This window comes from Hordeum vulgare, chromosome 6H (assembly GCF_904849725.1).
Source record: "Hordeum vulgare subsp. vulgare chromosome 6H, MorexV3_pseudomolecules_assembly, whole genome shotgun sequence".
NCBI lineage: Eukaryota > Viridiplantae > Streptophyta > Magnoliopsida > Poales > Poaceae > Hordeum > Hordeum vulgare.
Genome location: NC_058523.1, coordinates 31,217,406 through 31,289,494, shown reverse-complemented (window position 1 = coordinate 31,289,494; position 72,089 = coordinate 31,217,406). Strand labels below are relative to the sequence as shown.

The 72,089-nt window shown below is 45.2% G+C and overlaps 2 protein-coding genes across 2 annotated transcripts; both read left to right on the top strand.

Annotated features, from left to right (window-relative positions):
- Positions 1 to 37,350: 37,350 nt before the first annotated feature.
- On the top strand, positions 37,351 to 40,644 carry LOC123401545. Its single transcript, XM_045095372.1, has 4 exons — positions 37,351 to 37,657; positions 39,500 to 39,595; positions 39,779 to 39,936; positions 40,031 to 40,644. The coding sequence occupies exons 2-4, from the start codon at positions 39,521 to 39,523 to the stop codon at positions 40,125 to 40,127; spliced, it is 330 nt and encodes a 109-aa protein (XP_044951307.1). The 5' UTR covers positions 37,351 to 37,657; positions 39,500 to 39,520; the 3' UTR covers positions 40,128 to 40,644.
- A 9,431-nt stretch (positions 40,645 to 50,075) lies between these two features.
- Positions 50,076 to 52,785, top strand: LOC123404112. Its single transcript, XM_045098036.1, has 5 exons — positions 50,076 to 50,353; positions 51,334 to 51,398; positions 51,700 to 51,744; positions 52,280 to 52,377; positions 52,477 to 52,785. Exons 2-5 carry the CDS (start codon positions 51,345 to 51,347, stop codon positions 52,547 to 52,549), a joined length of 270 nt encoding a protein of 89 aa, XP_044953971.1. The 5' UTR covers positions 50,076 to 50,353; positions 51,334 to 51,344; the 3' UTR covers positions 52,550 to 52,785.
- Positions 52,786 to 72,089: the final 19,304 nt, after the last annotated feature.

The window sequence follows — 72,089 nt, the reverse complement described above, 5'->3', positions numbered from 1 at the left end:
GATTACCCAAAGCATCACCGGAATCCCGATGCACAAGATATTTCGTCAAAGGTAAAACTAATCCAGCAAGGCCGCCCGACCTGTCGACGATCCCGATAGGAGTCGCGTACCTCATTCTCAGGACACGACGGATGAGCTAGACGTCGGGATCGCTAAACCTCTGGGTCACCACAGGGGCGCCAGACATCGCGCAGGTGGGACCAACACTCATGAGGAGCACTGGCCCGGGGGTTGATTAAATTTCCTCGGGTTAATTACTCCCTATGCAGTTCATTAGTTATTAGGCAAATGAAGTACCAAAGTTGGGCCTTGCCAGACCAGCTTTAATCTAAAATGAATTATCAAGGGGGTCCCCATAACAACCCCGATCGTGTTAGGAGCGCTCATTTATGGAACATAACACCGGTAGCCGAAAACTAAGCGGGCAAAGGTGGAACAAAACACCAGGATAGAAAGGCTGAGCCTTCCACCTTTTACCAAGTATATAGGTGCATTAAATTAAATAGCATTAAAACATGGTGATATAACAAGGAACCCATGTTATCACATGGAAGCAACTACACCTGCAACTAGCAACGCTAACAACAGGGTTAAGCAAGCAGTAACATAGCCAAACAGTGGTTTGCTAGGTTGAACAGTTGAAGGTTATCATGGCATTGTTGAGAGGCTCATATATAACAAGTGGTAGGCAACGAGACGTAAATGGTAGAAACGGTAAAACTAGCATGGCAATGATAGTAATGGTATCTGGGGAAATGGTCATCTTTCCTGAGATCCCGCTTGGAAGAAGAATGACTCCGTGAAGTCGGGGAACCAACGTAGTCGAACGGGTCCTCACATTCCGACACGCTTGCGGAACTCTATCGAGACGGAGCAAACCGGAAACAAACATCAACACAGATATTCACCACAGGACGCACACATGATGCACAACCTACTATGATGCATGATCAGTTCAATGATGCAGGCATGGCATGGCAAATCACCTCACACAAACACTACACATTAAGTGAAGCTCGATATGCAACGAGTTGCATATCGATGAAACTCCACGTTTAATTATTTAATTCACTCCCGTTTATTTACACGCAATATTAAGTGTGGTTAACATGGCAAGGGGTGAAGCGGTGATCCTACAAGTCATCCTAGTCGGTTAACACGCGGAGCATAGATCGGAGCTACGTCACAAGAAACATGCAACTAAATATTATATGCCATGAATGCGTCATGCATGCAAGTTCAAAACATCACGACAAGAAGAGGAAAGAAGCATGTGTCACCACGGCGAGCGAAAGGGGAACTATGGCGGCAAGACGGAAACAATGCCACGGCAACGTTCCTATCCCGATAACTCGTCGAGATATCGTGCCAACATATAGGGAGTGTGTGCGGGAACGTTAGATAAAGATGGGGTGGTCACGCTACCAGGTTCCCATGTGTCGGGGCACAACATAAGAGGGACAACATGCAACGGGCAACATATGGAGCAAAGATACAATACACCTCATACAACATATGTATACGGTTCCCGGCCACATCTCATCGGTATACCTTCGAAGCGTGCATATCGGAGGGGTTCGGTTCATAGCGGACGTTGTGGAAGTCGTGGTCGTCGAGGAACTCGGGTCTCGTCGACGGTAGTCGTACACTGTTCTTCTCGTCGGTAGTCGAACACGTTTCGGGGGTTGTCGAGGACGTCGTAGACTCGGCGAGCTTGTCGATTCCACGGCGTCGGGGATGGTGCACGCGGCGACGGCAAGCGACAACACGAGCAAAGGCGAGCAGAGGCCACAGCTACTAGCGGCAGGAACTACCATCTAGCCACTAGCAACTAACGACAAGCTACGGCACAAGCTAGCAACATCTTCTAGCATGCAAGCAACCTACATCTACTAGCAACTAGCACTAGCAGCAAGCAACCTACAGCAACTAGCAACAACAAACGCAAGCAAGCAAGCAGTCTATAGCATCTACAACAACAGCAAACAGCAAGGCAACTAACCTAGCAGCGGCAAACACTAGGTGGCAGAGCAACTAGCAACCGCAGCTACAGCTAGCTATCGCAGCCAACAACAGCAACTACCACTAGCACGAGCAACAGCAAATGCAAGCAAGCAACAGCGTCAGCAGCAAGCGCGACAGCAAGCAGCTAGCACGCAACACTACAGCAGCAGGCAAACAGGCAGCGGCAGAAGCATGGGAGAGGCCAAGGCGGTAGCAGCAGCATGCGGCTACAGCACCAGCAGGCACACAACAACAGCAGCAGCACACGGCAAGCTAGCAGCAGCACAGTGCGGGGCGAGCAGCAACTACAGTCGGCGGCGGCGCCAGCACAGCCCAGCAACTCGGCAACGGAGGACCCCACGCGCGGCATGGCGGCGCGGCGACTCCGGCAGGGTCTAGGGCGGCACGGCCGACGGGAGGCCAAGGCGACGGCGAGCACGGCATGGGCGGAGTGGGGGGAACGGCGGCCGGCTCTACGCAGCAGGTGAATGGGGCGAGCACGGGGGCCAGGGGATCCGGCTGGCGGCGCTGGCGAGGGGCGAGGCGAGCACGGCGGGCGGCGCTGCGCGGACGGGAGGCGAGCACGCGGGGCGTCGTGAGCACGGCTCCGGCAGGGCGGCGCGAGCACGAGACGAGGGAGGCCGTGGCATGGCCTGACATGGGGAGGGCGAACGAGGGCGGTGGCGGTGTGGACGGGAGGCCGGCGAGGCCATGGCTACCGGCGGCGGGGCCAAGGACGGGCAGGGAGGTGGATGGGATCGGCTGGAGGGGAAGAGGGGCTCGGGGGGATGACGAGGACGAGGGGGCTGTAGGCTCCTGGCGCTAGGGCAGGGGGAAACTTGGGCCTGGGCCTGGCTGGGCCTCCTTCCTTCTCTCTGTTTTATTTTTAAAAAAACTTGGTTTTTCCTTTTTTAAAGAAAAACGGAAACTCACAAAGAAAAGGTTTTAACTGAAAAATTAAAATAATGAAAATACCTTTTAACTACTTTAAAACATACCCCAATCTATAAAATATATTGGGCAATTTTAAACGAATAAAACTAAAACCTTTTGAAGAAATAAATAAACCCTTTCCTTACAGAAGCATAAAGTCAAACCCCTTTTAAAATAAAATACTACTCTAGTTTTGAAATAAAACAAAATAAGAAATAAAAGAAAAACCCAAGGGTTGCCCCCACATTTTAACAAAAGGATTTTTAAAAGAAGACAATTTTTAAAACAGGTTAAAACGGAAACTTTTACGCAACCCCAAAACAAATAAAAGAGAAGAGAGGAGGGGAGTTACTATCGCACTAAGACTCGGAGAGCACTCTAAGCACACACACTCAAAACACCACACGTGACAGACGATGCAAGACGCCATGCATGATGCGACGATGCAAACTAAATGAAAATGCAACAAATAAAACTAATCACCTGACGGAAACGGAAATAAAGGGGAATCTTCTGGAACGTCGGCATCGGGCTGTCACAATACTGATGGACAAAGGGAACAACATACGGGATTAACTGAATCCTTGACATAGAGGTTCAACCGATAGAGATCTTCGTAAAATATGTAGGAGCCAATATGGGCATTGTAATGCCCCAAGTGTGGAACCTTCCCTATTTGGAACCTGTTGCATGTGGGCCCACCTTGTCAGAGATTGTGATGATATCATTTTGAGCCATGATTTCATGTGTGTCCCTTAGTACTTACTTCCCTTGCATGCATGCATAACATATCATTCCTTGCCATACCTTATGATTGCATGTCATGATCATGTTTGCATATGTTCTTACTAGGAGTTAGTATTGTGGTGATATGTATGCATGTGATCTTGTTGGGGTGATGTTGAGGTTTGTTTTTATCTTGTGCTGATGCTCATGTGATAATGTTATGTGGGTAGGAGTGAGTGCTAAGTATGTTTAAAGCCTTGCTATTTAAAATCCTTTTCCCTCCTATTGTCTCATGTAAAACAAAATCCTTCTTCCCAAAAGCTTTTATAAAATGTCTGATGGTTAGAGTAAATTGTGATTATGAGGAGGTGCAATTTTGCTGACTTGTTCTTTGAATTTTAGAGGTGCAAATAAACTCAAAACAGTAAATTAATTACTGTTTTGCATTTATTTCAAATAGCTCCAGATTTTGCTTCCCTATTCTTTCCTTATGGGCCATAATTCCTTATGACCAGGGGATTTTTCCCTTTTAAATTTATCCCCACCAGTTTATTTGTTTCATTACTTTTCTCTTGGTATTTCTTTTATTTTGGGGGGAAAAAGGCCACTGGGGCCTTATTGCTCGCCGTGGGCTTCCTTCCCTTCGGAGGCCCATGCTCTCCCCCCCAGCGAGAGCCCAGGCGAGACCTCCCCTCCCTCCTTTCTTTTCCCTGACGCCGTCTCCTCCTCATGCGTTCTCCTTTTCGTCAGACGAGAGAGAGAGAGGGGTGTTGACGCCGTGAGCAGCAACGTCGAGGCCCCTTATAAGTGCGTTGGTGTCCGTGCCTCTCCCCCTCATCTAGGGTTCCTCCTCCCCTCCCATCTCGCGCCGCCACCATCTCGTTCCCCATCTCTCTTCCTCTCTTCTCTGTCAGGTAAGGTAGTGGTAGGAGTAGACAGAAGTGCAGTAGGCCATCGCCGGCGACCGTCGCGCCCCGCCTCCGTTCGCCGCCGTCGCCATGTCCAGGCGCACGGGGTGGTTCCCCGCGACCCATTCCCGGCGCTAGGAGCCCCGGGGAACGACCCTCCCGACGAGACCGTCCTTGTCTTCGGCGAGCACCGGGCGAACTCCTTCCCCTGCTTCGGTCTACGGCAGGACGACTTCATCAGCTCGTCTTCTTCCCCTCCGGCACTCCTCCTCCCCGTTCGGCGCCCCTCTTCTCCCCAAGGTGAGGTTCATCGCCCCTTGCCTCCTCCTCCTCAGTTCGGTCATGATCCGAAGTAGAATCTACGTCCTTCTCTGCTGTTGTTCGTCACGTAGTTAGCGCGCGGCGTGGTGCGTGGTGTTGTGGTGGTGCCTTGCCGCTGTGTGGTAGAGGTAGCTACAGGAGCCCGCCTCCACCCAGCGCGAGGAGCCGCTGCGTCGGTAGGGCGAGCGCCTTCCTCGCTGGCGGGAGGCTACTGCCCAACGAAACCCCAGGCCAGCAGGTGTTCGTGCGTCAATTAGGTTCAGAGCGTCGGTAGGCTCGTAGCAGTAGGAGGAGGGCTTCCTCCCCCCTCTCGACAGCAGCGTCGTGGCCAGAGAAACCCCCTCATCGCCGGTAGCGCAGCGCGGCAACACCGGCAAGGGTAGCCGTCAGTTTCTCTGTCGCTGGCGTTCTCAGTAGACAGAGGGCGATTTCAGATAGCATATCTGTTCGAGTTTCCCCCTCTGTCAGTAATCACATCGTGTCCCAGTGGTTGTTCCATGTGTGCGCCTGATGAGAGGTTGTGGGTTCGATTCCCCCCCTCGGCGCTGTGTATTTTTTGTCAGATTTTCCTGTTATTTCTGTGCAAGAGCAGCAGGGACATGTTTCCCTGTTCTCTTCCCCCATTCTGTCGACATAGTGGTGCTGGTGGAGTGGCTAGGTGGTGCCTTGTGTACCAGGGGGTACTGGGTTCGATTCCTTTTCCCTGCTAGTATAGTCAGGTTAGAGTAATTGTGTGTGTGTTTTGCACACTAAGTGGTGATGGATGTTATTGCTACCCTTGTGATGCTAATTGTGGTGGTTGCACCTTAGTGAAGTGGAGTTACCCTTGATAGGGGTTGATGCTAGAGGTCTTGCCATTTGTGTATGTTGTGCTTTGAGGTGGAAAGTTGCACTAGCTAATCATGTATAGCCCCATCTTTTGAACTATGGTGTGGGCTAAGTTGATCTTGTAGTTTTAATTGTTTGCATAGATTTAGTGGGATGTGGGTGCCTCCCCCTCACCACATGTTTTGATGTGATGTGATGTTCTAGGTGGCTATCTATGTTAGCATGTGTAGGTGTGGTTCCTAGTTAAGCTTGGGTAGATTGTTGTGGGGGTTGCACTTTGAGGATGACATGATTCCTAGGAAGATCCTAGTAATGCATGTGAGAGTGTGTACCATCACATGCCCATATGTGGGGGGTGCATACTCTCTTGTTAGCATAAAGTCCCATTGTGATGTGCTTGACACTAGTAATATTGTGATTTGGGTGTGGGTGTTGTTGATGTGCATGACACAAACATGGGGTTCAAACCCCCATGTCACTTTTTCATTGTGCACATAAGATTCGCCTATGTAATTTTCATCTTTGAGGCATACCTTATGGAGTTGCATTTACATTTTGTTGAAAGTTTGGGCTTTGTTTCCATGGAATAGATGGAGCCCAAGGGCATGGATTTTTGTGTGTTAGTAGTAGGGGTTTGTGCTCAACACCATAGTGGTGTCAATCACCTCTTGGTGACATGTGAGTGCAAACTATGCCTAGACAAAGTGGGCATGTGGCTGGAAAATTCCAGATTTTTGAACTCTGAAAATTTCACTAAGTCTGGGATACTGGAAACATTTTCTTCCCCTGTAGATGAGGATGTGCTGGTCATTCTGTTGAGAACTGGACATAGTTCACTGCTAGTGTTTTGAACCTGATATGTTTGTGAAGCTTCATGTCAATTTGCAATTCATTTGGAGTCCAGTAGCTTGTGTTTTGATTGCTGTCAAAAAGCTTCAGAACAGAAACAGAAAACTCAGGTGCAGGAATTTTCACTAAGTCCCTGAGAACTGATGGTTTTGGGAAAGTTTGTGGCCTTGTAACTTTTAGAGTTTAATTCCTTTTTCTGTGATTCTTGTTGGTGCTTGTAGTGTTCTTGGTTGGCAACATCCACATATATTATTTGTCATATTTGAAGACCTGTAGCTATGTTGCATGTTGCTCACAAACAGCTAAGATGCAGAAACTGGCAGATTATGTAGTCTTGCCATTTTGGTCAAAGATTGTGCTTAATTGTTGTTGTGGTGTTCTACCTTGTTCTCTTTCATTCATGTTGGGTTAATATATGTATTGGCAACCTGGGAACACCAGATTTGTGCCAATTGTGTGTGTGGTGTTGAATCTTTCACGTAGAGCTTCATAACTTGTATCGTTGATTCCCGTTGGTCCGTAGCTCCGTTTGCAATGTACTTTATATGGTTTTGCACCGTTTTTACGAGCTGCATCTGTTCATACCATTCCCATGCATGTCCAAATAGTTAGTGCAAAGTTCTGTCCAGAAACTTGTTGTAGTTTATTTTGCTTGTGCTAGTGATAGAAATAGTGGTGCATGCTCAACTTTCATCTCATGCATCATGTGATTGTTGCATTTTGTGGTGTTGCTGTTCATTGGCTGTTATTCTTATGTTGGGTAGCACCGGGAGCGGAGAACGAATACGTGGAGTCAGGAGAGTACGTGCAGGACGATCCAGAACCATTCCAAGCTGAGGATATCACAGGCAAGATGATATGACCTTGATTCCATCTCTAGACTTGTTATGTTAGTTTCGATTCCATGTCATATTGCTCGCTGCCTACCACTGAAATTATATCGCCTCTTCACATGCCAATAGTCTAACCACCGTACCCTTTCCTAGCAAACTTGTATGGCTAGGTAGGCTTTCTCAGCTACTAATGTTAGCATTGTTAGTTGCAGGTGATTTAAACTCATGTGATGACATGAGCCTGATATCATTCTATTAAATTCTGTTATTTAATTAATGCACCTATATACTTGGTGAATGACGGGAGGCCTAGCCTTTTGCCGGGTGACTTGTTCCGTTATTGCCGCCTTAGTTACCGGTTACCGGTGTTTGATTCCATAATGATCGCTCCTAACACGTTCGGGGTTGTTATGGGGACCCCCTTGATAAATCGCGTAGTGTTAAGGCTTGTCCGGCAGGACCCAACTTTGGTGTTAATTTGCTAATCACTTATAATAATCTGCATAGGGAGTAGCTACCCCGAGGTTTCTTAATCAACAACCCGGGCCAGTGCTCCTCATGAGTGTTGGTCCAAATTGGTCTGCCTGCGGGGCCACCACAAGGAAACTTGAGGTTTGGTACCTGTACCTAGTTCCATCCGGCGTGTCCTGAGACTGAGATACGCGGCTCTTATCAGGGTCGTCGACACGTCGGGAGGTCCTGCTAGCCTTGTCTTACCTTAGCGGTATATCTTGCGTATAGGAATCCTGGTGAAGCTTTGGTTTTCCCCAGAGTTGAGGTTTTCCACTAAGGAATCCGACGTGATCATGAGATTCGTGATAGAGGATGCCTTGCGGCCTGTGTTCGTTTGTGATGGACTAGTTGGAGCACCCCTGCAGGGTTTAATCTTTCGGAAAGCCGTGCCCGCGGTTATGTGGCAACTTGGAATATTTTGTTAACACCCGGTATTAGAGAACTTAAACATAAACTAATAAAATATGCCAACTTTGTGCGTAACCATGACTGTCCCTTCGAAGATCTCTCTTCGATCGGGAACACGGTGGGGTTATGAATGCCGTAGGTAGGTGTTCAGGGTCACTTTCTGATCAAGTATTCCCGACCGTTAGCGTAGACCACTTTCACTTCCCTTTTGCGTAAGTTAGCCACTTATTCTATCATAGGATGCAGCGGCCTCATACACTTCCTCCCTTCCTTACCCAATAACATGACTAGTTCTGGCACCAAGGTCTTAGATTGCTGAGTCCCCGTGGCTCACGGATTCCTCCGAAACTCCCAGCAGGTATAGGTACCCCAGAGACAGAGGATCCCGACGGCACCCAGCTGGCGTGGCAGTACGACGAGGAGACAGACCGGCTTTACGTGAACTATCCCGAGGACTGAGGCGTGGTCGTGATCGTGGGCCTGCAGCGGGTAGCATAGCATATTCCTTGTTTTGTAGTCCGTGCCGGAACTACCTTGTTTGTATCTGCGTTGTACTCTGTATTATTAATAAGAATACAGTTGAATCCCAGATTGTCTACTCTAATTATTATTTTGTGCTATGTTTACTTGCTTGCGAAACGCTTAGATGCGCTTCTTTCCTATTCGGGGCCTCGACCCCCAGATCGGAAAGGACCGCATCTTGGTCGTTACAAGTTGGTAATAAGAGCCTTACGACCATAGGAGCCTTTGTGTGATCGTATTTGGCCGAGTCAAGTCTAGTTAATGTTTTGAGTCTTAGTTATTTCGGAGAGTAGGTTTCTTTTTTCTCCTCTTCTTTGCTCTTGTGAGGCTTCCGTCTTAGGAAATCTTTAACTCTACTCCTTTTCTCGCTCAAAAAAATTTTAGGATCACGCGGGTATTTGTGAAATCTATATGATTTCGATGTGAAGGAATCATGTCCTGGTGCCTCCTATCTGCTCTAAGTATCAGGGGAGTTGAGCTCCAGGGATTGTCGCGCACATCGCCATCATTCAGATTTCTGAGTATCTAAGAACGGAGGGTGTTCGTTATTGCTTCAATACGGGTAGTGGTGAGATAACCCCGACGTCCCCAGTACTGGTGTAGATTGTTCGGGGATACTACCACACTTTGTATCGTTGTGATCACGAGGATCTGTTGTAGATGAAGGTCCGAGATGCTGGTCGTGTGTTGAAGGATGTGATACAGGTGACGGGTTAGTGTAGGAGTTGTGTGAAATACTCCTTGTATCCGTGTACCTGATTGCATGACCAGTTATTTCGGGAATTCATAGGTGGGATATCTGGTAGTATCTTATAGGACTATCTTCCTACAGACGCTTGATTGAGGTTTGGGAAATCTCGATCATATGTTTGTTCCGAGCAGTTCTAGCTCACTCTTGTTTGTTGTGGCCTTATCGGAATTTTGTCATCTGTTACTTTGAGAATGCACTCTTGCTATGGTGTTCGAGTGCAATGCTAAGTTCTATTCAGATATTCTGTCTTTTGATTCAGCTTATCTTCAATTATTCTGTGGACTGATATGCTGTCCGTCTTCAGGATGGCTCCACCAACTCGTCAGACCCCAGCGCGTGAGGATATGCCGCCTCCACCTCCTCCTCCACCACCGCCGTCGCCTCCTCCTGCAGAGGCCTGGCAGGCGTTGATGGTAGCTACCAATGCAAATACTCAGATGCTGTTGCAGTTGATCCAGGAGAGAGCCAATCATCAGCAGGGCAATTTTCAGCAGGGTGGCAATCACTTCGCCAGTCTGAGTCAGTTCCTGTCAAACCAGCCTAAGACGTTCACTTCTTGCGACCAGTCGTTTGATGCGGAAGATTGGATCCGTGATATGAACAAGCATTTCGAGTGTAGCAATGTGCGTCCAGAGGATTATGTCAAGTTTGCAACATTCCAGTTGAAGAGGCAGGCTTCTCTTTGGTGGCAGCAGCTTAAGGACTCCAGAGGTGGCAGGGTGATGTCTTGGGATGAGTTTTGTCGTGACTTCAGGTCCCACTACATTCCTTCCAGTTTTGTTCAGGAGATGCGTGAGAAGTTCAGGCGCTTGAAGCAGGGCAGCAATTCTGTGTACAAGTACAATGTTGAGTTCCACGAGCTGGCCCGTTACGCGTTGCAGGATGTTCCAGATCAGAAGAGCAAGATATACCAGCTCAGGGGTGGCTTGAAGGAGGATTTGCAGTTAGCACTCGCTTTGCACGATCCTGAGGAGTTTGACAAATTCTATAACTTAGCTCTTAGGGCAGAGGCAGCCTTGCTCAGGGTGGAGAACTCCAAGAAACGTTTTAGAGATTCCAGCTCTTCCTCGACTCAGGTGGTTCAGAAGCAACAGAGGTTTTGGGTTTCTCCTCCTCCTCCTCGGCACTCTCAGCAGCCGAAGCACTCAGGTGGACGTGGTTCTTCCCGCCCACCCAACCCTGGCTTCCAGCAGACATATCAGCATCAGAAGCAAGGGCCTCCTCAGATTCAGTTCCGGCAGCCAGCAGAGGTCACTTGTCACAAATGTGGGCAGAAGGGTCACTATGCCAACAAATGCACTTCTCAGCTCCGTCTGCCGCCTCCTCCTCCAGGCAAACCTCCTAGCAACGCTCTTGTGAAGTTCAACCCCAGATCAGCTCGAGTCAACATGGTGAATGCAGCTGAGGCAGAAAATTCATCGGATGTGATCATGGGTAATCTCTTAGTCAACGATTTTCCTGCTAAAGTCTTGTTTGATTCTGGTGCTTCGCATTCCTTCATGTCTTACCCCTTTGCATTTGATAATAATTTTGCGACCGAGTTCCTTCCCAAGCCATTGCAAGTTGTGTCTCCCGGTATGCGGATGAGCTCTCAGTTGTTCGTCCCACACGTTTCTGTCAAGATGGACAATTATGCTTTTCTGGCGTCTCCTATTGTCTTGGGCAAGTCCGACATTGATTTGATCCTTGGTATGGACTGGTTGGCCATGAACAAAGCATCAATTGATTGTGCAGCTAAAGAAGTGAAGCTGACCCACTCTTCGGAGGATGTGATTATATTCGCGGCGCGCGATGACACAGTCCGCTTATTCTCCTTGAATGAAAAGGGTGAGATCAATCCCATTGAGCAAGTTCCAGTAGTCTGCGAATATCAGGACGTGTTTCCTGAAGAGCTGCCAGGGATGCCTCCGCACCATGAAGTGGAGTTCGTCATTGATCTTGAGCCAGGCACAGAGCCAGTGTGCAAACGGCCGTACAAGCTGGGTCCAGAGGAGTTGAAGGAACTCAAGAGGCAACTCAATGAGCAGGAGCATTTGGGTTTGATCAGACCAAGCTCGTCTCCGTGGGGATGTGGTGTTCTGTTTGTCAAGAAGAAGGATGGTACGGAACGGTTGTGTGTCGATTACCGCCCATTGAACAAGAAGACAATCAAGAACAAATATCCACTGCCGAACATAAACGAGTTCTTTGAGCAGCTGAAAGGTGCTAAAGTATTCTCCAAGCTTGATCTCAGAATGGGCTATCATCAGATTCGCATTCGCGAGGAAGACATTCCGAAGATGGCATTCAGGACCAGTTTTGGCTCATATGAGTATACGGTCATGTCTTTCGGTCTGGCTAATGCTCCTCCGACTTTTTGCCGATTGATGAACTATATTTTCTCGCCATTCAAGAATGAGTTTGTCTTGCTTTATCTCGATGACATTCTGGTCTTTTCTGAGGATGAGGAAGAACATGAGAAACATCTCAGGTTGGTGCTTGATAAACTGAGAGAATACAAGTTGTATGCCAAGTTTTCCAAGTGCGAGTTCTGGCTGAAAGAAGTGGTGTATCTTGGGCATATTATCTCTGCCGAGGGCATTAAGGTTGACCCGTCCAAGGTTCAAGCCATTGTTGAATGGGAACCTCCGCAGAATGTGAAGCAGCTTCGAAGCTTTCTCGGTCTTGCCGGATATTGCAGAAGATTCATTGAGAACTTCTCCAAAATCGCCAAGCTGCTCTCTAGTCATCTTCAGAAGGGTGTCAAGTATGTGTGGTCTCCAGAGTGTCAACTGGCTTTCGATACACTCAAAGAGAAGCTTACCTCCACTCCGGTATTGGCTCCTCCGGATGATTCCAAGCCGTACCAGGTCTTTTGCGATGCTTCTCTCCAGGGTTTTGGTGCAGTCTTGATGCAAGATAGGAAGGTGGTTGCTTATACCTCCACGCAGCTGAAGCCTGCGGAGAAGAACTATCCTGTGCACGATCTCGAGCTAGCAGCTGTTGTGCACGCCTTGATGACTTGGAGACATCTCTTGTTGGAACGTAAGGTTGAAGTTTTCACCGATCACAAGAGCCTCAAGTATATCTTCACTCAGCCTAACTTGAATCTTCGGCAAACACGTTGGGTGGAAATGCTCCAGGATTTTAATCCGAGTGTTGAGTACACGCCAGGCAAGGCAAATGTTGTGGCAGATGCATTGAGCGGGAAGGCATATTGCAACAGTCTGATTCTGCAACCTCTTCAGCCGGGTCTTTCTGAGTCTTTCAGGAAGCTCAATCTTCAGCTGGTTCCTCAGGGTTTTCTTGCGAACCTTCAGATCTCTCCTACCTTGGAAGATCAGGTCAGAGCAGCTCAGCTACTTGATTCTATGGTGAAGAAGGTCAAGATTGGTGTGGGAAAGAGCCTTCCCAAGTATAAGTGTTTCACTGTTGATGCCAGGGACACTTTGTTTTTCGAGGACCGTCTTGTCGTCCCGAAAGGTGATCTCAGGAAGGTGATCATGGAAGAGGCTCATAATTCTCTGCTTTCTATTCATCCGGGAAGTTCCAAGATGTACCATGACTTGAAGCAGTCGTTCTGGTGGACCCGTATGAAGCGTGAAATTGCTCAATTCGTTAATGAGTGTGATGTATGTCGTAGGGTGAAAGCAGAACATCAAAGACCAGCGGGCCTCTTGCAGCCTTTGCCGATTCCCGAGTGGAAGTTCGATCACATTGAGATGGACTTCGTCACAGGGTTTCCGAAGTCCAAGAAGGGTAATGACGCTATCTTCGTCGTCGTCGACAAATTGAGTAAAGTGGCGCATTTCCTTCCAGTCAAGGAGTCCATTTCAGCAGCTCAGCTGGCAGAGTTGTACACCTCGAGGATTGTCTCGTTGCACGGTGTACCTATGATGATCTCATCAGATCACGGGAGTATCTTCACTTCCAAGTTCTGGGACTCTTTTCAGTCTGCTATGGGCACGAAGATCCGCTTCAGCACAGCGTTCCATCCTCAGACTAGTGGTCAAGTGGACAGAGTGAATCAAGTTCTTGAGGACATGTTGAGAGCCTGTGTTATCTCGTTTGGCATGAAGTGGGAGGATTGTCTGCCTTTCGCAGAGTTCTCGTATAACAACAGTTATCAAGCTAGCTCTGGCAAGGCTCCATTTGAAATTCTCTATGGCAGGAAGTGCCGTACTCCGCTCAACTGGTCCCAGACAGGCGAGCGTCAGATCCTTGGCAATGATATGATAGAAGAAGCTGAGGAGATGTGTCGGATCATTCGCGACAACCTCAGAGCAGCTCAGTCCCGTCAGAAGAGCTATTACGATAGCAAGCACCGTGACATGTCGTAGGAGCTTGATGATTTTGTCTATCTCAAGGTGTCGCCTATGAAGGGTATGCAGCGTTTTGGCATCAAAGGCAAGCTTGCGCCTCGTTTTGTTGGTCCATTCAGAGTGGTTGGCAAGAGGGGCGACCTCGCGTACCAGCTCGAGCTTCCGTCAACCTTCGCAAATGTCCATGATGTGTTCCATGTTTCTCAGCTTCGGAGGTGTTTCAAGAACCCCGAGCGCACTGTGCATCTTCAAGATATCGATCTCCAGCCTGACCTCTCTTATCGCGAGCATCCAGTTGCGGTTCTCGAGGCGACTGAGCGCAAGACCCATAACAAGTCTGTCAAGTTTCTCAAAGTGCAGTGGTCATACCATTCCGATAAAGAGGCTACGTGGGAATGCGAGGATCACCTCCGTTCCGAATTTCCCGATTTCTTTCAGTCTTAGATCTCGAGGTCGAGATCTTCTTTGTAGTGTGGGAGAGTTTGTAATGCCCCAAGTGTGGAACCTTCCCTATTTGGAACTTGTTGCATGTGGGCCCACCTTGTCAGAGATTGTGATGATATCATTTTGTGCCATGATTTCATGTGTGTCCCTTAGTACTTACTTCCCTTGCATGCATGCATAACATATCATTCCTTGCCATACCTTATGATTGCATGTCATGATCATGTTTGCATATGTTCTTACTAGGAGTTAGTATTGTGGTGATATGTATGCATGTGATCTTGTTGGGGTGATGTTGAGGTTTGTTTTTATCTTGTGCTGATGCTCATGTGATAATGGTATGTGGGTAGGAGTGAGTGCTAAGTATGTTTAAATCCCTTGTTATTTAAAATCCTTTTCCCTCCTATTGTCTCATGTAAAAAAAATTCCTTCTTCCCACAAGCTTTTATAAAATGTCCGATGGTTAGAATAAATTGTGATTATGAGGAGGAGCAATTTTGCTGACTTGTTCTTTGAATTTTAGAGGTGCAAATAAACTCAAAACAGTAAATTAATTACTGTTTTGCATTTATTTCAAATAGCTCCAGATTTTGCTTCCCTATTTTTTCCTTATGGGCCATAATTCCTTATGACCAGGGGATTTTTCCCTTTTAAATTTATCCCCACCAGTTTATTTGTTTCATTACTTTTCTCTTGGTATTTCTTTTATTTTGGGGGAAAAAAGGCCACTGGGGCCTTAGTGCTCGCCGTGGGCTTCCTTCCCTTCGGAGGCCCATGCTCTCCCCCCCCCCCTAGCGAGAGCCCAGGCGAGACCTCCCCTCCCTCCTTTCTTTTCCCTGACGCCGTCTCCTCCTGGTGCGTTCTCCTTTCCGTCAGACGAGAGAGAGAGAGGGGTGTTGACGCCGTGAGCAGCAACGTCGAGGCCCCTTATAAGTGCGTTGGTGTCCGTGCCTCTCCCCCTCATCTAGGGTTCCTCCTCCCCTCCCATCTCGCGCCGCCACCATCTCGTTCCCCATCTCTCTTCCTCTCTTCTCTGTCAGGTAAGGTAGTGGTAGGAGTAGACAGAAGTGCAGTAGGCCATCGCCGGCGACCGTCGCGCCCCGCCTCCGTTCGCCGCCGTCGCCATGTCCAGGCGCACGGGGTGGTTCCCTGCGACCCATTCCCGGCGCTAGGAGCCCCGGGGAACGACCCTCCCGACGAGACCGTCCTTGTCTTCGGCGAGCACCGGGCGAACTCCTTCCCCTGCTTCGGTCTACGGCAGGACGACTTCATCAGCTCGTCTTCTTCCCCTCCGGCACTCCTCCTCCCCGTTCGGCGCCCCTCTTCTCCCCAAGGTGAGGTTCATCGCCCCTTGCCTCCTCCTCCTCAGTTCGGTCATGATCCGAAGTAGAATCTACGTCCTTCTCTGCTGTTGTTCGTCACGTAGTTAGCGCGCGGCGTGGTGCGTGGTGTTGTGGTGGTGCCTTGCCGCTGTGTGGTAGAGGTAGCTACAGGAGCCCGCCTCCACCCAGCGCGAGGAGCCGCTGCGTCGGTAGGGCGAGCGCCTTCCTCGCTGGCGGGAGGCTACTGCCCAACGAAACCCCAGGCCAGCAGGTGTTCGTGCGTCAATTAGGTTCAGAGCGTCGGTAGGCTCGTAGCAGTAGGAGGAGGGCTTCCTCCCCCCTCTCGACAGCAGCGTCGTGGCCAGAGAAACCCCCTCATCGCCGGTAGCGCAGCGCGGCAACACCGGCAAGGGTAGCCGTCAGTTTCTCTGTCGCTGGCGTTCTCAGTAGACAGAGGGCGATTTCAGATAGCATATCTGTTCGAGTTTCCCCCTCTGTCAGTAATCACATCGTGTCCCAGTGGTTGTTCCATGTGTGCGCCTGATGAGAGGTTGTGGGTTCGATTCCCCCCCTCGGTGCTGTGTATTTTTTGTCAGATTTTCCTGTTATTTCTGTGCAAGAGCAGCAGGGACATGTTTCCCTGTTCTCTTCCCCCATTCTGTCGACATAGTGGTGCTGGTGGAGTGGCTAGGTGGTGCCTTGTGTACCAGGGGGTACTGGGTTCGATTCCTTTTCCCTGCTAGTATAGTCAGGTTAGAGTAATTGTGTGTGTGTTTTGCACACTAAGTGGTGATGGATGTTATTGCTACCCTTGTGATGCTAATTGTGGTGGTTGCACCTTAGTGAAGTGGAGTTACCCTTGATAGGGGTTGATGCTAGAGGTCTTGCCATTTGTGTATGTTGTGCTTTGAGGTGGAAAGTTGCACTAGCTAATCATGTATAGCCCCATCTTTTGAACTATGGTGTGGGCTAAGTTGATCTTGTAGTTTTAATTGTTTGCATAGATTTAGTGGGATGTGGGTGCCTCCCCCTCACCACATGTTTTGATGTGATGTGATGTTCTAGGTGGCTATCTATGTTAGCATGTGTAGGTGTGGTTCCTAGTTAAGCTTGGGTAGATTGTTGTGGGGGTTGCACTTTGAGGATGACATGATTCCTAGGAAGATCCTAGTAATGCATGTGAGAGTGTGTACCATCACATGCCCATATGTGGGGGGTGCATACTCTCTTGTTAGCATAAAGTCCCATTGTGATGTGCTTGACACTAGTAATATTGTGATTTGGGTGTGGGTGTTGTTGATGTGCATGACACAAACATGGGGTTCAAACCCCCATGTCACTTTTTCATTGTGCACATAAGATTCGCCTATGTAATTTTCATCTTTGAGGCATACCTTATGGAGTTGCATTTACATTTTGTTGAAAGTTTGGGCTTTGTTTCCATGGAATAGATGGAGCCCAAGGGCATGGATTTTTGTGTGTTAGTAGTAGGGGTTTGTGCTCAACACCATAGTGGTGTCAATCACCTCTTGGTGACATGTGAGTGCAAACTATGCCTAGACAAAGTGGGCATGTGGCTGGAAAATTCCAGATTTTTGAACTCTGAAAATTTCACTAAGTCTGGGATACTGGAAACATTTTCTTCCCCTGTAGATGAGGATGTGCTGGTCATTCTGTTGAGAACTGGACATAGTTCACTGCTAGTGTTTTGAACCTGATATGTTTGTGAAGCTTCATGTCAATTTGCAATTCATTTGGAGTCCAGTAGCTTGTGTTTTGATTGCTGTCAAAAAGCTTCAGAACAGAAACAGAAAACTCAGGTGCAGGAATTTTCACTAAGTCCCTGAGAACTGATGGTTTTGGGAAAGTTTGTGGCCTTGTAACTTTTAGAGTTTAATTCCTTTTTCTGTGATTCTTGTTGGTGCTTGTAGTGTTCTTGGTTGGCAACATCCACATATATTATTTGTCATATTTGAAGACCTGTAGCTATGTTGCATGTTGCTCACAAACAGCTAAGATGCAGAAACTGGCAGATTATGTAGTCTTGCCATTTTGGTCAAAGATTGTGCTTAATTGTTGTTGTGGTGTTCTACCTTGTTCTCTTTCATTCATGTTGGGTTAATATATGTATTGGCAACCTGGGAACACCAGATTTGTGCCAATTGTGTGTGTGGTGTTGAATCTTTCACGTAGAGCTTCATAACTTGTATCGTTGATTCCCGTTGGTCCGTAGCTCCGTTTGCAATGTACTTTATATGGTTTTGCACCGTTTTTACGAGCTGCATCTGTTCATACCATTCCCATGCATGTCCAAATAGTTAGTGCAAAGTTCTGTCCAGAAACTTGTTGTAGTTTATTTTGCTTGTGCTAGTGATAGAAATAGTGGTGCATGCTCAACTTTCATCTCATGCATCATGTGATTGTTGCATTTTGTGGTGTTGCTGTTCATTGGCTGTTATTCTTATGTTGGGTAGCACCGGGAGCGGAGAACGAATACGTGGAGTCAGGAGAGTACGTGCAGGACGATCCAGAACCATTCCAAGCTGAGGATATCACAGGCAAGATGATATGACCTTGATTCCATCTCTAGACTTGTTATGTTAGTTTCGATTCCATGTCATATTGCTCGCTGCCTACCACTGAAATTATATCGCCTCTTCACATGCCAATAGTCTAACCACCGTACCCTTTCCTAGCAAACTTGTATGGCTAGGTAGGCTTTCTCAGCTACTAATGTTAGCATTGTTAGTTGCAGGTGATTTAAACTCATGTGATGACATGAGCCTGATATCATTCTATTAAATTCTGTTATTTAATTAATGCACCTATATACTTGGTGAATGACGGGAGGCCTAGCCTTTTGCCGGGTGACTTGTTCCGTTATTGCCGCCTTAGTTACCGGTTACCGGTGTTTGATTCCATAATGATCGCTCCTAACACGTTCGGGGTTGTTATGGGGACCCCCTTGATAAATCGCGTAGTGTTAAGGCTTGTCCGGCAGGACCCAACTTTGGTGTTAATTTGCTAATCACTTATAATAATCTGCATAGGGAGTAGCTACCCCGAGGTTTCTTAATCAACAACCCGGGCCAGTGCTCCTCATGAGTGTTGGTCCAAATTGGTCTGCCTGCGGGGCCACCACAAGGAAACTTGAGGTTTGGTACCTGTACCTAGTTCCATCCGGCGTGTCCTGAGACTGAGATACGCGGCTCTTATCAGGGTCGTCGACACGTCGGGAGGTCCTGCTAGCCTTGTCTTACCTTAGCGGTATATCTTGCGTATAGGAATCCCGGTGAAGCTTTGGTTTTCCCCAGAGTTGAGGTTTTCCACTAAGGAATCCGACGTGATCATGAGATTCGTGATAGAGGATGCCTTGCGGCCTGTGTTCGTTTGTGATGGACTAGTTGGAGCACCCCTGCAGGGTTTAATCTTTCGGAAAGCCGTGCCCGCGGTTATGTGGCAACTTGGAATATTTTGTTAACACCCGGTATTAGAGAACTTAAACATAAACTAATAAAATATGCCAACTTTGTGCGTAACCATGACTGTCCCTTCGAAGATCTCTCTTCGATCGGGAACACGGTGGGGTTATGAATGCCGTAGGTAGGTGTTCAGGGTCACTTTCTGATCAAGTATTCCCGACCGTTAGCGTAGACCACTTTCACTTCCCTTTTGCGTAAGTTAGCCACTTATTCTATCATAGGATGCAGCGGCCTCATACACTTCCTCCCTTCCTTACCCAATAACATGACTAGTTCTGGCACCAAGGTCTTAGATTGCTGAGTCCCCGTGGCTCACGGATTCCTCCGAAACTCCCAGCAGGTATAGGTACCCCAGAGACAGAGGATCCCGACGGCACCCAGCTGGCGTGGCAGTACGACGAGGAGACAGACCGGCTTTACGTGAACTATCCCGAGGACTGAGGCGTGGTCGTGATCGTGGGCCTGCAGCGGGTAGCATAGCATATTCCTTGTTTTGTAGTCCGTACCGGAACTACCTTGTTTGTATCTGCGTTGTACTCTGTATTATTAATAAGAATACAGTTGAATCCCAGATTGTCTGCTGTAATTATTATTTTGTGCTATGTTTACTTGCTTGCGAAACGCTTAGATGCGCTTCTTTCCTATTCGGGGCCTCGACCCCCAGATCGGAAAGGACCGCATCTTGGTCGTTACAAGTTGGTAATAAGAGCCTTACGACCATAGGAGCCTTTGTGTGATCGTATTTGGCCGAGTCAAGTCTAGTTAATGTTTTGAGTCTTAGTTATTTCGGAGAGTAGGTTTCTTTTTTCTCCTCTTCTTTGCTCTGGTGAGGCTTCCGTCTTAGGAAATCTTTAACTCTACTCCTTTTCTCGCTCAAAAAATTTTTAGGATCACGCGGGTATTTGTGAAATCTATATGATTTCGATGTGAAGGAATCATGTCCTGGTGCCTCCTATCTGCTCTAAGTATCAGGGGAGTTGAGCTCCAGGGATTGTCGCGCACATCGCCATCATTCAGATTTCTGAGTATCTAAGAACGGAGGGTGTTCGTTATTGCTTCAATACGGGTAGTGGTGAGATAACCCCGACATCCCCAGTACTGGTGTAGATTGTTCGGGGGTACTACCACACTTTGTATCGTTGTGATCACGAGGATCTGTTGTAGATGAAGGTCCGAGATGCTGGTCGTGTGTTGAAGGATGTGATACACGTGACGGGTTAGTGTAGGAGTTGTGTGAAATACTCCTTGTATCCGTGTACCTGATTGCATGACCAGTTATTTCGGGAATTCATAGGTGGGATATCTGGTAGTATCTTATAGGACTATCTTCCTACAGACGCTTGATTGAGGTTTGGGAAATCTCGATCATATGTTTGTTCCGAGCAGTTCTAGCTCACTCTTGTTTGTTGTGGCCTTATCGGAATTTTGTCATCTGTTACTTTGAGAATGCACTCTTGCTATGGTGTTCGAGTGCAATGCTAAGTTCTATTCAGATATTCTGTCTTTTGATTCAGCTTATCTTCAATTATTCTGTGGACTGATATGCTGTCCGTCTTCAGGATGGCTCCACCAACTCGTCAGACCCCAGCGCGTGAGGATATGCCGCCTCCACCTCCTCCTCCACCACCGCCGTCGCCTCCTCCTGCAGAGGCCTGGCAGGCGTTGATGGCAGCTACCAATGCAAATACTCAGATGCTGTTGCAGTTGATCCAGGAGAGAGCCAATCATCAGCAGGGCAATTTTCAGCAGGGTGGCAATCACTTCGCCAGTCTGAGTCAGTTCCTGTCAAACCAGCCTAAGACGTTCACTTCTTGCGACCAGTCGTTTGATGCGGAAGATTGGATCCGTGATATGAACAAGCATTTCGAGTGTAGCAATGTGCGTCCAGAGGATTATGTCAAGTTTGCAACATTCCAGTTGAAGAGGCAGGCTTCTATTTGGTGGCAGCAGCTTAAGGACTCCAGAGGTGGTAGGGTGATGTCTTGGGATGAGTTTTGTCGTGACTTCAGGTCCCACTACATTCCTTCCAGTTTTGTTGAGGAGATGCGTGAGAAGTTCAGGCGCTTGAAGCAGGGCAGCAATTCTGTGTACAAGTACAATGTTGAGTTCCACGAGCTGGCCCGTTACGCGTTGCAGGATGTTCCGGATCAGAAGAGCAAGATATACCAGCTCAGGGGTGGCTTGAAGGAGGATTTGCAGTTAGCACTCGCTTTGCACGATCCTGAGGAGTTTGACAAATTCTATAACTTAGCTCTCAGGGCAGAGGCAGCCTTGCTCAGGGTGGAGAACTCCAAGAAACGTTTTAGAGATTCCAGCTCTTCCTCGACTCAGGTGGTTCAGAAGCAACAGAGGTTTTGGGTTTCTCCTCCTCCTCCTCGGCACTCTCAGCAGCCAAAGCACTCAGGTGGACGTGGTTCTTCCCGCCCACCCAACCTTGCCTTCCAGCAGACATATCAGCATCAGAAGCAAGGGCCTCCTCAGATTCAGTTCCGGCAGCCAGCAGAGGTCACTTGTCACAAATGTGGGCAGAAGGGTCACTATGCCAACAAATGCACTTCTCAGCTCCGTCTGCCGCCTCCTCCTCCAGGCAAACCTCCTAGCAATGCTCTTGTGAAGTTCAACCCCAGATCAGCTCGAGTCAACATGGTGAATGCAGCTGAGGCAGAAAATTCATCGGATGTGATCATGGGTAATCTCTTAGTCAACGATTTTCCTGCTAAAGTCTTGTTTGATTCTGGTGCTTCGCATTCCTTCATGTCTTACCCCTTTGCATTTGATAATAATTTTGCGACCGAGTTCCTTCCCAAGCCATTGCAAGTTGTGTCTCCCGGTATGCGGATGAGCTCTCAGTTGTTCGTCCCACACGTTTCTGTCAAGATGGACAATTATGCTTTTCTGGCGTCTCCTATTGTCTTGGGCAAGTCCGACATTGATTTGATCCTTGGTATGGACTGGTTGGCCATGAACAAAGCATCAATTGATTGTGCAGCTAAAGAAGTGAAGCTGACCCACTCTTCGGAGGATGTGATTATATTCGCGGCGCGCGATGACACAATCCGCTTATTCTCCTTGATTGAAAAGGGTGAGATCAATCCCATTGAGCAAGTTCCAGTAGTCTGCGAATATCAGGACGTGTTTCCTGAAGAGCTGCCAGGGATGCCTCCGCACCGTGAAGTGGAGTTCGTCATTGATCTTGAGCCAGGCACAGAGCCAGTGTGCAAACGGCCGTACAAGCTGGGTCCAGAGGAGTTGAAGGAACTCAAGAGGCAACTCGATGAGCAGGAGCATTTGGGTTTGATCAGACCAAGCTCGTCTCCGTGGGGATGTGGTGTTCTGTTTGTCAAGAAGAAGGATGGTACGGAACGGTTGTGTGTCGATTACCGCCCATTGAACAAGAAGACAATCAAGAACAAATATCCACTGCCGAACATAAACGAGTTCTTTGAGCAGCTGAAAGGTGCTAAAGTATTCTCCAAGCTTGATCTCAGAATGGGCTATCATCAGATTCGCATTCGCGAGGAAGACATTCCGAAGATGGCATTCAGGACCAGTTTTGGCTCATATGAGTATACGGTCATGTCTTTCGTTCTGGCTAATGCTCCTCCGACTTTTTGCCGATTGATGAACTATATTTTCTCGCCATTCAAGAATGAGTTTGTCTTGCTTTATCTCGATGACATTCTGGTCTTTTCTGAGGATGAGGAAGAACATGAGAAACATCTCAGGTTGGTGCTTGATAAACTGAGAGAATACAAGTTGTATGCCAAGTTTGCGAGTTCTGGCTGAAAGAAGTGGTGTATCTTGGGCATATTATCTCTGCCGAGGGCATTAAGGTTGACCCGTCCAAGGTTCAAGCCATTGTTGAATGGGAACCTCCGCAGAATGTGAAGCAGCTTCGAAGCTTTCTCGGTCTTGCCGGATATTGCAGAAGATTCATTGAGAACTTCTCCAAAATCGCCAAGCTGCTCTCTAGTCATCTTCAGAAGGGTGTCAAGTATGTGTGGTCTCCAGAGTGTCAACTGGCTTTCGATACACTCAAAGAGAAGCTTACCTCCACTCCGGTATTGGCTCCTCCGGATGATTCCAAGCCGTACCAGGTCTTTTGCGATGCTTCTCTCCAGGGTTTTGGTGCAGTCTTGATGCAAGATAGGAAGGTGGTTGCTTATACCTCCAGGCAGCTGAAGCCTGCGGAGAAGAACTATCTTGTGCACGATCTCGAGCTGGCAGGGTCACTTTCTGATCAAGTATTCCCGACCGTTAGCATAGACCACTTTCACTTCCCTTTTGCGTAAGTTAGCCACTTATTCTATCATAGGATGCAGCAGCCTGATACACTTCCTCCCTTCCTTACCCAATAACATGACTAGTTCTGGCACCAAGGTCTTAGATTGCTGAGTCCCCGTGGCTCACGGATTCCTCCGAAACTCCCAGTAGGTATAGGTACCCCAGAGACAGAGGATCCCGACGGCACCCAGCTGGCGTGGAAGTACGACGAGGAGACAGACCGGCTTTACGTGAACTATCCCGAGGACTGAGGCGTGGTCGTGATCGTGGGCCTGCAGCGGGTAGCATAGCATTTCCTTGTTTTGTAGTCTGTACCGGAACTACCTTGTTTGTATCTGCGTTGTACTCTGTATTATTAATAAGAATACAGTTGAATCCCAGATTGTCTACTGTAATTATTATTTTGTGCTATGTTTACTTGCTTGCGAAACGCTTAGATGCGCTTCTTTCCTATTCGGGGCCTCGACCCCCAGATTGGAAAGGACCGCATCTTGGTCGTTACAGGCATACAGGTCCCGCTAGTGGTTATTGACCGGAGAGTGTCTCACATCATGTCTGCATAGTTCTCGAACCCGTCGGGTCTACACACTTAAGGTTCGGTGATGTTTTGATATAGTTGAGTTATAGGTGTTGGTGACCGAAGGTTGTTAGGAGTCCCAGATGAGATCCTGGACGTCACGAGGAGCTACGGAATGGTCCGGAGGTAAAGATTGATATATAGGAAGTCATGTTTTGGTCATCGGAAAGGTTTTGGGCTCATCGGTAGTGTAGTGGGAGTGCTGGGAGGGTACCGGGGGAGCATTGGGATGGTTGTGACGAGCCAAAGGCTTCATGGGCTGTGAGATGAGGTAGACCAGCCCCTAGTGGGCTGGTCGAAGCCTCCCCTAAGGGGCCATGCGGCTGGAGTGGAGGAATAAGGCAAAAAGGCCAAAGGTGGAAAGAGTTTCCAAGTGGGAAGGAAGGAATCCTAATACTACTAGGATTGGAGGAGGACTCCTCCTCTCCTCCCACTTCGGCCGATCCAAAGGGGCAAACCCTAGAGCACAACCTCCTCCCTCCCTCCTCCTATATATACTAGAGGTATTGAGGGTTTTTGAACAACCCTAATTGCCTCGTGCTCTCTCTACTTCATCTAGATCGTAGTTCTTCCTCTAGTCTAGTTTGGCGGTGCTTAGGTAAAGCCCTGCTGGATTAGTTCACCACCACCACCACCACGCCGTCGTGATGGAGAACTCATATACCTCTCCGCCCCTCTTGCTGGATCAAGAAGGTGAAGATCGTCATCGAGTTGTATGTGTGCTGAACGCGGAGGTGCCGTACATTCGGCACTAGATCAGGATGGATTGTGATGGGATCGCGGGACGGATTGTGATGAGATCGCGGGACGAGCTGTGATTTGGATCGCAAAGATGTTCCACTACATCAACCGCGTTATATACGCTTCCACTTAGGGATCTACAAGGGTATGTAGATTCACTCTCCCCTCTTGTAGATGATTGCTACCTCTTGAGATTGTGTTGGTTTTTCCCTTGAAGAGGAAGGGTGATGCAGCACAATAGCGATAAGTATTTCCCTCAGTTTGAGAACCAAGGTATCGATCTAGTAGGAGTATCAAGATGAGGCACCAATGTACCTGCGCAAAAACAAACAAACTTGCACCCAACGCTATAAAGGGGTTGTCAATCCCTTCACGATTATTTGCAAGGTGAGAACTTAAGGTGGAAAGTGCAACAAAGTAAAAGTGTAGATCTGAAAATATGATGTGAAGTAGACCAGGGGGCCATAGTGTTCACTAGAGGCTTCTCTCATGATAGCAAGTATTATGGTGGGTGAACGAATTACTGTCGAGCAATTGATAGAATCGCACAAAGTCATGATGATATCTAAGGCAATGATCTTACATATAGGCATCATGTCCGAGACAAGTAGACCGATACTGTCTGCATCTACTACTATTACTCCACACATCGACCACTATCCAGCATGCATCTAGTGTATTGAGTTCATAACAAACAGAGTAACGCTTTAAGCAAGATGACATGATGTAGAGGGATAAATTCATGCAATATGATATAAACCCCATCTTTTTATCCTTGATGGCAACAACACGATGTGCGCCTCGCTACCCCTTCTCTCACTAGGTGAGTACACTGCTACCTCTTGAGCTTGCGTTGGTTTTTTCCCTTGAAGAGGAAAGCGTGATGCAGCACAGTAGCAGTAAGTATTTCCCTCAGTTTGAGAACCAAGGTATCAATCCATTAGGAGTATCAAGCCAAGTCTCCAAAGTACGTGCGCAAAAACAACAAACTTGCACCCAACGCTATAAAGGGGTTGTCAATCCCTTCACGATTGATTGCAAGGTGAGATCTGAAGGCGGAAAGTGCAACAAAGTAAAAGTGTAGGGCTGAAAATATGATGTGAAGTAGACCCGGGGGCCATAGTGTTCACTAGAGGCTTCTCTCATGATAGCAGATATTATGGTGGGTGAACGAATTACTGTCGAGCAATTGATAGAACCACACAAAGTCATGACGATATCTAAGGCAATGATCATACGTATAGGCATCACGTCCGAGACAAGTAGACCGATACTTTCTGCATCTACTACTATTACTCCACACATCGACCACTATCCAGCATGCATCTAGTGTATTGAGTTCATGACAAACAGAGTAACGCCTTAAGCAAGATGACATGATGTAGAGGGATAAATTCATGCAATAGATATAAACCCCATTTTTTTACTCTTGATGGCAACAACATGATGCGTGCCTCGCTACCCATTGTGTCAAAGGGTGAGGTCACCGCATGGTATGAACCCAAAACCAAGCACTTCTCCCATTAAAAGAATTATAGATCAAGTTGTCCAAACGAAACCCACAACTCGAAGAGAATTACAGGGATAGGAAATCATGCATATAAGAGATCAGAGGAGACTCAAATAATATTCATAGATAATCTGATCATAAATCCACAATTCATCGGATCTCGACAAACACACTGCAAAATAAAGTTACATCGGATAGATCTCCATGAAGATCATGGACAACTTTGTATTGAAGATCTAAGAGAGAGAAGAAGCCATCTGGCTACTAGCTATGGACCCGAAGGTCTGTGGTGAACTACTCACGCATCATCAAAGAGGCAATGGTGCTGATGAAGAAGCCCTCCGTGTCCGAATCCCCCCTCCGGCAGGGCACGAGAACGGTCCCCAGATGGGATCTTGTGGAGACAGCAGCTTGCGGCGACAGAAAAGTATTTTCGTGGCTCTCTCTGGTGGTTTTGGATTTTTACAGAATTTATAGGCGGAAGAGGTAGGGCAGAGGAGCCAGGGGGGGCACAAGCCTACTAGCCCCCCCCCCCCGGGCCGGGGCTAGGGGCTTGTGACCTCCCCCGAGGTCCCCTGCCTTGGTTCTCAAGTCTCCTGCGTATCTTCTGTTATGGAAAAAATCATTTCACAGGTTTTATTCTGTTTGGACTCTGTTTAATATTCTCCTCTGAAAAAGGTCAAAAACACGGAAAAAACAGAAACTGGCACTTGGCACTGAGTTAATAGGTCAGTCCAAAAAAATATATAAAATAGCATATTCATGCATACAAAACATCCAAAGTTGACAAGATAATAGCATGGAACCATCAAAAATTATAGATACGTTGGAGACATATCAAGCATCCCCAAGCTTAACTCTTGCTCGCCCTCGAGTAGGGAAGTGATAAAGACTGAATTTTTGATGTGGAATGCTACCTAACATATTTGTCCTTTGTAACTTCTTTTTTGTGGCATGAATGTTCAGATCCGTAAGATTCAAAACAATAGTTTACTATTGACATGAAAACAATAATACTTCAAGCAAACTAGCAAAGTAATCATGAACTTTTGAAATAATAAGGCCAAAGAAAGTTCTCCCTACAAAATCATATAGTCTGGCTATGCTCCATCATCCCCACACAACTAATTTAAATCATGCACAACCCCGGTATTGGTGAAGTAATTGTTTTGCACTCTTACTTTCTCAAACTTTTTCAACTCTCACGCAATACATTAGCGTGAGCCATGGATATAGCACTATAGGTGGAATAGAGTGTGGTGGAGGTTGTGAGGCAAAAAGGAGGAGATGGTCACATTGGCTTGGCATATTAATGGGCTATGGAGATTCCCATCAATAGATATCAATGTGAATGAGTAGGGATTGCCATGTAATGGATGCACGAGAGCTATAAGTGTGTGAAAGCTCAATAGGAAAACTAGTGGGTGTGCACCCAACTTGCTTGCTCACGAAGACCTAGGGCAATTTTGAGGAAGCCCGTCATTGGAATATACAAGCCAAGTTATATAATGAAAATTCCCACTAGTATATGGAAGTGTCAAAACAAGAGACTCTCTAACATGAAGAACATGGTGCTATTTTGAAGCACTGGTGTGGAAAAATATAGTAGCATTGTCCCTTCTCTCTTTTTCTCTCTCTTTTTTTTGGTGGGCATCTTTGGCCTTTTTTTATTTCCTCACATGGGACAATGCTCTAATAATTATGATCATCACACTTTTATTTACTCACAACTCAATATTTAGAACAATGATGACTCTATAGGAAATGCCTCCGGCAGTGTACCGAGATGTGTGATACGTCTCAAACGTATCTATAATTTTTTATGGTTTCACGTTGTTATCTTGTCTTCTTTGGATGTTTTATGTACCTTTTATATCTTTTTTGGGGACTAACTTATTAATTCAGTGCCAAGTGACAGTTCCTGTTTTTTCTGTGTTTTTGACTCTTTTCAGATCTAATTTTGGAACGGAGTCCAAACAGAATAAAAACCCCGAAATGTTTTTTTTCCCGAACGGAAGAAGATTAGGGGGCCTTTGGACCAAGCCAGGTGGGCTCCATCGAGCCCACAAGCCCCCACTCCGCCACCAGGGGGAGGCGGCGGTGTGAGGGCTTGTGGCCTCCCTGGCCGCCCCCTGACCTAGATCCTTGGCCTATATATTCCCAAATATTCAGCAAAAAATCAAGGGAGCCTCGAAAATACTTTTCCGCCGCCGCAAGCTTCCGTTTCCGCGAGATCTCATCTGGAGACCCTTCCCGGCGCCCTGTCGGATGGGACTTTGGAGTTGGAGGGCTTCTTCATCATCATCATCGCCCCTCCAATGACTCGTGAGTAGTTCACTTCAGACCTACGGGTCCGTAGTTAGTAGCTAGATGGCTTCTTCTCTCTCTTGGATCTTCAATACAAAGTTCTCCATGATCTTCATGGAGATCTATCCGATGTAATCTTCTTTGGCGGTGTGTTTGTCGAGATCCGATGAATTGTGGATTTGTGATCAGATTATCTATGATATATATTTGAGTCTTTGCTGATTTCTTATATGCATGATTTGATATCCTTGTAAGTCTCTTTGAGTCTTGGGTTTTGTTTGTCTAACTAGATCTATGATTCTTGCAATGGGAGAAGTGCTTGGTTTTGGGTTCTACCATGTGGTGACCTTTCCCAGTGATAGTAGGGGCAGCAAGGCACACATCAAGTAGTTGCCATCAAGGGTAAAAAGATGGGGTTTTTATCATTGGTTTGAGATTATCCCTCTACATCATGTCATCTTGCTTAAGGCGTTACTCTATTCTTATGGACTTAATACACTAGATGCATGCTGGATAGCGGTCGACGTGTGGAGTAATAGTAGTAGATGCAGAAATTATCGGTCTACTTGTTTTGGACGTGATGCCTATAGATATAATCATTGCATAGATATCGTCATGACTTTGTGCGGTTCTATCAATTGCTCGACAGTAATTTGTTCACCCATCGTCTACTTGCTTTCATGAGAGAAGCCACTAGTAAACACTACGGCCCCCGGGTCTATTCACATCCATCGTTTACACCTCCGCTTTTACTTTGCTTTGTTACTTTGTTGCTTTCAGTTCTCACTTGGCAAACAATCTATAAGGGATTGACAACCCCTTCATAGCGTTGGGAGCAAGCTTTTGTGTTTGTGCAGGATCTTGAGATACTCCTCCACTGGATTGATACCTTGGTTCTCAAACTGAGGGAAATACTTACCACCGCTGTGCTACATCACCCTTTCCGCTTCGAGGGAACACCAACGCAAGGCTCCAAGGCCATGGGGGAAATCCTTTGCATACTTGCCTAGGAGGTCCCTTAAGGCGTAGCCGCAACTGAAGGACTCCTGGTGCCGTCGACACGACAATTTGTGGCGTCGTTGCAAGGGAAGCACAACTGACATCAATGTGCAACGATTTAGCTTAGTGTATGACTCGCTAGCTATCTTACGATCATGCAATGGCAGTATGAAAGTGACGGCACAAGTCATGAGACGGAACGGTGGGAGTTGCATGGCAATATATCTCGGAATGGCTATGAAAATGCCATAATAGGTAGGTATGGTGGCTGTTTTGACGAAGGTATATGGTGGGTTTGTGCACCGGCAAAAGTTGCGCGGCACTAGAGAGGCTAGAAATGGTGGAAGGTGAAAGTGCATCTATACCATGGACTCACATTAGTCATGAAGAACTCATATACTTATTGCGAAAGTTTTATTAGTAATCGAAACAAAGTGCTAAACGCATACTCCTAGGGGAAGGGTTGGTAGGTGTTAACCATCGCGTGATCCCGACCGCCACACAAAGGATGACAATCATTAAATCAATTATGCTCCGACTTCCTAACATGTGGTTCACCATACGTGCATGCTACGTGAATCACTAACTTCAACACAAGTATTTCTGGATTCACAACACCTTTCTAACATAACTCTAATATTACCAAATCCATATCTCAAAACTTAATTGTTAGGAATCAAACTTCTCTTGCTAATCAATGCACTTGAATATGGAAGTTTTTATTATACCCTCTTTGGATGCCTATCATCTTTAGGGCTACTTTCATAGCACACGACAATTACCAAGTTACTGAGAGAGAGCACTCTCGAAAAGATATAAGTGAAGATCGAGAGTTTTTATTTCTACAAAATATGACACCGCCGTGCTCTACAAATATTTAAGTGAAGCACTAGAGAAAAATTATCAAGCTCAAAAGATATAAGTGAAGCACATGCGAGCTAAATTGCCTAACTCAAAAGATATAAGTGAAGCTCAATGAGTATTCTAGCAAATTCACGATGAGTGCATGTCCCTCTCAAAAAGGTGTGCAGCAAGGATGATTGTGACAAAAAGAAAAGATTCCTATAATACACGATGCTCCAAGCAAAACACATATCATGTGGTGAATAAAAATATAGCTCCAAGTAACGTTACCGATGGAGTGAAGACGAAAGAGGGGATGCCTTCCCGGGGCATCCCCAAGCTTAGGCTTTTTGGTGTCCTTGAATTTGGCTTGGGATGCCTTGGGCATCCCCAAGCTTAAGCTCTTTCCACTCTTTATCCCATTGTCTATGAGAACATCACCCAAAACTTGAAAACTTCACAACACAAAACTTAAACAGAAACTCGTGATATCATTAGCATAAGAAAACAAACTACCAACTCTTTAGGTACTATAGTAAACTTGAATTCTATTTAGATTGATGTTAGATTACTGTATTCTCACTTTTCCATGGCTAGTACCCCCCCCCCCCCCCCCGATACTATCCATAGTTTCATCAAAATAAGCAATCAACACAACAAAAAACAGAATCTGTCAAAAAAGACCAGTCTGTAGCAATCTGTATACTTCGTATACTTCTGCTATCCCAACAATTCTAAAAAATTATGAAAATTAGGGAAATTTGCATATCAACCAGCAGAAAAAATAATCAACTCAAAATCTCTTTCTAGATAGGAATTAAAAATAATTTCGTGAGCACAAAGTTTCTTTCTTTTTCAGCATGATCAAACAACCATCATCAAAACTAGTCATAAAGGTTCTACTTGGCACAAACACAAAAAGAAACACAAAAAACACAATCATAACAGAATTATGATGGTGTGGACACAACAAAACAGAAATCAAAAAGCAAAGATAAATTCATTGGGTTGCCTCCCAACAAGCGCTATTCTTTAAAGCCTTTTAGCTAGGCATTGATAATTCAATGATGTTCACATAAAAGACAAGAATTGAAGCACAACGAGAGCATCAGAAAGCATGTGAAAATCACATCTAAGTCTAACATACTTCCTATTCATAGGCATTTTATAGGGAAACAAATTATCAAGACAAGCAATAACTACCATATGCAAGGAAGAAGAAAGAGACAATGTCAATCTCAACATAACAAGAGGTAATTTAGTAACATGAAAGTTTCTACCACAATATTTTCCTCTCTCATAACAATTACATGTGGGATCATATTCAAATTCAACAATATAGCTATCACATAGGATATTCTTTTCATGATCCACATGCATGCAAAGTTGACGCTCTTCAAAAATAGTGGGATTATCATCAACTAAAGTCATGACTTCTCCAAACCCACTTTCAATATTATTGCAAATATCATATTCATCATGAGGCTTAAACAAATTTTCAAGATCATAAGAAAAATCATTACCCCAATCATGATCATTGCAACAAGTAGTGGACAAAGCAAAACTAGCATCCCAAAGCTTAGGGTTTTGCATATTTTTAGCATGATTGACATTAATAGAATTCATAGTGAAACCATTGCAATCATGCTTTTCATTCAAGGAGCCCTCGTGAATCACTTCATAAATTTCTTCATCAAAAAATTTCAGATTCACGCATCTCAAGTAAAACTTCATAAAGAAAATCTAGTGCGCAAAACTCACTAGCAATTGGTTCAACATAAATGGATCTCTTAAAGAGATTAGCAAGTGGGTGAGGATCCATATCAATAGATTTTCAGCAAGCGAAGATGCAAGCATATTGAAGGCACATAGCACACAAGTAAAGGAAAGGCAAACGAAAAAGGCAACTATTTTTGTAAAAAAAAATTAGAAGTGGGGAAGAGGAAAACGAGAGGCAAAAGGCAAAAAATGTAAATGCAAGAGATGAGTTTGTGACAGTTACTTGGATATGCTTCACTTTGAATACTCCCCGGCAACGGCGTCAGAAATTGGCACGTTGACAGGAGATTATTCTTGACTTGATCCTCCCTGGTAACGGCGCCAGAAATTCTTCTTGCTACCTCTTGAGCTTGCGTTGGTTTTTCCCTTGAAGAGGAAAGGGTGATGCAGCACAGTAGCGATAAGTATTTCCCTCAGTTTGAAAACCAAGGTATCGATCCAGTAGGAGTATCAAGATGAGGCACCAATGTACCTGCGCAAAAACAAACAAACTTGCACCCAACGCTATAAAGGGGTTGTCAATCCCTTCACGATTATTTTCAAGGTGAGAACTGAAGGTGGAAAGTGCAACAAAGTAAAAGTGTAGATCTGAAAATATGATGTGAAGTAGACCAGGGGGCCATAGTGTTCACTAGAGGCTTCTCTCATGATAGCAAGTATTACGGTGGGTGAACGAATTACTGTCGAGCAATTGATAGAATCGCGCAAAGTCATGATGATATCTAAGGCAATGATCTTACATATAGGCATCACGTCCGAGACAAGTAGACCGGTACTGTCTGCATCTACTACTATTACTCCACACATCGACCGCTATCCAGCATGCATCTAGTGTATTGAGTTCATAACAAACAGAGTAATGTTTTAGGCAAGATGACATGATGTAGAGGGATAAATTCATGCAATATGATATAAACCCCATCTTTTTACCCTTGATGGCAACGACACGATGCGTGCCTCGCTACCCCTTCTGTCACTAGGTGACGACACCGCACAGTATGATCCCAAAACCAAGCACTTCTCCCATTGCAAGAATTATAGATCAAGTTGGCCAAACAAAACCCACAACTCGAAGAGAATTACAAGGATACAAAATCATGCATATAAGAGATCAGAGGAGACTCAAATAATATTCATAGATAACCTGATCATAAATCCACAATTCATCGGATCTCGAAAAACACACTGCAAAATAAAGTTACATCGGATAGATCTCCATGAAGATCATGGAGAACTTTGTATTGAAGATCCAAGAGAGAGAAGAAGCCATCTAGCTACTAGCTATGGACCCGAAGGTCTGTGGTGAACTACTCACGCATCATCGGAGAGGCAATGGTGTTGATGAAGAAGCCCTCCGTGCCCGAATCACCCCTCCGGCAAGGCACCAGAACGGTCCCCAGATGGGATCTTGCGGAGACAGAAGCTTGCGGCGGAGGAAAAGTATTTTCGTGGCTCTCTCTGGTGGTTTTGGATTTTTAGAGAATTTATAGGCGGAAGAGGTAGGGCAGAGGAGCCACGGGGGGCTTGTGACCTCTCCCGAGGTCCCCTGCCTTGGTTCTCAAGTTTCCTATGTATCTTCTGTTATGGAAAAAATCATTCCGCAGGTTTTATTTCGTTTGGACTCCATTTAATATTCTCCTCTGAAAAAGGTCAAAAACACGGAAAAAATAGAAACTGGCACTTGGCACTGAGTTAATAGGTTAGTCCCAAAAAAGATATAAAATAGCATATTCATGCATACAAAACATCCAAAGTTAACAAGATAATAGCATGGAACCATCAAAAATTATTGATATGTTGGAGACGTATCAATGATCATCACCATGGATAGGTATTTCGTGCGCGTAGGAATTTTTTTGTTTCCCATACGACGGTCCCTAACATAGACCGTGTAGGGGATGTAGTCGCACGGGGAGGTCGTCGAACACCAAACCCTCGTAGCGATGAAACAACTACACATTTAAATCCACACGATCAACGCGAATATTAAATCCCAATAGAAAATTCTCTCTCTATATAACTACTTTTCCACTTCTATTTTCATCTTTTCTCCTCTATTTCTTCTTCTTCCTTTTCTTCTTCTCTTCTTCTTCTTCTTCTTCTTCTTTTTCTCCCCTCCTCCTCCTCTTCTTCTTCTTCTTCTTCTTCTTTCTCATCTTCTTCTGTTTTTCCTCTTCTTCTCCTCCTCTTCTTCTTCTCCTCTCCTCCTCTTCTTCTTCTTCATCTTCTTCTTCTTCTTCTTCTTCTTTTTTCCTATTCTTCTCCCCTTCTTATTCTCCTGTTCTCTCCTTCTTCTTCTTCTTCTTCTTCTTCTTCTTATTCTTCTTCTTCTTCTTCTTCTTCTTCTTGTTGTTCTTCTTATTCTTCTTCTTCTTCTTCTTATTCTTCTTCTTCTTTTCTTCTCCTCCTCCTCCTCTTCTTCTTCTTCTTCCTCTTCTTCCTTTTTTTCTTTATCCTCTTCTTCTCACAGTAACCTAATTAACACTAAATGAACAGTAACCTAATTAAGATAAACTAACAGTAACACAATTAACACTAAACTAACAGTAACCTAATTAACACTAAAAGTGACCTAAACTAACAAATGCAATGAAATGAAAAAAGAAAAAAATAAGATGAACTCACCGATGGTCGGGTGTGGTGGTGGGGGGAGGAGGGCCGCGGTGGTGGAGGGAGGGCTCGCCGCAGAGAGGGGGCTCGCTCCAGCGGTGGGGCACCATCGCAGTGGGTTGTGGGTGAGGGAAGAGGGAGGGAGGAGGTGTGGTGGTGGTGGAGGAGGGCCTCGATGGTGGAGGGGAGGGCCGCGAGGAGGGGGGCTCGCCGCGGGGAGGGTGCTAGCTCCGATGGTGGGGTGTCGCCACGGTGGGTTATGGGTGGAGGAAGAGGGAGGAGGTGTGGTGGTGGAGGAGGGCCGCGGGGTGGTGGAGGAAAGCCGCGGTGGTGAAGAGGAGGGTCGCGGGGGGGGGGGGGGGCTCGTTGTGTGTAGGGGGTTGGCTCCGACGATGGGGCGTCGTCGTGATGGGTTGCGGGTGAGGGAAGAGGGAGGAAGGAGGTGTGGTGGTGGGGGAGAGAGAGAGGTGGGGACAGGGGAAGAGAGAGGGGGTGGGGTGAGGTGGCACGACCGTTATGTTTCCATCCTCTCTACCGTGTACTAGCAGACGACAAAGAGACTAAAGGCAGACGGCAAAGATGATGCAAACGTCATCCATACCATCCAGTTGGCCCACGGTCCAGTGGGGCCCACCTAGTCTTTTTAACGTCTGCCATTGGCCTCTTTGTCGTCCGCCAGCAGACGACAAAGAATTGACTGATGCAAACAATATCTTTGCCATCAGTTAGTTCTTTACCGTCAGTTTTTTGGAAACTGACGGCAAAGACCTTCCTTGCCGTCACCTGGCAGACGACAAAGAATTGACTGATGGCAAATTCTCTGATTCCAGTAGTGCAGGGGTGCAAGGGTTATACAACGTAGGTTACATCAAGGATGAAACACGCCGACCATCATGTGATCATGTAGTACACGTCAAGTCTTTGGAAGAGTCCATCTCGAATACGTCATTACTTTATTTATCTGAGTCCAATAATGATGGTAGAACGACCCACGAGTCCGGTCCATGGAAATAGGTAAGCGGTCCGAGGATCCCTTAGTCCCGGACTCCTTTAGGCCCCTTTATTTGTCTCTGGTTTATGGGAAAATGGACGTCCAAACGCGTTCACGGATTGAAGCGGGAATGCATTGCACGACAAACTGCGTAAGGAGAACAATGCAAGCACGACAAACTGTGTAAGAGCATCTCTAGAAGATATCGCATCCGCGAGTCCCACAAAACGTGTTTGCGGGATAGTGTAAAACCATTTTACTAGAAATCTCCACCGCGCGTAGAACTAATCCCGACATATCGTAAACTTTAAACTTAGATAAAGCTAGATAGTTTCGCGCCACATTCATCACCAAAGTTCATACACATAAACTACATAACTTAATTAAACATAGATTTAAAACTTATTAGATAACTAGTCGAAGCCGCCGTCTACTCCTCGTCGTTGTCATCGGAGCTGTTGTCGTCGCCCTTGTCGTCGCCTTCGCTAGAGAAGACCTCGGAGGGCAGCAGTCCACCTTCATGCAACACATTGTAAATGAGATGCCGAGAGCAACGGGTATGGCTTTGGTACTCCTACTGGAGCGTCTACAACGACACCTCTGTCGACGGCGGTGACCCTTTCCTCTAGGAAGGCATGCTCCGCCACGCGTTCTAGCTCGAGGGCCGGGTCAAACAATCGGTTGCAGCGGCAGAAGGTCTTCCACGCATCGGACCTAAATTCGGTATTGCAGGACCACAGGTCGCGCTTGCACGTCGACTCCTGTTGTTTGCCCATTGAAGGAGGGGGAGACCGGAGCCGTTGACTTCATCGTCCTTGCGTCGCTTGTGGTCGACGAAGCTGTCGCGACCATCGAGGGACCCGCGGCACCCGAAGCAAGGGAGGTCGCGAACCCCATGCCACCGCCATGGCCCGCACCCGCACACGATACACATGGGATGAATTTGTCCCCATCCCCATTTCATGACGTGTAAATTCGTGCGGGTACCCGTCCACGGGGAATATTGTCACCTTGAGGCTTTGTTTGGTAGAAGTGGATTGGGAAGGTTTGGGGAGGAGGAGATTTGAGGGAATTTGGTGAATTCCTTTCTTCCATCCAATCCTCTTAAATCCTCGAGGTTGTGTTTCCACCAGTCCCTCGAGGAGGGTCCTGAAACGTATGGATAGAAAGGGATTGAAGGGAAACGGGAGGGGTTCGGCTAAGCAAACCCCTCTTACCAAATGGGCGCCCCAAGTTCGGGGGATTGGATGATTTGCCCCACTTTACAAGGGGGTGGATGATTTGCCACAGTGTTATCTCAATGACCAGTGGCCCCGGCCCCACCCGGCAGTCTCAGGGAAGGGCAAATTATCAAATTAGGAAGTAAAGTGGGGCAAAAGATCCAAATTTCCCCCGAAGTTATGTGGGGTTTCTGACCCTTCGTGAGATTTTTCTCTCGAAACCTTCTGAATCTCCGCGTGACAAACTAGACATGAGGAATGACTGTTCTTCCTCAGAGAAAAAAAAAAAGGAGTACGCAATGATTTCGCCGGCCACGTGGCAAAAAAGGACTGCCACACGGGCAGGTCGCACCCCGACACAAAAAAAAATTGCCCCCCACCGAGTCTCTTCCGCCGGAAACAGGGTCGCCGCCTAACTCCTTCCTCCGTCGCCGACGAAGCTGCTGCCTCCGCCGCCGAGAGGAGCTCCGAGATCGTCCCCGACCTCGCGTCCCCGCCTCTGTGCTGCCGCCGTCGGCCCCTGCATCCTCCCCTCTGGCGGCTCCAACCCGTGCCATCCCGGCCGTCACCCTGTCTGTGACGACCTCCGCATCCTCCCGTGCAGCGGCTCCGACCCGTGCTGCCGACACCAACCTCCCCTCAAGCGGCAAGGTGAGGCCATCTCCTCCCTCCCTCCCTCTTCCATCTTCTTTTCATATTATTACTCTTTTGGATCTGTCAGTGGGCACATCTCGGTGTATGCTAGGATGTCATGTACTGACATATGTTCGATCTGCTGAGTTCCAATCGTTTTGATTAGGATGTGGTAAACCATATGGATGCGATGGTGTGCAGATATTGGACCTGCTAATGTCTGTTTAAGATATTGGATGCATGTATGGTGTTTGGTTGGTGTATGCCTTGTGTGAGCTATCAGAATGTTCATATGATTCCTGAAACAGCTAGAACTAATTACTCAAACTATGGGCACTATAACTTCTATATTGTCTAGCTTTATCCTACAGCTGTTTAAACCTGGAACCACGATGGTCCAAACTGCGGTTTACTTGTTCTCCCTCCTTCATATCTCACCTCACTCCCTAAAAACAAACACATCGCCGTTGCCTGGTGGTTCCGGATCCACCGGACAACCCCACCAATCCGCACTGCTCCTGTGCAACAAAACAGTTGTAACGTTCATCGGCGTTACCAGCCGCTCCCATGGGCTAGCCGGCCTATAAGACCCAGCAGGGAGGGGAGTTGGCTGATGGGAGTAAATTAAACAGCAATGATACAAATTGGAGAGTTACCGGTGCCGGTATCTTCTTAGTTAAGAGTGGCATTAAAGATACAGAAATTAGGGGATATGGTAAGTGAAAACTGTATAAGCAAATTTGGGGTTTTAGGGAGTTCTGTGTGAGGCTTTGCTGCAATTGGTGGCAATATTGTTCTTATCGTAGAGTAGTTTCTGAACTGTGGCATCAAGGTTATGGCAAGGTTCATGAATTTCCCCTTTTTGTACTGGTTGCATAATGCCGTTTATTTAGTGCTGCTATTTATTTAGATTTTAGAACTAGTGTTTAATGTTCAGTAATCCTGCATACCACTGTGTATTTTGAGAGATTTGTTTCAAAGCTAGGTTGGTAAGAAAGTAACAAGGTGCAATTAGGCCAGTGAGATGTTTCTTGGGAGAAAAGACAACGGTCGCACCGATTAGTAAGTTAGCTTGTCACTACCGGTGTCCTTGACCTAGGTTGGTCAGAGTTTACATAGTTGATCTAGTTTTGAGAGGTTGGTAACAAAACCAACAGTAAATACTTTGGGATGCTCATTTGAAGTATTGGTTTTCCCGGCGAAGTTATTGGCAGGATCTTATGTTATAACCCTGAGCATTGTCTGTTATGGTTTTATGTTAAAATTGGTCTGTATTTATGTTTTCATTCTTGCTTCAAATGGGCCTGTATTTATGTTTTCACTCTTGCATTATTTCACTATTTTTTGGCACTGAGCAAATAATATGCATTTGGATATAGGTGTAGCACTCCCAGATCTTTTGGAAACTCACATGACTTAACATATACTCCCTCCGTCCCAAAATAACTGTCTCAAGCTTAGTACAACTTTGTACTAGAGCTAGTACAAAGTTGAGACACTTATTTTGGGACGGAGGGAGTACTTAGCATCGTATATCTTGCTTAGTGTTACAGATTGTTGGCATGGTGCTGTGATTATCATATTTTTATGTGCAGTAACATCGAGCCTTATACCTGCTTTTATGCTTACAATTGATGATATAGTATGAATTTGAGGCTGTTGATGCACACAAGAGAAACTATGTTTTTTTTTTTTTTTGAATAAATAGTAATTTGGTTGGATTTTAGTGTAGTGCGGCAGCACTTAAGGCAGAATTGGTACCTGGGATGTTACAAATCATTCTACATTTATGTGTTATCTAGAACCATTATTGTTTCACGCGGAAGCATATAGGTGATAACGTATTGTTATTTGTGTCAGTGCCTATAAATTTGGGTGAGAATGGCAGGACAATCGCCAAATCAAGTATCATCAGCTGAAGCTATCTTGGTGGGAGCCTTGTCCTCTGGTGTTAATGTAAGAAATACTGCAATGTGCGTTATTATGTTCACTCTTAAATTTAATTTGTTCTCGTGCTTTATGATATATTCCTGTATTCAGCCCCAAATTTAGCCATAATATTGTTCCCTTTTTTATGTGGTTATGGAATGCGCAAATAACTGTAAAGTATCCTAACCGGTGTTTATCTTGTTGGTGTAGGCTCCCACGTGGATCGTGCTCCAGATCACATTTTTGCTACTGGCGTTCTGCTTCACCGCGATGCTTTACCTAGCCTTTTTTTCAAGCGACTTTGTGATCGTCGGGCACGTCCTTCTGCTCATAACCATCGGCGCGGTTCTATTCGTGCTCCTCAACAGGTCTGCCCTGTCCTCTCCTATCCTCTCCCCACACGCGATCTACCCTCTGTTGCGACGAACAATCTTAGCGAGCTGCGAGTTCTGTACGTTTCAGGTTCCTCGCAGAGACCGGCTTCGTCCCAGTCGAACAGCAGATGCAGGAGATGGGGATCCACAAACCAGAAGCCGCAGAGAAAGACAAGAGCAACTAAGCCACTCGGGCCCGACTTTTTTACATTACATTATGATGATGAAACAGAGTGCGCCACGATGTACGCAACGACTCCACACATAGATACACGCTAACTGCACATGTACACATCTGTTAAGCCCGGCGACACTTTGGAGCGGGGCAGCTTCTTCAGCCATGCCCTCGGCCGCGTCGTCAGTCCTTCGCTTTGCCGCTCTTCTTCTTCTTGACGTAGCAGAAGCACGAGCAGCAGGGGAACTGGAACAGGAACTTCATTGAACTGTGACGGGACTTGCCGATGCTGCTGTTTGTTTTGTGCGTTGGTGTGTTGCTGAAGGCGGGTCTGCATCCGGCCGATAGATATACTGGTGTTTGTTGTGTGCGTTGATTCCTTGCTTGGCTGGTGATGTTATCACAGGACGGTGGAGATATGTGGTGCTTTCTTCTCTGTGGGGTGGTTTGTGCGATTAGTTCCATTGTGTTGTTCTGCGCAGAAGAACTTGTCGGCAAGTAACCGTGACGATCGTTTCATCTGCTTCTACCGTAATGTATCAACTGCAGAGTGTAAAACCCATTCACAAGCCAGCACAAGTCTGGAGTTATCCACTGGAAGAAAAAAGAAGAAGGAAAAAACAAGTCTGAAGTAGCAATCTTTGGTAGAGGTTTTCAAGTTGTGAACAAGTTAAAGCACGCCTCGCTGCCAAGAGAATCTACTACTCCTAAAGGTGAAGTCTGCGGTCATGATGTTAGGTTTGATAGGCTGGTATACGTTTTTTTCTCATACATAGGTTTATTTTCGTCTGGTTTTATTTCGTTCCACCTCCCACCACACTCTTCCACTGGTTTTATTGTTCATCGGTTTAATTTTTTTTTACTCTTTCTTTCAATTCAATGCTTTCCTAACTTACAAAGATCGCATATCTAACTTTCCTAACTTATTCGAATCAACTGATCCTCTAACTAATACAGTTTGTTTTAAGAAACAAATAGTAGATTTTTAGGTAAAGATTTTAAATAACAGATTTTAAAAAACTCAACAAGTAAAGATTTTGTTTGATTTTATTTTGTCTGATTCTTTTTGCTCCACCTCCCCCGCCCCCTTCATATTGGTTTTTATCCTTTCAATAAAAAACATTCCTAACCTTTTCAACTTTCCTCACAAGCCACGTTACAAACATACAGAAACCGATAACACGTTACCAAATAATAAAATTCGGTTTCCTCGTAATCAATTTCAAATCTTAACTTTCCTAACGCATTGGTTCGTGCCTTTCCAAGCAATCTAATCTTTTCTCCACTCCTACGATGTCGCGACCGTCATCTACCCAACGCATCTACCCCTCTGAAGGGCATCGCCTCCCTGATCTTCGTCGCCTCAACCTCCCGCACTCTAGGTGATTGCAGTTTGATCCCCACAGCCGCCGGCGATGGGAAGGAGGAGGTGGGTGAGGAGGAGAGGCCAAGAGAGAACCTAAAGGGGGAGTTGGCAACCAAGGAAGATCACATATCTAACTTTTTTAACTTATCTAAATCAACTGATCTTTCTAATTAATACAATTTGTTTTAGGTAACAAATAGTAGATTTTCAGGAAACAAATAACAAATTTTAAGAAACTTAACAAGTAAAGATTTTTTTTTCGCCTGATTCTTTTCGCTCCACCTTACACCCCCCCCCCCCCCTTCATATTGGTTTTTACCCTTCCAATAAAAACATTCCTAACATTTTCAATTTTCCTAACTAGCCACGTTACAAACATGCAGGAACCGATAACACTTTACCAAATAATAAAATCCAGTTTTCTCGTAATCAATTTCAAATCTTAACTTTCCTAACACATCGATTCATGCCTTTCCTAACAATCAAATATTTTGTCTACTCCTATGATGCGGCGGTCGTCATCTAACAAATGCATCTGCCCCTCCGAAGGGCACCGCCTCCCTGATTTCCGTCGCATCAACCTTCCGCACTCCAAGTGACCGCCGTTTGCTTCACACGGTCGCTGGCGATGAGAAGGAATAGGTGGGCGAGGAGGACAAGCCAAGGGAGAACCTAACAAAGAGCAGCGGTGTGTTGTCAATTGCTTGAGGTAACTATTATCTACCTGAATGCATCTGCCACGCAAAAAGGCACTGCCTTCCAGTTCGTCGTCGCCTCGACCTCCCACACTCTCGTGTGCTGGTATAGCTCACCGTTGTTTGCTTCCCACGATCGCCGATGACGGGAAGGAGGAGATGGACGAGAAGGTGAGAATGAGGAAAAAGCTAACGGGCAGCAGCAGTGCGTTGATGATTCCTTGAGGTCAGGCTTACACTCATCAATATTACTTGTTGGTTTTCCTCGTAGCATATTTTTAGTTTCGCATACTGCTTTTCTATTCTATCTGCAAGCCGATTAACCGTTAGTTACTCATATGAATCAAGGTCTGAAGCTTGAGGTAGGGAAGCACTAAGAATCAGACTACTGATTCCTAGACTCCATCACACTAGTGCGCTCTCGTTGGATCACAGCCTAGTGGACCGTTGGATTTAGTACAAGTCAAGCTCCTTTATAATCATGAGATATAGAATCACGTAATTTAGGGTAATTAACCCCAAATCTTTAGGAAACCGTTCGAGTAGTTCCAGGAAACAAATTTGGGAAGGATTAATGTAGCCTAAAGACTTTCCAAATGAAATTTTCTGCCTTCTAAATCACTTTTTATTTCCTTCAAAAGAACAGCGTAAAGACTTTCCAAATGCGATTTTCTTCCTTACGAATCACATATTCTTTCTTGATGAAGTATTTCATGCTTTCATTGTTCCTTTAAATTGCATCGAGCGCAAATGAAGTGTGCTTCGATCTAAAATAAATTGTGTTGCTTCCATGCTAAACGAAATTTTGCTTCCACGTTGAACGATAATTTGCTTCCATGTGAACTGTAAATAAATTTGATTTCATGTCAAACGGAAGTTGTTTCCATGTTGACTGAAAATAAATTTGCTTCCAAGTCGAATGAAAATAAAAATGCTTCATACGTTCATGTTACTTGCTTTGACAATTTACAAAGGTGCTACCGTCAAGTGTTGATACTACAATACATTGTATGTTCTTATCGCATGCTTCTTACATGATACATATTTGCATCAATTTGCTTGTGAAAAATGTCCTCAAATACTTCGTACAAGCACTAGTAGGTTCATTTGTTTCGGCAATACAGGTACGTCTATGTATCTGGAAGTATCTGATGACTTGAACGGCCTGGCCACATGCTTCTTGCAAACTGCAGTTGGTCCTCAATTCCTCATCGAACCAATACTCCAAATTCATCACCGACATGCTTGAGATCTAGAGGCAATTGATGCAGCCGATCCTGCCAATAACATCTAATTGATTAGCAACAACGAAAAACACATCAGATAGCGAACACAAGACCTATTTATCAAAAAAATATCGAAAGAATGACAAAGGACCGAACAGTACAACCCAAAGCAAGAGAAGATGACTGGGAGTGATGAGGTTGCGAGCTCGCTGGTCATGGCATTTTTATACATTTCAGCAGGTGTGAACTCCGATTCAGCCGATGATAACCTGGTGAAGGATGAACCGCTGATGAGGATTTGGGGATCGACCCACCACTTGCGCACCTAAGATGTCACCAGGGGATCTCGTAGGTGGAGAGACGATGCAACAACGAGGAGCGGGTAAACGGAACTGCCCGATGAGATGGCCATGCTGCTCGACGACGGGGAGGAGGCAAGTCCATGCGAGGCGGGGGGAGGGGATCTGGCGAGGCTAACTTGGGGTATGTGTGCGAGGTGGGGGCGACTGATTAGGGGTTTGGTGCGTGGATTGCGGGTTGGTTAGCTTTGGCTGACGGGATTTGTTTCCATATGATGCAAAATCTATGACCGTGAGATTGGAATTGAATCGACGACGTTGGACAGGTGAGACGATGACCTCCTATCATACTATGGATGAAAAGTGTTTCCCATACTTAGATATCTATGAATCTTAGCTAAGACAGCATTGATGTCGGAACGTGATACATTCCTACCTATTTTTATGAGAAGACTTCATGAGTTGATCGCGTTGACTTGACCCATATATGGATCAAGCCATCAACGTTAAAATCCTTATGTCCATCTAAAAGTAATTGTATGTGGCAGTCATATATGTCCATCTAAAAGAGTAAAAGTAAATGTATGTGGCAGACATACAGTAGCCCAGTAAACAGATGCATATAAATGCAAACTACTAAATTTCAATTGGGTTGAGCAGGTGCTTGTGCAGCCAATCATGGTTATTTGCCTAGAATTGTCGACCGTCGTTGACCACTTCTCAGATTTCTATTAACAAGAGGACTACATGAACATGCAGGATCATATGCAAGTGTAGTTTCTGTTGGAAGAGTAAGCTTCACACAATGTCCAATCTATGCAAAATCCGTCGTCTCATCTCATGCATGCATAACCAAACCGATGGTAATTTGTCTACTACTCTACTAAATGTAGTTTACAAATTCTTTCACGGCTTTAGTTTCCATGCCGCTGCGCATGCAGGTCTCCCCTTGCTCAGTCCTCTCGTAGGGGCCCGGGACACCATCACTAACTCGCTCAGAGCCCACTGCCGCTACAAACTCTCGTCGGGAGTACAGGAATGTGGCACATTCTTGAATGAAGATTATTCCTCTCCATAATGACCTACGAGGTGGGCCATCAAATCCATCACCGTTGATCTAACAGAAAATTGTGTATTTTTCGGCATCATCTATTGCCATAAGTTGTAAGAGTCTTCTATTTTCTTTCTTTCTAAAATACATGTGAAGTTGTGATATTGTTCTTACATAATATATAGAGTATATTTTACTGATGTGAAATCGAATGGGTCACGTGCAAGATGGTTTATCTCATGTGCCCAGTGCACCACCAATTAAAGAATGCAGGTTATCTCAAGTTGCATGGGATCCCACCAAATCAATCTCCTTCCTCGTTTATCTCTACTATCTGAATTCATAACTTCACATGTATTTTGGAAAGAAGGTAAGCAAATTTTGTATCTGCATCGTCATATTGATGCATTGTTCATGAGTTCGACAACTAAAATTGGGAATTTGATTCATTAAACATCTATACTAACCAAATAGTTTGTTCAAGCTTTCACAACATATACTTACGGGATATTTTGCTTCGTGATGCAGATTCTAGAATAGACCCAGCAACAAGTGAGGTAAAAGTTCCCAACTATTTTTGCCAAAGATTCTACTTGCTTCAGCTATTTTGGACATGAAGTAGTTGAACAGGGAATTCGATCTTGTTCATGCAACTTTTTTTCTTCAGTGCAGTACGTCCCAATGGCTTATCCAGACGACCCAGAAGAATACGATGTACTATGTTGCAGTACGCCAGTACCTGACAGAAACCTATGGGGACCTACTTATTTATGTCCAAGAGAATGGCAAGTCGGTCCACTTTATGGTGACACCAATCTCCAAAGTTTTAATTCAGTTTTCATCTAAAATTAATTGATTCAAGAAATTTGATGAAGTTTGGCCATGGTTATGCACATACCAGTGCTCGCTATTTCCAGTCTTTTATGATTGATGCGGCATGCATCTCACTTAAGGCAAGACACTAGTGAATGACACCAACATGGTGGAATACTTGAATGCCTACATAGGAGGCACACTAGGTGCATTAAAATCGGTCGTTCAAGCAAATTCCATCAAGATTTTTCTGTGAAACCTTCATAGATTCATCCCTATTTGAGCAAAGTAATGATGGTATTGATGTGAATTTTATCTCTAGAAATAATTTTAACAACAATGTGTATAGAGGGAATTTCAATCTTAGATCGTATCCCGGCAATTCCTCTAATAATTATGGTAGTTACTATGGTAATTCATCTAATAATAATAGGATACCCTCTGATTTTAAGAATACCATTAAACAATTTATTAGTTCTTAAAAGGTTTCAAAACTACGCGGACCAACAATCACAATGAGTACTCAAATGTAACCAGAAAACACATAGCACATACTCCGAGGAGCCAAAAGACATGAAATGTGACAAAACCATGGCCATGGAAAGTAGTAATCCATCCATCACAGAGTTGAACACATCTCTTTCCATCACAAGTTTCACTTGTGCTGGAACATCCCAACATGTCATGACAGGTTCAGACACTACCACACCGATCAATCAAGTTATTTATTATAGAGGGAAGGGCAAAATTCCTTCACGATCCAAGCCACAATGTTGAGAGTGGTAGGAACAGGGAAGACCGATTGTAATTATACCTCGCATTTGTAGGCGGGTTTGCCGGACTTGGGCTTGGAGGAGGCAGTCCCTTTCTTGTTCGCCTCCTTTTGAGTGTGTGAGATCCTTTGAACTCTTGAATCTTTCTCCTGTGGTCTTGATTCTGCCCATTCTTGTCGTGTTCAGCCCTACACGTCGGTCGGTGTCCATAGGTGAAATAGAACTCGTAGCCTTGGATGTCCTTGCGGCAGAATTCACACCAGTGCATCACGGTCGCATCTTCCCCGTGCCGCCACAACCTCCCCCGCCTCCACCACTGCCTGCCCCCTCCCCCTCTGCGCCCCGTGCACCAGCCCCAACCCGAGCCCCATCGGCTGCCATCACCTCATCCTACACTAGGTTAGATTGCCCCTCTCTCCTCACCTAGATCATTGTCGGTTGTCCCTTGGTCAAGACCTCACATGGGAAACCCTTGCTGCTACTCTACATCGATAGATTAACGAGGGGATGAGGTGAATGTGACCTGGATCATGAGCTGGTAATACCAGTAATAGCGGGCTGAGCTTATTTTCCGTCGGACTGGACCCATGTACTGAACCTATCCGTGACTCTGTGTTGTGGAAATACATTTTTTCATACAACTATTATATATGTATCCCTAATAATATTTCTCGTCCGCCACCACTCTCTCGAGACTCGCACAAGGAAAACCAACCTACCGATTCCTTGCAACAGAAAGAATGCTTTGGATTCGGGCAGGCAGGCCAGACTTTGGGCGTAGGTAGGTAGGTGACACTAATCTCCCTGTCTGGCCTACTCCATCTCTAGAGTAGGCCTCCCATAACCGAGTTATCCATCCTAAAAGAAATGCTAAGATGCATGTGGGATAAACTAGACTTGATTCTAGCATTAAAGTTCTTAGCACTTCACCCGCAATGTTTATATGGATTATATGCATTTCTAGTTTAGGCTTCAGGTGGCCCATGTATCGACAATTTTAATTATACTAAGCTTTTTTACCTTTTCATAGTTATCTTGCAACTAAATGTACAATCTTCTGATGGTTACATCCTTTTATATATTCTCTTGAATACGCAAAATTGACAACCTAACTACGCTTGTATATAAAGACAGAGATTAATTTGTGATATAGTTACAATATTAATCGATGCATCTATAATTTATTGTCTTAAGATATATTTTATTATTTAATTTGGACATTCAATAAAATCTTATATTGTAGCAACTAATTACAAATTTATTGATAAAAAGTATCTCATTGCTAATTTTTCATGTTACTTAATGTATGATAGTATGTCTCCATGTCCTATATCCATAGCATTATCAAAATTTTAAACTTGGTAGACTACTTTAGAGTGTATAAATTTAACTATGTACTCAGAAAATATGACTAGACTAGAATGTTATCAAATAAAGGTATAACTAAATAGAGGGCTCTAGAGTGTTCGATTCTAGCACATTGGTGTTGTTTGTTTCTTGGTCAATTTTACTACCATGGACCATGGCATCTAGTATCCTTTGGTTGTGTGTGGGACATAAGGGTAGACGTCTATTCAGCCCCCCTAATGTTGCCCATGTCTTGTTGGACATTCGTCGCTCCAACCCCCCTGCCCTCGCTCACGTCATCCATAGCACAACAAGCGTTCGATCAAATGTCATAATGCTTTTCTTTGACATTGTCATTGTTTGCTTTGAAGGAAACACGATGGATTCATATGAGTACTTGTACGCCGAGTTCATTGATTCATCTTCGTCGGATGATGATGATGATGGTCAAGATGAGGATGACATGACGATAATTATGGAGGTTCTTGAGGAAACGAATAATCCATGTGAGCATGTCAAAATTGGGCGCATGGCCATGTTGCTCTCCACGAAGACTACATTGACCCCGACGTGGACCTGCTAAAAATGGTATCCGGAGACATCGTGAGAGGCGGTGAAGTGTCGTGTTATCATGCACATCATGATGTGGATGACGAGGGTGAGGAAGTTTGCCATGTTATGGATTTTGAATAGATGGGTGAACCTATGAAGCTTCCACATTAAGAGGTGGCGATGTTTGAGTAATTTTCCTAAGGGCTTGTTCGGTTGAGGTGGATTTAAAGGGGATTGAGGGAGATTAAATCCCCTACAAGCCAAAATCCCTGCAAATCCCTTTCAATCCCCGCAGGAAAGGGATTAAAAGGGATTAACGGAACTAGGCCTAATGCGTCACTTAATTGCCGATTCGCAATCGAGACTCATACACAGCTTCACAATAATACGGTAGAGCATTTGTGAGCTTCAGAATGGGACTTGGGCCCAGTTCTTTTTAGCTCTTGGTTCTCCAGAATCAGCTTTTGGAAAACTTCTCACAGAATCAGCTTTCCACAAAATTATGTAGAATCAACCATCAAGTTCTTTTATGAGATTGTAGTCAGTGATTATAAGATGAGTTGCGTGCTGAAATGACTCTAATATCCGTAGGCTGACGAGAGGCTCGCCCCGGCCAGTAATCAAAGGAGACGAGCGGCTAGCAGATGGTGGTGATGAGGGTCACCACCGGGGCTGGAGGAGGCCGGGTGAAGGGTTACATCGCAGAGCTCGGCAGGAATCGAAGGAGGTCGGGAGGAGCTCGACAAGGGTCAGAGGAGGTCGGGCAGAGGACCACAAGACGAGTAGGTGGGGCAGAGGAGTGGCCGGGGCGGAGGAGCTGCTTCAGGAGAGCGGGCGGGGCAGAGGAGCGGACGGGACGGGCTGTCGGGCGGCACGGCGGCGGTGGCCGTGTAACCCTATCGCGAGCGTGAGTGGGAAGATGGGGATCGAGCGAAGCGAAGGGACGAGTCGTGCGACTCGTTTTTTTGGTCACGGGCGGCTACCAGTGGCAGTTCTTTCATAAATTACTGCTCAAATAGGGGTACTAACTTAAATTGAAATGTTTTGCTCTGTGAAAACGCCCAGAACCATGAGAAGCGAGGTCCTCAGATGATTTTAGATTGCACTACCGATTCTAACGGAACAATTAAATCAAGTTCTTTTAAGCTTTTGATTTTCAACACCATGATTGTCCATAATCAAGCGAAAAGAACTGGGCCTTGGTATCAGTGGATGTTCTCACGCGTAGGGGTCTAATTTGAAAATAACAAAAGAAAAAGCAAATTTGGCCAAACGGGTCGTGCCTGCTGAGCCGGTCCGAATGCCCGCAGGCCAGGCACGACACGGGTCGGGCCCGACACGGGCTAATCGTGCTCGGGCCAGGCACCAGCACGCCTTAGGCCGTGCCCGGGCTGCCACCCCGAGCCCGCGTGCCGGCACGGCCCGACACGATTAGGAGGACCACGTTGGGGGCCATGTGGAAGCGGGGCGGGGGGGGGGGGTGGGCGTGCGCCGTGCGGCACGGCAGCTGGCAGCACGCCTTGGGCGATGGGGGAGCGGGGGCAGCGGTTGGCGGCTTGGCGCGACGCGGTCAGCTGGCTGGGATGGGACCGCGTGAGAGAGGGGGCGCCGGAGAGGGTTTGGTTTAGACGAAAGAGGGGCGGGGGACGCGTTATTTTTTTGGTCTGTGTTTTTTTTTAACAAACAGACCAGCGTGTTGCGGACCCAGTGTGTCGCGGATCGTGCTTGAGACTGGACCTACGGGCCGGCACGGCACGACCCGTTTAATAAACGTGTCATGACGGGCCGTGCCGTGTCAGGCACGAATATAGCGGTACCGGGCCGTCCCGTTTGGGCAGGCATGAGAAAAAGTATGAGTGCACCTGCAGTGGCAATAGTAGTATCTCCCCCGAAGGGAAAAAAAATCGCTCCCCGAATCCTCTGCTGCCGGAAACGAGATCGCCGCCAACCTCCTCCGTCCCTCCGCGGCCGGAAAGGAGCTCCGAGCTCGTCCCCGACCCCGCGCTCCCGTCTCCGTTCCGCCGCCGTCGTCGACACCTCTGTTCAGCCGCCGCCGACCTCTGCACCCGAATCCAACCTGTGCCCCCGCCGTCAACCTCCCCTCCAGCGGCACGGTGAGGCCATACCTATCCATCTAAACCACTGTATTAGATTTGTCAAATGGCACAATATTAGTTTATGCTTGGATACAATGTACGCATATTGGATCTGTTAAGTTCCACATCTTTTTTTTGCTTGGGATGTGATAAATGTGCAGACACCGGATTTGCTAGTGTCTGTTAAGATACCTGCTTTTCTTGCTGTGAAGTGTAAGCCGTCAGAAAGTTCATATGATTCCTGAACCTGCTAGGGCTAACTACTCAATTTATGTGCACTGTAATTGCTTAATGTTCCAGTTTTTTTCTTCCTAGACTGTGTGTGAGGGCATGGGCAGTTAGGCACTGCAATCTGTCTGCAGCTTAGCCTGGGGGGAATTGAGCCAAGTACTCCCAACGCATCACGATTTAAGATGAGTAGTCTGCCTCATGTCGGGGACATATAAAATGAATGGTGAAGTCTGATCACAGGTTTCTTGGAGAGCAGAGGGACGTCGAGGTTATGCATACCAGCTCTTATTTTTTTCTAGGCATTATTTCTCGCCAGATAAAAGTTATAGGCAGGCATATATTCAGCTGAAGGACTAATTATTGGTCGGCTTATTTGTTTTTCCCTTTCGAAAAGGAGGTTGAAACCCCCCGCATCATCACCATAGTGATGCACACAGCCTGGTCTGCTTACTTGTGTGGCTTTATTTTTTTGGCATTGCCTCAGTTGTGTGTTTTTGTTTATATTTCTCATCTAGGTATGTTTTATCTGTGTAAATAAGAATTCAATACAATGTGCTCTAATTAGTGATCCAAATATTAACTGTATGGTGATCGCAAAGTTTATCGCATTTAGTATACTATATACTGGTGCGTGTGTGCCTTAAACCTTTTTGCATTGAATAAATATCTGGAAAGTTGTTCCATAATTGCCTGAGGCGAATAATAAAGCTTTGAGATTTACATGTTTAAGTAAAATAATTGATCTTCCTGTTCATTGACTATGGCAGAGTAAAGGAAGATGCCTTCACTTCAAATGGCTTTACCTCCAGAACTTGCTGATAATGCGCTCAGAGTAAGGGTCCTCTCATACATATCTAATGGACAGGAACTGACGCTCAACACGAGATGTACATGGTAGTGAGTAGTCAGTTCTGGTATTTCACTTCTGCAGTCGGAGTAGCTCTATCAGTGACTTTACCCTTTTAGCTTCAGCTTTTGCAAATCACATGTAGTACTCCACGTGCAGCCCAACTCTTCAGTATTACGTTTATAACGAGAAACTGTCAGGAAAAAGGAAAAATAGAAAGAATTCATATCATCTGAGGAAGGAAATGTTTGATTGCTGCTGATAAACCTTTTTTGTCGTGATGTAGTTATTCCGCGAGTGCTTAAGGAGGGCTAAGTTCATTGGTAATCAGGTATGCATATTTTCTCTTGAACTATCTTCTTATCTTGTACTGTACATCATATTGCTTAAAACAAACCCAACTCACTCTTTTCAAACTGAGCATCTTTAATCCTGATAATGTTATCTTCCTCAACAGAGAGCACAAACTGACTATCTTTAATCCTGAGAGTGTTCTGGGAGAATGGCAGCCTAGGTTATTTTGTCATTTGAGTATCCATAAATGTCTTTTTTAACCAGGCTGCATTGTTTTCTTTTGATATAAAATGCTCCAAGGTACCAATGTATCTCTAGCAGCATCATGTGTAAGAGGGCCCATTTATTTGCAGGCGTGTTATAATGATGTTCGAAAAGTGTAGTGCACCCAGAATATGCAAACTGCATGTCTTCATTTACACGATGAAGCAGAATAATCAGTTCCACCATCTGGAATAAAATGTCATCGCAACCTGAACTAACAAGTCCTTTCCGCCCTCGATATGCAATATCTGTACGACTGTATGAACACACGTGTTTGAGTAACAGAGTTGCTCTTTTTGTTGGCCCAGCAACACAACACGGGGCTTCTCGTTAACATGGTGAGGCAGCAGTTCAAGAAAAACATGCATGAGACTGATCCAGAGAAGATACAGAAAATGAAGGACGAGTAAGTCACCGCTCCGCGGACAAGCTCAGTTCTTGGACGTTCCTTTCCATTTTTATTCTCCTCGCATCATATCCTCTGAAACCCTTTCTTGCTTTGCAGCGCGGCGAGGGGCCTTATCAATCACATCATATACGAGTCCGAGAAGATGACGGGGCGCAAGTTCTCAGGTTAAGACAGATGAGAGTGGAGTCTCACCGTATGCTGTCTGCACGATGTAGGACCAGCTAATGATCTGCTTGGTTTTATACTCATTAAGACGGTGAATTTTTATTTACTTTTTGCATTTTCCTGTGGTTCCGGATGTAATAATTGACCTACACAACACATGGTAAGTGGCCTGCTAGCCTCTGTTTGGTTGTTCTTTAATTCTCCCTCCACTCATAAATATAAGTCTTTCTACAAGTTTCACCAATGGACTACATACGGATGTATATAGACATAAATATTTTATAGTGTAGATTCATTAATTTTGCTCCGTATCTAGGCCCCTAGCGAAATCTCTTTAAAAAAATTTATATTTAGGAACGGGGGGAGTATATCTTTTCATTCAGTGGCGGTCTTCAGCAAAATTGGAATTTCAATGCGCCAATCATGTGAAACCGGACGTGCTAGTACTGAAAAAACCCTCTTCTTCTGGTGATTTGCTGACGAGGCAGCGTGATCGCGTTCACTGGTTATAAACAGTAACGTGGTCTGTGATTTGTCCAAACCGACACAACTTTATTTCATTTTCTTGGGAGCGGCCCAAACCGGCGCTAGAATGTGGCCGGAGCGAGCGAGAAAGGCCATAAGGCCCATCCCGCCCCATGCGTCGCCGCTCAAGCCCAGCACAGGCAGACAGAGTCACACGCTCCGGCAGCGATCTCCATCCATCCAACCCAGCAGTTTAGTCCCACCTCGCTCCCGCAGCCCGGGTCGGACCAGCTTATAAACCCCCGCGGTGCGCCAGCGGAGCACTGGCGAGGGTGAAGTGTGGGTCCGGTGCTGGGGGCGGTGGCGCCAGCGTAATGAGCTGCACCGGCTAGGTGCGCGTGTTTAACCCTAAACCTACGCGCATCCCTCTCTTCCACACTGTGGGGGAGGTAGATGCTCGGGTGTTTGTCAACGGGAATGAGAAAGGCTTGTTTCCCTGCGCTTTGGCCTTGATAACATAAGCGCATATGCCCTGCGCTGGCGCCACTGCTCCCTAGCACGCTTTGGATGAGTTTGTCGGGCTGGCGGTGGGCCTCGGCCCTATATATCCCGCTTTGGATGAGTTTGTCGGGCTGGCGGTGGGCCTCGGCCCTATATATCCCCGCCCGACCGACTTAACAGTAGCCCTCTTTTTGAGTTAATTAGCAAACCGCAAAAACATTAATTTGAAATTGCATCATCCATTTTGACGTTTTTTTCTCCACATAAATATGAGTTAATTAGCAAACCGCAAAAACACAACGCAAATAAAAAAGAAGAAAAAACTTCATCACCTTCTCAATTAACCAACCAAACGTGATACTCACTCTGTTCTAAAATCTAAGGTGTGTTAGTTTAACCCTAAACCTACGCGCATCCCTCTCTTCCACACTGTGGGGGAGGTAGATGCTCGGGTGTTTGTCAACGGGAATGAGAAAGGCTTGTTTCCCTGCGCTTTGGCCTTGATAACATAAGCGCATATGCCCTGCGCTGGCGCCACTGCTCCCTAGCACGCTTTGGATGAGTTTGTCGGGCTGGCGGTGGGCCTCGGCCCTATATATCCCCGCCCGACCGACTTAACAGTAGCCCTCTTTTTGAGTTAATTAGCAAACCGCAAAAACATTAATTTGAAATTGCATCATCCATTTTGACGTTTTTTTCTCCACATAAATATGAGTTAATTAGCAAACCGCAAAAACACAACGCAAATAAAAAAGAAGAAAAAACTTCATCACCTTCTCAATTAACCAACCAAACGTGATACTCACTCTGTTCTAAAATCTAAGGTGTGTTAGTTTAACCCTAAACCTACGCGCATCCCTCTCTTCCACACTGTGGGGGAGGTAGATGCTCGGGTGTTTGTCAACGGGAATGAGAAAGGCTTGTTTCCCTGCGCTTTGGCCTTGATAACATAAGCGCATATGCCCTGCGCTGGCGCCACTGCTCCCTAGCACGCTTTGGATGAGTTTGTCGGGCTGGCGGTGGGCCTCGGCCCTATATATCCCCGCCCGACCGACTTAACAGTAGCCCTCTTTTTGAGTTAATTAGCAAACCGCAAAAACATTAATTTGAAATTGCATCATCCATTTTGACGTTTTTTTCTCCACATAAATATGAGTTAATTAGCAAACCGCAAAAACACAACGCAAATAAAAAAGAAGAAAAAACTTCATCACCTTCTCAATTAACCAACCAAACGTGATACTCACTCTGTTCTAAAATCTAAGGTGTGTTAGTTTATTGAAAGGAAAATGTTTCCAGACGGACGACCTTGGCCGGCCGCCCCTCGCTCGCTCGCCTCTGTATGCGGAAGCGACTAGGCCAGTGCGTTGCGTGGGTTGGCTATGTTTGTCGGGCTGGCTTCATTGCACAAACCAACATCGGGAATTTTTGCTATAATTGGTGTCACACCGTGCTACAACCAGTCTTTTCGAATTGCTACATATACTAGGATGGTGTTAGAGCGTAGACGGACGACAAATTTTGCTCCATTGGTTTTTTTCTTCTGCTGGAACCAGCAACCATTTTTGCTACAACTGTGTTGTTTTTTTGCTACAATCATGCTAGCTTTTGCTATAACCGGTGTAGCAATATGCTGAACACGGGTCTCGTTCTCCTACAAGACATAGCTGTTGGGAAACGTAGCATAAATTCAAAATTTTCCTACGCTTATTCAGATCTTCCTACGGACAGACCAGCAACGAGAGAGGGGTAAGAGCATCTTCATACCTTTGAAGATCGCTAAGAGGAAGCGTTGCTAGAACGCGGTTGATGGAGTCGTACTCGTAGCGATTCCGATCTAGTGCCGAACTACGACACCTCCGCGTTCAACACACGTGCAGCCCGGTGGCGTCTCCCGCACCTTGATCCAGCAAGGAGGAGGGAGAGGTTGGGGAAGAACTCCAGCAGCACGACGGCGTGGTGTCGATGGAGAGACGAGGTCTCCCGGCAGGGTTTCGCCAAGCACCGGCAGAGAGGAGGAGAAAGAAGAGCAGGGCTGCGCCGAGGGAGAGGGAAAAGTCCATCCCTCAATGGCCAAAAGAGCCCACTATATATAGGGGAAGGGGAGAGGGGGTGCCACCCCTAGGGTTCCCATCCTAGGGGGTGCGGCAGCCCCCCCAGATGGGAGGTGCGGCAGCCAGAAGGGGGAGGAGGGGGTGGCGCACCAACTGGTGGGCCTTAGGCCCACCTGGCTTAGGGTTTGCCCCCCCTTTTCTCTCCCTTGCGCAATGGGCTGAGTGGGGAGGCGCACCAGCCCACCTAGGGGCTGGTTCCCACCCCCACTTGGCCCACCTTACCTCCCGGGGTCGTTGCCCCCCTTCGATGGTCCCCCGGGGCCACCTTCGGTGGTCCCGGTGGTCCCGATACATTACCGGTGACGCCCGAAACACTTCCGGTGTCCAAAACCATCCGTCCTATATATCAATCTTTACCTCCGGACCATTCCGGAGCTCTTCGTGACGTCCGGGATCTCATCCGGGACTCCGAAAAACTTTCGGTAACCTCGTATAATAATTCCCTATAACCCTAGCGTCATCGAACCTTAAGTGTGTAGACCCTACGGGTTCGGGAGACATGAAGACATGACCGAGACACCTCTCTGGCCAATAACCATCAGCGGGGTCTGGATACCCATGGTGGCTCCCACTTGCTCCACGATGATCTCATCGGATGAACCACGATGTCAAGGATTCAATCAATCACGTATACGATTCCCTTTGTGTGTCGGTATAGAACTTGCCCGAGATTCGATCGTCGGTATACCTATACCTTGTTCAATCTCGTTACCGGTAAGTCTCTTTACTCGTTTCATAGCACGTCATCGTGTGACTAACTCCTTAGTCACATTGAGCTCATGATGATGGTCTACCGAGTGAGCCCAGAGATACCTCTCCGTCACACGGAGTGACAAATCCCGATCTCGATTCGTACCAACCCAACAGACACTTACGAAGGTACCCGTAGTGCACCTTTATAGTCACCCAGTTACGTTGTGACGTTTGATACACCCAAAGCACTCCTACGGTATCCGGGAGTTGCACAATCTCACGGTCGAAGGAAGAGATACTTGACATTAGAAAAGCATTAACATACGAACAATACGATCTAGTGCTAGGCTTAGGATTGGGTCTTGTCCATCACATCATTCTCCCAATGATGTGATCCAGTTATCAATGACATCTAATGCCCATGATCAGGAAACCATGATCATCTATTGACTAACGAGCTAGCCAACTAGAGGCTTGCTAGGGACACATTGTGATCTATTTATTCACACATGTATTACTGTTTCCTGTTAATACAATTATAGCATGAACAATAGACGATTATCATGAACAAGGAAATATGATAATAACCATTTTATTATTGCCTCTAGGGCATATTTCCAACAGTCTCCCACTTGCACTAGAGTCAATAATCTAGTTACATTGTGATGTATCGAACACCCATAGCATTATGGTGTTGATCATGTTTTGCTCGTGGAAGAGGTTTAGTCAACGGGTTTGCAATATTCAGATCCGTGTGTACTTTACAAATATCTATCACTCCACTCTCGACATGGTCCTGGATGGAGTTGTAGCGGCGTTTGATGTGCTTCGTCTTCCGGTGAAACCTGGGCTCCTTGGCTTTGGAAATGGCCCCAGTGTTATCACAGAAGAGTGTCATTCGACCCGACGCGCTTGGAACCACTCCAAGGTCGGTGATGAGCTCCTTCATCCAAATTCCTTCATGAGCTGCTTCTGAAGCTGCTATGTACTCCGCTTCACATGTAGATGCTGCCATGACTTCTTGCTTGCTGCTGCACCAGCTCATTGCCCCACCATTCAACACATATACGTATCCGGTCTGTGACTTAGAGTCATCCGGATCTGTGTCGAAGCTAGCGTCGACGTAACCCTTTACGACGAGCTCTTCGTCACCTCCATAAACGAGAAACATTTCCTTAGTCCTTTTCAGGTACTTAAGGATATTCTTGACCGCTGTCCAGTGTTCCATACCGGGATCACTTTGGTACCTCCCTACCAAACTTATGGCAAGGTTTATATCAGGTCTGGTACACAGCATGGCATACATTAGAGAGCCCACGGCTGAAGCGTAGGGGACAGAACTCATCTTCTCTCTATCTGCTGCCGTGGTCGGCGACTGAGTCTTACTCAATCTCATACCTTGCAAAACTGGCAAGAACCCTTTCTTTGAGTTTTCCATATTGAACTTCTTCAATATCTTGTCAAGGTATGTACTTTGCGAAAGACCTATGAGGCGTCTCGATCTATCTCTATAGATCTTGATGCCTAATATGTATGCAGCTTCTCCAAGGTCCTTCATTGAGAAACACTTGTTCAAATAGGCCTTTATGCTCTCCAACATCTCTATATTATTCCCCCATCAATAATATGTCATCCACATACAGTTTGAGGAAAGCTACAGAGCTCCCACTCACTTTCTTGTACAGACAGGCTTCTCCGTAAACCTGTATGAACCCAAACGCTTTAATCACCTCATTAAAGCGAATGTTCCAACTCCGAGATGCTTGCACCAGCCCATAGATGGAGTGCTGGAGCTTGCACACTTTGTTAGCACCCTTAGGGTCGACAAAACCTCCTGGTTGCATCATATACAACTCTTCCTTAAGGTTCCCGTTAAGGAACGTTGTTTTGACGTCCATTTGCCAAATTTCATAATCATAAAAGGCGGCAATTGCTAACATGATTCGGACTGATTTCAGCTTCGCTACGGGAGAGAAAGTCTCTTCGTAGTCAACTCCTTGAATTTGTCGAAAACCCTTTGCGACAAGTCGAGCTTTGTAAACGTTTACATTACCGTTTGCATCAATCTTCTTCTTGAAGATCCATTTATTTCAATGGCTTGCCGGTCATCGGGCAAGTCCACCAAAGTCCATACTTTGTTCTCATACATGGATCCTATCTCGGATTTCATAGCCTCAAGCCATTTGTTGGAATCCGGGCCCGCCATCGCTTCTTCATAGTTCGAAGGTTCACCGTTGTCTAACAACATGATTTCCATCACAGGGTTGCCGTACCACTCTGGTGCGGAGTGTGCCCTTGTGGACCTTCACGGTTCAGTAGTAACTTGATCCGAAGCTTCATGATCATCATCATTAACTTCCTATTCAGTCGGTGTAGGCGCCACAGGAACAACTTCCCGCGCTGCGCTACTATCCTGTTCGAGCGGGGGTGTAATTACCTCATCAAGTTCTACCTTCCTCCCACTTACTTCTTTCGAGAGAAACTCTTTCTCTAGAAAGGATCCGTTCTTGGCAACAAAGGTTTTACCTTCGGATCTAAGATAGAAGGTATACCCAATAGTTTCCTTAGGGTATCCTATGAATACGCATTTCTCTGCTTTGGGTTCGAGCTTTTCTGGTTGAAGTTTCTTCACATAAGCATCGCAGCCCCAAACTTTAAGAAACGACAACTTAGGTTTCTTGCCAAACCATGGTTCATACGGTGTCGTCTCAACGGATTTAGACGGTGCCCTATTTAAAGTGAATGCTGCAGTTTCTAATGCGTATCCCCAAAATGATAGCGGTAAGTCGGTAAGAGACATCATAGATCATACCATATCTAATAAAGTGCGATTACGACGTTCAGACACTCCGTTGCGTTGCGGTGTGCCAGGCGGCGTGAGTTGTGAAACGATTCCACACTTCCTTAGGTGTGTGCCAAACTCGTGACTCAAATATTCTCCTCCACGATCAGATCGTAGACATTTAATTTTTTTGTCACGTTGATTCTCAACCTCACTCTGAAATTCCTTGAACTTTTAAAACGTCTCAGATTTGTGCTTCATCAAGTAGATATACCCATACCTACTCAAATCATCGGTGAGAGTGAGAACATAACGATAACCACCGCGAGCTTCAACGTTCATTGGACCACACACATCAGTATGTATTATTTCCAATAAGTCGGTTGCTCTCTCCATTATTCCTGAGAATGGAGTCTTAGTCATCTTGCCCATGAGGCACGGTTCGCATGTGTCAAATGATTCAAAGTCAAGATACTCTAATAGTCCATCAGTATGGAGCTTCTTCATGCGCTTAACGCCGATATGACCAAGGCGGCAGTGCCACAAGTATGTGAGACTATCATTATCAACTTTACTGTTGGAAATATGCCCTAGAGGCAATAATAAATTAGTTATTATTATATTTCTTTGTTCATGGTAATCGTTTATTATCCATGCTATAATTGTATTGATTGGAAACACAGTGCATGTGTGGATACATAGACAAAACACTGTCCCTAGTAAGCCTCTAGTTGACTAGCTCGTTGATCAAAGATGGTCAAGGTTTCCTGACTATAGGCAAGTGTTGTCACTTGATAACGGGATCACATCATTAGGAGAATCATGTGATGGACTAGACCCAAACTAATAGACGTAACATGTTGATCGTGTCATTTTGTTGCTACTGTTTTCTGCGTGTCAAGTATTTGTTCCTATGACCATGAGATCATATAACTCACTAACACCGGAGGAATGCTTTCTGTGTATCAAACGTCGCAACGTAACTGGGTGACTATAAAGATGCTCTACAGGTATCTCCGAAGGTGTTCGTTGAGTTAGTATGGATCGAGACTGGGATTTGTCACTCCGTGTGACGGAGAGGTATCTCGGGGCCCACTCGGTAATACAACATCACACACAAGCCTTGTAAGCAATGTGACTTAGTGTAAGTTGCGGGATCTTGTATTACGGAACGAGTAAAGAGACTTGCCGGTAAACGAGATTGAAATAGGTATGCGGATACTGACGATCGAATCTCGGGCAAGTAACATACCGAGGGACAAAGTGAATGACATACGGGATTATATGAATCCTTGGCACTGAGGTTCAAACGATAAGATCTTAGTAGAATATGTGGGATCCAATATGGGCATCCAGGTCCCGCTATTGGATATTGACCGAGGAGTCACTCGGGTCATGTCTGCATAGTTCTCGAACCCGCAGGGTCTGCACACTTAAGGTTCGACGTTGTTATATGCGTATTTGAGTTATATGGTTGGTTACCGAATGTTGTTCGGAGTTCCGGATGAGATCACGGACGTCACGAGGGTTTCCGGAATGGTCCGGAAACGAAGATTGATATATAGGAAGTCCTGTTTTGGTCACCGGAAGAGTTTCGGGCTCATCAGTAGTGTACCAGGAGTGCCGGGAGGGGTGCCGGGGACCATCGGGAGGGGTGTCACGCCCCAAGGGGTCTCATGGGAAATGGGAAGAGATAAACCAGCCCCTAGTGGGCTGGAATAAGTTCCCACTAAGGCCCATAAGGTTTGAGAAGGAAAAAACACAAGGTGGAAAGAGTTTCCAAGTGGGAAGGTGGAATCCTACTCCAAGTAGGATTGGAGTAGGACTCCTCCACCTCCAATTTCGGCCAAACCTTGAGGGTTTGAGGCTGCCTCTTCCCTCCCCCTCCCTCCTATATATACTGAGGTATTAGGGCTGATTTGAGACAACTTTGCCACGGCAGCCCGACCACATATCTCCACGGTTTTACCTCTAGATCGCGTTTCTGCGGAGCTCGGGCGGAGCCCTGCCGAGACAAGATCATCACCAACCTCCGGAGCGCCGTCACGCCGCCGGAGAACTCTTCTACCTCTCCGTCTCTCTTGCTGGATCAAGAAGGCCGAGATCATCGTCGAGCTGTACGTGTGCTGAACGCGGAGGTGCCGTCCGTTCGGGACTAGATTGTGGGACTGATCGTGGGACGGTTCGCGGGGCGGATCGAGGGACGTGAGGACGTTCCACTACATCAACCGTGTTCACTAACGCTTCTGCTGTACGGTCTACAAGGGTACGTAGATCACACATCCCCTCTCGTAGATGGACATCACCATGATAGGTCTTCGTGCGCGTAGGAAATTTTTTGTTTCCCATGCGACGTTCCCCAACAGTGGCATCATGAGCTAGGTTCATGCGTAGATGTAATCTCGAGTAGAACACAAAAGTTTTTGTGGGCGGTGATGTGTGTTTTGCTGCCCTCCTTAGTCTTTTCTTGATTCCGCGGTATTGTTGGATCGAAGCAGCTCGGACCGACATTACTCATACGCTTACGAGAGACTGGTTTCATCGCTACGAGTAACCCCGTTGCTCAAAGATGACTGGAAGTGTCAGTTTCTCCAACTTTAGTTGAATCAGATTTGACCGAGGAGGTCCTTGGATGAGGTTAAATAGCAACTCATATATCTCCGTTGTGGTGTTTGCGTAAGTAAGATGCGATCCTACTAGATACCCATGGTCACCACGTAAAACATGCAACAACAAAATTAGAGGACGTCTAACTTGTTTTTGCAGGGTATGCTTGTGATGCGATATGGCCAACGATGTGATGTGATATATTGGATGTATGAGATGATCATGTTGTAATAGATAATATCGACTTGCACGTCGATGGTACGGCAACCGGCAGGAGCCATAGGGTTGTCTTTATACTAACGTTTGTGCTTGCAGATGCGTTTACTATTTTGCTAGGATGTAGCTTTAGTAGTAATAGCATGAGTAGCACGACAACCCCGATGGCGACACGTTGATGGAGATCATGGTGTGGCGCCGGTGACAAGAAGATCGTGCCGGTGCTTGGTGATGGAGATCAAGGAGCACGTGATGATGGCCATATCATGTCACTTATGAATTGCATGTGATGTTAATCCTTTTATGCACCTTATCTTACTTAGAACGACGGTAGCATTATGAGGTGATCTCTCACTAAAATTTCAAGACGAAATTGTGTTCTCCCCGACTGTGCACCGTTGCGACAGTTCTTCGTTTCGAGACACCACGTGATGATCGGGTGTGATAGACTCAACGTTCACATACAACGGGTGCAAAACAGTTGCACACGCGGAACACTCGGGTTAAACTTGATGAGCCTAGCATGTGCCGACATGGCCTCGGAACACATGAGACCGAAAGGTCGAGCGTGAATCGTATAGTTGATATGATTAGCATAGAGATGCTTACCACTGAAACTATTCTCGACTCACGTGATGATCGGACTTGAGATAGTGGATTTGGATCATGTACCACTCAAATGACTAGAGAGATGTACTTTTTGAGTGGGAGTTCTTAAGTAATATGATTAATTGAAAATTGTCATGAACATAGTCTAATGGTCTTTGTGAATTACGATGTAGCTTGCGCTATAGCTCTACTGTTTTTATATGTTCCTAGAGAAAATTTAGTTGAAAGTTGATAGTAGCAAACTTTGAAGAGGATTGTCCTCGTTGCTGCGCAGAAGGCTTATGTCCTTAATGCACCACTCGGTGTGCTGCACCTCGAGCGTCGTCTGTGGATGCTGTGAACATCCGACATACACGTTTCTGATGACTACACGATAGTTCAGTGCAAAATACTTAATGGCTTAGAAGCAAGGCACCGAAGACGTTTTGAAACGTCACGGAACATAAGTGATGTTCTAAAGAGATGAAATTGTGATTTCATGCTCGTGCCCTTGTTGAGAGGTACGAGACCTCCGACAAGATTCTTTGTCCACAAAGTAAAGGAGAAAATCTCAATCGTTGAGCATGTGCTCATATTGTCTGAGTACGACAATCACTTGAATCAAGTGGGAGTTAATCTTCCAGATGAGATAGTGATGGTTCTCCAAAGTCACTGCCACCAAGCTGTGAGAGCTTCGTGATGAACTATAACATATCAAGGATAGAAACAATGATCCTTGAGCGATTCGCGATGTTTGACACTGTGAAAGTAGAAATCAAGAAGGAGCATCAATAGTTGATGGTTTGTAAAACCACTAAGTTTCAAGAAAGGCAAGGGCTAGAAGGGATACTTCGTGAAACGGCAAAACAGTTGCTGCACTAATGAAGAGACCCAAGATTAAACCCAAACCTGAGACTAAGTGCTTCTGTAATGAGGGGAACAGTCACTGAGGCGGAGCAACTCTAGATACTTGGTAGATAAGAAGGCTGGCAAAAGTCGAAAGAAGTATATTTGATATACATGATGTTGATGTGTACTTTACTAGTACTCCTAGTAGCATGAGGGTATTGGATACCGGTTCGGTTGCTAAGTGATTAGTAACACGAAATGAAAGCTACGACATAAACGGAGACTAGCTAAAGGCGAGGTGACGATACGTGTTGGAAGTGTTTCCAAGGTTGATATGATCAAACGTCGCACGCTCCCTCTACCATCGGGATTGGTGTTAAACCTAAATAATTGTTATTTGGTGCTTGCGTTAAGCATGAACATGATTGGATCGTGTTTATTGCAATACGATTATTCATTTAAAGAGAATAATGGTTACTCTATTTTCTTGAATAATCACCTTCAATGGTTTATTGAATCTCGATCGTAGTGTTACACATGTTCATGATATTGGTGCCAAAAGATACGAGGTAATGATGATAGTACCACTTACTTGTGGCACTGCCGCTTGAGTCATGTTGGTATAAATTGCATGAAGAGGCTCCATGTTGATGGATCTTTATACTCACTTGATTTTGAATCACTAGTGACATGCAAATCATACCACATGAGCAAGGCCTTGTTTTCATTGAGATGAAATAAGATAGTAACTTGTTGGAAGTGATACATTTTGATGTATGCAGTCCAATGGGTGCTGAGGCACGCAGTGGATATCATTATGTTCTTACTTCAATGACGATTTGAGTAGATACTAGAGTATTTGCTTAATGAATCACAAGTCTGAAATATTGAAAAGTTCAATTCTGTTTCGGAGTGAAGTTCGTCGTAACAAGAGGATAAACTGTCTACGATATGATCGTAGAAATGAATATCTGAGTTACGAGTTTTGGTACGCAGTTAAGACAATGTGGAAATTTTTCGCGGTTCATGCCACCTAGAACATCATAGTGTGATGATGTGTCTGAACGTCATAGCCACACACTATTTGGTATGGTGCATGCTATGATGTCTCTTATCGAATTACCACTATCATTTATGGGTTAAGCATTAGAGACAACCGCATTCACTTTAAATAGGGCACCACGTATTTCCGTTGAGATGACACAGTATAGACTGAGGTTTAGAGAAATCTAAACTGTCGTTTCTTGAAAGTTTGGGGTTTCGACACTTATGTGAAAAAGTTTCAGTCTGATAAGCTCGAACCCAAAGCGGATAAATGCATCTTCATAGGATATCCAAAACAGTTGGGTACATCTCCTATCTCAGATCCGAAAGCAAAGTGTTTGTTTCTAGAAACGGATCCTTTCTCGAGGAAAGGTTTATCTCGAAAGAATTGAGTGGGGGTGGTAGAACTTGATGAGGTTATTGAACCATCACTTCAACCAGTGTGTAGCAGGGCGCAGGAAGTTGTTCCCGTGGCGCCTTCACCAATTGAAGTGAAAGCTGATGATGGTGATCATCGAGCATAGGATCAAGTTACTACAAGCCTCGTAGGTTGACAAGGTCGCGTACTACTGCAGAGTGGTACGGTAACCCTGTCTTGGAGGTCATGTTGTTGAGCAACAGTGAACCTACGAGTTATGGAGAAAGCAATGGTGGGCCCGGATTCCGACAAATGGCTGGAAGCCATGAAATCCGAGAGAGGATCCATGTATGAAAACAAAGTGTAGACTTTGGAAGAACTACTTGATGGTCATAGGACTATTGAGTAAAGATGGATCTTTAAAAGGAAGACAGACGATGATGGTGATAAGTCACTGTTAAGAAAAGCTCGACTTGTCGCAAAGATGTTTCCGACAAGATCAAACAGTTGACTATGATGAGACTTTCTCACTCGTAGCGATGCTAAAAGTCTGTTAGAATTATGTTAGTAGTTGCTGCATTATTTATGAAATATTGCACGTAGGATGTCAAAACATTGTTTCCTCGACGGTTTCCTTGAGCAAACATTGTATGTGATACAACCAGGAGGTTTTGTCGATCCTAAAGATACTAGCAAGTATGCAAGCTCCAGTGATCCTTCAATGGACTGGTGCAAGCATCTCGGAGTTGGAATATACACTTTGATGAGATGATCAAAGATTTTGGGTTTGTACAAAGTTTGTGAGAAACTTGTATTTCCAAAGAAGTGAGTGGGAGCACTATAGAATTTCGGATAAGTATATGTGGTTGACGTATTGTGGATCAGGAGTAATGTAGAATTTCTGTAAAGCATACAAGGTTGTTTGAAAGGAGTTGGTACTCACACTATGAATATGTGTAACATCACGATCGATATTCATCAAGAATAAACCATTCACCAGCGGAGCATGACCATAAAACATATCACTCATATAAATAGAACAACCATTATTCTCTGACTTAAATGAGTAGCCGTCTCGCATTAAGCAAGACCCTGATACAATGTTCATGCTTAAAGCTGGTACTAAATAACAATTATTAAGGTTTAAAACTAATCCCGATGGTAGATGTAGAGGTAGCGTGCCGGCGGCGATCACATCGACCTTTGAATCATTCCCGACGCGCATCGTCACCTCGTCCTTGGCCAGTCTCCGCTTATTCCGCAGTTCCTGCTTTGAGTTGCAAATGTGAGCAACAACACCGGTATCAAATACCCAGGAGCTACTACGAGCGCTGGTAAGGTACACATCAATAACATGTGAAAGGACGTGGATGTCGCCTAGAGGGGGGGGGGGTGAATAGGCGCTTTAAAATAATTAAGGTTTAGGCTTGAAGAAATGCGGAATAAAACTAACGTTTAATATGTCAAGCACAAAACCTACAAACAACTAGGCTCACCTATGTGCACCAACAACTTATGCTAAGCAAGATAAACAACTAAGTGATAGTTGATTGCTTAAGCAAGATAAACAACTTGATGAAGACTAGTTGATTGCTCCCCCACACTCACTATGGGTGAGCCACTCTTCAGCATATCTTCACAAGTCCATTGCCACCACAATGGACGGCAAGCTTCAAGCATGCTATCTTCGTGCTGATCCACTTGAACTTGCACATCGCAATCTTGATGACGATCACAACTTGACGTCATACTCCATGGGTTGTATGCGATCTTCCCTTTGACGCAAGCCCATGGAAACATGACGTCATACTCCATGGGTTGTATGAGATCTTCCCTTTGACGCAAGCCCATGGAAACATGACGTCATACTCCATGGGTTGTATGAGATCTTCCCTTTGACGCAAGCCCATGGAAACACACCTAACCCCCACATAGAACTCTCACGAAGACCATGGGTTAGTACACAAACACGTAATGGACAATGCTTACCATACCATGGGATCACTTGATCCCTCTCGGTACATCTTGTACGCTTTGTGTGTTGATCATCTTGATTTACTCTTTGTCTGAGATCTTGATCAACCATGTGTCTCTGTGACCATTCTTTGGATAATACCTTGAATACCATCTTGGTCATCATATAAACTCCTTGAACCCAACAGATGGACTTCAAGAAGTGCCTATGGACAAATCCATACCATGGGATCACTTGATCCCTCTCGGTACATCTTGTACGCTTTGTGTGTTGATCATCTTGATTTACTCTTTGTATGAGATCTTGATCAACCATGTGTCTCTATGACCATTCTTTGGATAATACCTTGAATACCATCTTGGTCATCATATAAACTCCTTGAACCCAACAGATGGACTTCAAGAAGTGCCTATGGACAAATCCTATAAATGTAACTTAAGGCAACCATTAGTCCATAGGAATTGTCATCAAGTACCAAAACCACATATGGAGATATATGCTCTAACAATCTCCCCCATTTTGGTAATTGATGACAACTACTTCAAGATAGTTTATATAAGGAAATAAGCATAACCAACCGCACACATACAAAGCAATAATGCATGCGTGCAAGATGTAAATGCTTACGCAATAAAAGCAAACCCCTCTAAACATATCCAAAGTAAACTCTCTAAACTTCTCCCCCATTGGCATCGATTGCCAAAATGGACGAAAAGTTTAGAAAGCCAATATATTTGGTGGTCCTCCAAAAAGTGTGTACTTCTCAGCAAATGAGTGCCAAGAAATACACAAATACAATGATAAGTAGTTGGAGGAAAACAAACTATATTGAGGACCCAAAGATTGCAAATAAAAGAATCGTATGCCACAAGGACATACCACAATAGAGGCAAGCAATCAAAAGATACCGGATGGAACAAACAATCATATGGTCCTTCGAACCACATGAATAAAAGATATTATGATAAAAGCAACGGAGTGTTTTATCAAAACTAGAGAAGCTCCCCATGATTTGTGCACTAATAGGAGATTTTTGTATATGATACAAGTGCACAAAATAGGATCGTTGCTCCCCCAAAATTAATAAAAACACACAACGGGTGCAAGAAGAAAGATGAGACAATAAGCAAATCTCGTGCACAAAACAAGTGGTTGAGCAACATGTAAAAGAAGCAACTTAAGATTAGGCTCAACCAAAATAATGTGTGTGAGTCATGGCAAGGCACTTGAGAAGACTAAGATAAGGATGAACATTACTCATCAACACAGTCTTGATGGAATGAGACACAAAGTGCAAGACATATCATTCCCACACACACATACTAGAAACTGGGTTCACAAGCTTACTAAAAAACAAAATAAGAACCAACGCTTGTGACAACCCATGGTGAAGATAGGAAATAAGAACCTTGTCAAGAGAGGAGGGATACCAATCGAAATGGCAAAACCCTCATCAAGACAGGCATGAGGAAAAATAATCTTCACGGCCAAAGAGTGCATCAAGATGTAGGAAAATAAGATACGCACTCAAGACAAATACTTTCACGAAGCCACCAAAAACTGAAAAAGGAAATGCAACGGTGGACGTAAAAGAAAAGAGGATATCAATTAGAAATGTAACTTCTCTCATGTGTAAAAGATTCTAAGTAGAAGACAATCATGATGATATATATCCACAAAGAAGAATGTACACACGAAATGGTTACAAGAAGGAACAAACTAGATATCCAAAAGGAAGTCATAAATATATCAATAAGATCTTTTGCTTGGAAGCATAGCACATGGCCTAATATTTTCTTATTGTACAATATGAACTTCCAACATACGAACATCAAAGACATCCCAACTAGTAATAAGACATCATCGTTAGGATGCTTTGAGAAAGGAAACAAGTACTACGAGAACGAATCAAGAGATTCATGCCATGATGCCACCTACAGAGAAAAGACAGGGGCCTTTGCAAGAAAAGAAAGCATGAAGTAGATACTTGTTACCAAGACAACATTGGATTGATGTAGTACATAGTTGTTCTTTGATCATCCTAACTTGGCTCCAATAATCACATGGTCTCAACACCTTCCTTATAGGTGAGCCGAGCATCCAATGCATCTCCAATTGTTCCTGGAACAACAAAACAAACAAAATGGTGCCCAAACTCATTGGGACCAAAGAGTTAGAAAACCAACAATACATAGGACAAACTCCACATACATATGTGCATATAGATATGAATTTGAATTTCATGCACACGTTAGCCATTTTATGACAAGGTGGAGTTTCCCCTATATATTGGGTCAAAGAAAGAAAGCATGCCAAAGGAAATACATATAGTAAATATGCATGCTCAAGGCTTTCAAGAATCCAATCAACATATAGTTGATAAGGTATCAAAAGACAAGGTATCAAGTCATAATAAGATAGCAAATGAAAAACTATCACTTGAGGGATATCAAATAAAATATACAACAAGGCATGAGATATCCATTGACACATGCCAAATAAAAAGGAAACAAGATACCAATTGAAGGAAAACAAACACGAGGTATCTAGTTTCCAAAAGAGAGCTAGGTTCCAACAAACCAAACCCTCGACAAATTTTCATGATGGAACAAAGCATCATAAAGAGCAAGACTTGCCTCCCATCAACATACACTTCATGGGGATCAAAAGATTTTACGATGGGCGAATACAGAGAGTGTTCTAAAGAAAATAGGTTAGCTCCCCCAAGGGTTGTGCATTATATAGAATTTGCATTTAAATACAAAATGCACAAGATGGGATCATCACTTTCTCTATATCTATAAAAACACTAGACAAGTTAAAATAGATCCACAAGAGGCAAGGAAGACAAACGAAACACAAGATCCAATGTAAAGACGATTAGCAATTCCTACCACATGATGGGAATACCAATTGTCAAGGACAAGAAGTATTTTGGAAATGATACTCATTGGTAGATCGCAAATATATCCAAGATCATATTTACCCATAAAACGCAAGCAAATGACACTTGTAGAGCAAACATGCCACCTAGGAACAAGATAATTTACAATATCAACACTAAGTGGCAATACCTCAAATGTACACATTCTCTAGGCTTGTAATATGCACATAGCATATTACTCCCCCATAATGTGATAACCCAACAATATTAACAAGTGGCAAACGAAAAACCAACAAGAGATAATTAATGGACCATTTAGAATTTGAATTTCTCATGAGTAAGACATACCACATAGAAGCTAGATAATCTTGAAATATCAATACTAAGTGGTATTCCCCATGTATACACATTTATAGGATCGTGGGGTGTGCAAAGCACATCACTCCCCCATAATGAAATAAGCCATTAATCTCTCACAAGAGCCAATCAAAGATACAAACAAGATGCAATAAGGCTCAATCCAAGACTCACATGTACATGATATGCAAACCAACATACACATATTCACTTACTCAAGATAAGCAAGTTGGAAGCACAACATATACAAACACATGCAAGGTACAAAACCACAACATGCAAAAGGGGAAAGCAACTAACAATGTAAATAGTTTAAGTACAAGTTACCGTAAGGAGGCACATTGGATATAAGATAGAAACTCGATAATCCAAATGACTTGGCTTGAGATAATATGAATGATGAAGACCCCTTAATTCTTCATTATGTATACAAGTCTCTAATGTCCTCCATATTCACCTATTGATCAAGTTTGAGCTTGTTGGTCCCCAACCATGTTGGGTCCTAAAAGGTTAGTCACAATAGGCTTGGCAACCCAAATGGTACTTTTCTTGACACCACTTTGAGTACCAACAAACTTGGCAAACACATTGCCAACCTTATCCTTCCCAAGAGAATAGATATCATCAATAATTATTGGGTTGGATAAATTACCTCTCGTGCAAGAAGAAGCGAAGTGACCCTTCTGACGACATAAGTAGCAACATATGCCCTTTAATTACTTCCCTATTGATTTCTCAACATGAGGAGTGTTGGATTGGGTCTTCTTGGGAAGGGGCCTTTCTTCAACTTGTAGTTGAGTATGTGAGTGCACTTGTGGCCTCTTCCCTTGTTGCTTGTGACTTTGGGGCTTCTTCTTTAGTGGGCAAGATCTAACATGGTGCCCTTCAATTTTGCACTTGAAGCAAATAATCTTGGCCAAATTCTTGACTTGTTCTTGGCCCTTCTTCTTGAAGCTTTTGGACTTCTTCTTCTTGTTGGAGTTGAATCCAAGTCCATTTTTATCATTCGGGGATTTTTGTCCACACAAGACATTGTTGAGTGTGGACATCCCTTCATGACTCTTTTCCAAGTCTTTCTTCAAGGAAGTGACTTGGGCCTTGAGCTCTTTGATTTCCTCTACATGGTTAGTATCAACATAAGTACTAGAGGAAGTATAAGCTTCATTGTTAGAGCAACAAGGCATGGAGAGTAATTCATCACAAGATGTAGCAACATTATGAGTAGATGAATTACAAGGACTAGCACATGGCAATGTAGCTTTTTGACTAGAAGTAGTGCTAATGTCCAGATGAGGCTCACTCAATGTTACCTTGGTAGTAATAGCCTCATGAGCTAATTTTAGCACATTATGGGATGCTAGAAGATCATCATGAGAGCTTGTGACCATTACATGACTTTCTTCCAATTTCCCATAATTGCTAGATATCAACTCTAGTTGAGCCCTTAGCTCAACATTCTCCTTTAAAATGGATGCTTCACAAGAAGTAGAGTTAGTAGCACAAGCATCATCATTAGCAATAAGAGGAGAAGGCACCTTGGCAAGCTCTTTAGCATATGAAGCTTCAAGTTGAGCATGAGACTCGGTGAGTTCGATGAGCGAGCTCTTAATAGCCCTTGAGCCATTTCCGAGGTGCTCATAGTCCTCAAGGAGTTTAGCATGAGCAACTTGAAGCTTATCATTTTTAGTTCTAAAATCATTAGCCACCTCGAGAGCTCTATCATAGGATCCCTTTAATCTAGATAATTCTAGAGCAAAGGTTTCCTCAAGAGATTCCTTGGTGGTTTGTTCATTATCAAGAGCTTGAGATAGCTCTGCGATCTCATTAGCGTAATCACGCTCATGACCTTGCATTGTCTCAATGGTGGCCTCATGCTCCTCAAGATGAGCTTCCAACTCCTCAATGTATTTCTTGCCCTCAGTGGCAATAGACATGATTTCCAAGAAGTTGGAACGAGCAAGTTTATTCTTATAAAGATATTTAAAAATCATTTCACCCTTAATTTTTAAGGATGCAATATTATCACTCTCTTTATCATTATCCTCATCCCCATTATCATCAACATCATCATCATGAGATATATTGGAATTCAAAGTAGGAGATACCTTTGA

Excerpts from the sequence above, each read along its gene's own strand:
- LOC123401545 (XM_045095372.1), top strand. The coding sequence starts at position 39,521 with ATGGCAGGACAATCGCCAAATCAAGTATCATCAGCTGAAGCTATCTTG. Across the intron at positions 39,596-39,778 it reads CCTTGTCCTCTGGTGTTAAT|GCTCCCACGTGGATCGTGCT; the intron begins GTAAGAAATACT and ends TTGTTGGTGTAG. Across the intron at positions 39,937-40,030 it reads CTATTCGTGCTCCTCAACAG|GTTCCTCGCAGAGACCGGCT; the intron begins GTCTGCCCTGTC and ends TGTACGTTTCAG.
- LOC123404112 (XM_045098036.1), top strand. The coding sequence starts at position 51,345 with ATGCCTTCACTTCAAATGGCTTTACCTCCAGAACTTGCTGATAATGCG. Across the intron at positions 51,399-51,699 it reads TTGCTGATAATGCGCTCAGA|TTATTCCGCGAGTGCTTAAG; the intron begins GTAAGGGTCCTC and ends GTCGTGATGTAG. Across the intron at positions 51,745-52,279 it reads CTAAGTTCATTGGTAATCAG|CAACACAACACGGGGCTTCT; the intron begins GTATGCATATTT and ends TTGTTGGCCCAG.